The sequence below is a fragment of the Saimiri boliviensis genome, chromosome 3 (genome assembly GCF_048565385.1).
Source record: "Saimiri boliviensis isolate mSaiBol1 chromosome 3, mSaiBol1.pri, whole genome shotgun sequence".
NCBI classification, from domain to species: Eukaryota; Metazoa; Chordata; class Mammalia; order Primates; family Cebidae; genus Saimiri; species Saimiri boliviensis.
This window is the reverse complement of record NC_133451.1, coordinates 33,666,033-33,738,121: the sequence shown is the minus strand read 5'-3', so window position 1 is coordinate 33,738,121 and position 72,089 is coordinate 33,666,033.

The following is a 72,089-nucleotide window of genomic DNA, read 5'->3' as shown; positions in this document are numbered from 1 at the left end:
AGAGAATAAAATATATTTGTGCATGTTTTGATGACCCACATTTTCCTTTCAGTTCTTCATTATGTCTTCACCTCCTAGTATTTGATGTTAGGATATTCCATTCTTGTTTCAAGTCTCTTATGATTATTTTTTGATAACTCTTAGTCTTCATATTTTCAAATGTCCAAATTAAATTTAGGTACATTATTTATGGAGACTTCCTTCCAATTGCATGGAAATGACCTCTGTGTTCATTATTCAGCCTCTCTATCAATCTCTCTAACTTTATAAAGTCCCCCATCTATATTACTTTTTCCAACTACCCTTTAGATACATCCTGCCCAATGATAGTGTTGAGAAACATTGTACCACTAATATGTTCAAGTTCCTGCATGGTTCAAATTTTTTTATCAAGAGGCACTGGCGTGCTGATTGAATAGAAATTATAACTTGAAGCTAGACATAGTGCATCGTCATTCTTATCACTCTTGAGAGATTTATGGATTTATGGACTACTACTACATTACTACATTTCTTTTAAGGTTTGTTTTTTTTTTTTTTTTTTTTTTTTTTTTTTTTTTTTTTTTTTTTTTTTTTTTAAGACAGAGTCTTACTGGAGCGCAGTGTGTGGTGGTGCAATCACAGCTCACTGCAACTGCTGCCTCCTGGATTCAAGTGATTCTCCTGCCTCAGCCTCCCAAGCAGCTGGGTCTACAAAGGGTACCACCACGCTGGAAGTTTTTTTTTTTTTTTTGTACTTTTAGTAGAGACAGGATTTCACCATGTTGGCCAGATGGTCTCAATCTCCTGACTCAACAATCTGCCTGCCTTGGATTCCCAAAGTGCTGGGTTTATAGGTGTGAGCCAACTTGCCCGGCCTAGACTACTACATTTCTAAGACTTAGTTGGAAAACCAAGGAATGTAAAGTAATTATTTCATTAATAACTTTTACAATAACTACATGTTGAAATGTTAACATTTTATATACATTTAAACAAAATCTAGTGTAATAATTAGCTTACTTATTTTCTTTACTTTTTTTATTTTAATGTGGCTATTAGGAAATTTAAAATAATAAAGGCTTCTGTTACATTTCTATTGGACAATGCTACCCTAGGCCCTGGCTGTTGAGATTCATTCAGGGTGGCTGGCAAAATATTATGGAAAGTTATAGATTAGTCTCAAACCTGTTAGAATGCCAAGAAAGGTTTTATTAGGGCAGGCTGAAGTTGGCCAGGTCATCACTAGGGAAGAGTCAGGGACAACAAAAAGGCTTTCCCAGTTTAAATCTGTTTACCCCACTTTCCTTGTCCTCTATTCCAACTGTTCACTCACATAAACTTTGTGCCGGATGGTCCTCTCAGGGAAAGATCAAAGGAGAGCTACTGGTTAATAGTGTTTATTCTGGGCCCAGAACTTAAAGCTTTTATCATTTAAAAGAGTGTAAAACCACTCTTTTAACCCCGTTAACTATCCACAATTTTGTTAACTTAGAACCTCTGTTATGAAATCTTTTACTGAATAAATGGGTGGATGTACAATAAATGGGCTCCTGGTTGATTGACTGCAGTCACCCTATGAAAGCAGCCAACAACCATCTTTAGCCCACTTGAATCACTGAACCAGGTGTGAGAGTGCATTTATTCATCCATCCTTGAGTCAGTGTCTGCAGTCCAGACCTCCACAGGTGGTGATTGACGTCTCAATTGGCCTTAGGAGACACAAGAGTTTAAACTTATTTTGGCTTTTATACTATTTTATTTCTTGGGTTTGGAGAGGGAAAATGTATTGAGTAATTCCATGGTAACTCATGTCTAACCCTTTTAATACTTCTTGGTAGGATTAGCACAGAAATGATTTAAGGACATTACTACTTAATTATTTCAGACTCTCTATCCTCAAGGCAGTACATGTTCTAATCCCATCTTGTTTCCTTATTTTCATTTGGGTTTACAAAAACTAAAATAAAATATTACAAAAGATATTAGGATATTTGAGGGCAAATATTAATTGAAAGGATAGGAGTTAGTGGCAAAATACAATTAAGAATCAAGTCATTTTTAATACATTATACTGAAAGCTATAAAGTTCAATGAATTTGTAGATGGTAACCAGAAAAAAGAACTGATATGTATCACTATGAGAATTATATGTAATATTTCCTTCATTTTTAAAATCAGCAAGATAATTTTATAAAGTAAAAGCAATAGGTAAACTTTTGAATGTGAAAAGAATAGATACAAATGCAGTGAAAGCTGACAAAACTATTATTTTTCTCCAGAATATTTTTTGTTTTAAATAATCATTTTTCTACTGATAAACTCATAGTGAATTTTGAAGAAACAAAGAGTAATTTTTTATACTTTCTCAAAGTCAGTCTGTCAAGAAATGGAAGCAATGAACACTATTTAAATAGCAATAAATTAATTAATCTTTATGACACTTCAGGAAATACAATAAATATGGAAGTATACATTTATCATTGCCTATACTTTAATTTTAAAATGATGATGGATGATTTTATTACAATCACTTTTTATTTATACTGATTGGGTTCCCACAGTATGCCAATATTGATGGTACAAATTATCCTTCCTCAGTGAGCATGCCTGTGGTTAACAAATTAAAATTTATTATATGTTAAAAAAAATCACAAATGGTAAGACTGCAGTATGAAAAGTATTACTGAAATGAAGTTAAAAATTCAGAACATATTGATCAAAGTCTTGTTGTGTGAAATGCTTTATAGGGCTCAATAACAGAATTTTAATCCATATGCTGCACAGTGTCTGTTCCAAACCTAGCTCTTAAGTAATTGATGAGCATATGCTTTTTACCAAATTAGATTTAAGGCAAGTAAGCAAAAAACAATTCACTAAATGCTAATTTTTTGTATTATGATTTTAAATAAAACAGATGATTATCTTTAATGTAGCATTTACTCAAGATTTGTTTAAGGGACTATAATTTCATTTTTAATATGTCATAATAATTATGTTGAAGAGTCCATTTTGGAACATACTTTAACTAAATCTTATATTTGTTCACATTTCTAACATGTTAAGAACAAAAAAGAAGGCTCCTTTTAAATTTCAAGATATCTTAAATATTTTATTCAAGAAAAATAACATAATTTAGTGGACTATATTTGAGATAATTGTTTTTGAATTATTATAAACAACATGCTAAAAAATAAAGTTTCTCAAATCCTCATAGGCACATGCAGAATATGTCCTAAGGTTTCCCTGGAGATAGTAAATCCAAATACTTTTACAGAAAAATGTATTCACCAATTTTTGAAGTGGATGCGATCTTCCTCTAAGAACAATAAAAATAATAGTAGCTATGATGTAGAAGGTTTCTTATAGGTAGAAAAAAATACAGCAAGAACTTCACATGTGTCACATTTTATCTTCTCACAATAAAACTGAGATAGACATTATAAGTCAATTTTACAAATAGGAAGCAGACATACAGGCAGTAGAAATAACTTATCAGGGATCAGTGAGTATATTAATCCCAAATTTCTTTCAGACCATTAAAACTTCGTTTTTAATCACTCCAATTATAATAGTCCTATCCGGTTGTCATTTACCAGCATATCAGAAGAGCTGGTTTTATTTTAGAACTACAGGGAATATGTTATTTGCTAGGTAACATTAGAAAGATTATATATTTGGGAAAATTATTTTGTCTTTCTACTCAAAGTAATTATCTACCCTGGAGTAAAAGCATGACAATATGCGTACAATTTTGAATTAAAGCAATATATACTAAATATATTTAATTTTCCCCTCTCTTTCTCCCTTACCCTTTATTTGATTGCTTCTTTCTTTAAATTCATTTGGTGAAACAAAATTGAGTAAAGATAAAATGCTAACATATATATATATATATATATATATATATATATATATATATATATGTGTGTGTGTGTGTGTGTGTGTGTGTGTGTGTGTGTTACACACATTATTACACACATATTCAACAAATGTTTGGCAAGTAGAAAAAATATTATGGAGTAAATGCTAATATTATAAAAGTTGAGCAAGAAAATATCTGAGTCAGTGTCAAATACATATTTGGGCAGAATGAGTTATGCCTAAAATTTTTCTTTAAGATGTGAATATAATTTGGAAGGAGTAAAGACAAAGCCTTCACATAAAATGAAAAAAACCTGAGTTTACAATGAGTTAAAAAAGCTGAGTTTAAAATGTACATATAGAGACCTTCTTTATAAATAGGGTAAATCATTGAGCTCAGAAAGAACAATAGAAGATTGTTGTTGTGTCAGACAGTGTGGAGTGTGGAAGTAGAATCATATCCAGTGGGTAAGAATAATCTAACATGTGATTTATAAACATAGGAACCATTTTGAGAAAAATGTTTTGGCAACAGCTTGTAGAGCAGATTAGAGTGGAAAAGTTTTAATTTTTCTTAAAGTTTCAAACTCCTCTTAACTATTAAAATATTGTATGTTATCTTCTTGCCTTGGTCTATTTAAAAAAAAAAAAAAAAGTCTTAAATCTCGCATTTTCTGAGTAACCAGGAAGAATAAACTGAAGCTCACAGCACTGCAAATGTGTATTAACGTCACGTTAGAACACTTGTTTTGTATAATAACGATTGAAACAGCATAAAGAGAATAATAGGAAGAGTTGGTTTCAGCATGTTAGGTAAACACATTGGTATTTGGCCCCAGCTAAGACAGACTTTGAAATATTTAATAAATGTTTGCTTCAATTAAAAAACAGAAATTTTGGTATAGCTTTGGCCTAATGGATCTTAACTGAACTCTATAACATGAATAAATTTCAAAATCGTAAGCAAAAAAATTAATAATGAGTTTGTAAGTATATGCCTTGAGTTTATTATTGGAATCTAACTAAGAAATTATGTTTTCTCATAAGAACATACATGGTAATTTATTTTTATTTTTATGTATTTATTTATTTGGAATAACTATTTTATTTTAATTAACAAATAACAATTATGTGTTTTATATATTTATGGGGTATAATATGATATTTTGATATTTCTTTATGGAGGAATTATTACATCAAAATAATTAAGAAATTTATTGCTTCATATACCTATCATTATTTTGTGGTGATGACCTCTAAAACCTACTCTTTTAGTAATTTTGAAATATATAATACATTATTTGTTATAGTCTCTGTGCAGTAAAATATGTGTTTCTCTTGTCTAAGTAAACTTTTGTCCTCTGATCTACATGTTCCCTTTCCCCATCCATCCCCTGATGACCAGCATTCTACTCTCAGCTTACATGAGTTTGACTTTTTAAAGTTCCACGTGCAAGTGAGATCATGTAGTATTTGTCTTTTTCTGTCTAGCTTATTTCACTTAGCATTACGTCCTCTAGGTGCATCTGAATTGTTGCAAATAACAACATTGTCTCCTTTTTCATCCTGAATAGTATTCTATTGCTAATATATACTATGTTTCTTAAATCCATGTATCCAATGATGGACACCTGAGATGCCTCCAAAATTTACCTACTGCTGCAGTGAACAAGGGAGTGCAGATATCTTTGGCAAGCTGATTTCAATTGTGTTGGATATATATCCGTTAGTGGGACTGTTGGATCATTTAATAATACTGTATTTGTTTTCTGAGAAAAGTTCATACTTTTTTTATAATGGCTGTATCAAATTATATTGAAACACCAACTCCTTTTTCTCCATATCCTTGCTAGCAATTGTTATATCTCATCTTTCTGGAAATAGCTATTCTAAAGTGTATGAGGTGATATGTCACTGTGGCTTTAATGTACATTTCTCTTATGATTAGTGATTGATATGGTTTAGCTCTGTTCCCACCCATATCTCATCTTGAATTGTAGTTTCCATAATTCCCACCTGTTATGGAAGGGACCTGGTGAGAGGTAATTGAATCATGGGGGTGGATTTTTCCCATGCTGTTCTTGAGACAGTGAATAAGTCTCACGAGATCTGATGGTTTTATAAAAGGCAGTTCCCCTGCACAGGTTCTCCTGCCCACCATCATGTAAGACGTGCCTTTGCTCCTCCTTCATCTTTTGCCATGATCATGAGGACTCCGCAGCTATGTGGAACTGTGAGTTCATTAAACCTTATTTTCTTTATAAATTACCCATTCTTGGGTATGTCTTTGTTAGTAGTGTGAGAAGAGATAAATACAGTGATTATGAGTATTTATTCATATAGTGTATCTATTGTCCATTTGTTTTCCTTTTGAGAATGTCTACTAAGGTCCTTTGCCTATTTCTCAATTGGTTTCACATTTTCTTGGTATTGAGTTGAGTTTCTTATATGTATTTTTGATATTAGTGGCTTTATCAGATGTATAAATTACAAATATTTTCTCCCAATCAGTGGGTTGTCTTTTCATTCTTATTTCTTTTTTTTTTTTTTTTTTTTTTTTTTTGTGCAGAAGATTATCAGTTTGATGTAATCTCATGTGTAATTAAATTAGATTTTTTTTTTTTTTTTTTTTTTTTTGAGACGGAGTTTTGCTCTTGTTACCCAGGCTGGAGTGCAATGGCGCGATCTCAGCTCACCGCAAGCTCCGCCTCCTGGGTTCAGGCAATTCTCCTGCCTCAGCCTCCTGAGTAGCTGGGATTACAGGCATGTGCCACCATGCTCAGCTAATTTTTGTATTTTTAGTAGAGACAGGGTTTCACTATGTTGACCAGGATGGTCTCAATCTCTTGACCTCGTGATCCACCCACCTCGGCCTCCCAAAGTGCTGGGATTACAGGCTTGAGCCACTGCGCCTGGCCTAAATTAGACTTTTATTCCACATCATATAAAAAAAAAAACCCTAAAAGTATATATTTTTTACTAAGAATGCATTTTAAGACATGAAATTGAGAAAAATTCTGGTCATTTAAAATATTTTAATAATAATTAATATTATCATTTCATAGAAATATAATATTTATAGCATGATTCTATAAAAATAGTACTTTAAATAAATATATATTACTTTATATGTTGTACTTTATATTATTTTTATGTGCTTAATAAAAATATGACTGGAATTATTTTCCTTATTTTTTAGCCTTTGATGGAAAATATTTCTCATAATTAACTCAGAAAAATTAAGGTTAAAGATACCCTTTCAAATTTTAATCTACTTCCAAATATTTCCAATCTGTCATAAGTAGAAATAATCAAGGTTAAAGACAAGTATCATCTCTCCTAACTCAAAAGTATAATTCAGGTTATGAAGGAGACTCACTATGAATGAAATAAAAATGTTTCTTGTCAAAAACAAAACAAAACCACATTATATTTGTTTATTTATTTAAAGTTTACTTCTACTGATTTTTGGTACTTTCTTGAATTCCAGAACTAAAGTTTATGGTTTAAATGATCTATAGTGTTTGGTTTATAAAGTATTTGCAGACTTCATTCTCTTCTCAAAAGCATAGTTTGATATAATTGTATCTTGTTTCTGTTGATTATCATTACTTACTGTGAAATGATTTCAATCATTTGTAGCTGAAGGATTCCCCATTTAGTCAATGACTTTAGTTTTAATGTATACAGTTTTTAAGACAGGAAAATAAGAGTGAAATACATAAGTTAAATATTACAAGCTAAGTATTAAATTTTTACATGGCAGTAATAGCTTAAACATATGACCATCTCAATAGATGAAGAAAAAGCACTTGACAAAATCTAGGACATATTTAATTTTAATATCCTGCAATGTAGCAATATAAATTGATTTCCTTAACTTGATAAAGGGCAACAACTTTATACCTAGAACTAACTTCATGTTCAATGGTGAAAGACTGAATGGCTTTTGGTATCTACATCTACAACGTTGTATTATGTATATGTATGTATATATGTGTATGTAGTATATACAGCATCTACATTATTTTTCTCACACAATAATGTGAAATCCACTGTGTATTTTGTAGTTATAACACATCTTATATTGGACATACTATAATGTATGTGACCAAAAGTTGTAGTCGTAGTGGCTATGGTATGGCTATTATAGACAATATAAGCCTACCGGTTGGTAGTATAATTTCATACAGTATAGATTATGTTTAGTGATGTAGAATATATATATATGAAAAAAATATATATTTCATATATATATTTATATATTTATATAAATATATAAATTTATATTTATATTATATTATATATATAAATATAGATATTATATATATATTTATTTTCATATATATTTAATATATATATGAAAATAAATCAAATGTTCATTTTGTGTTCATTGCATATACTTATTTCATTAAGAATATCTGTCTAATAAAAGCATGATGTAATTTGATCTATGTGATTTTAAAATATATGATTTTCATTTTACAGATAGCACACATCTCCCTGTACCAGGCTTGCAGTGGGAAAGATGAGGCACTGGAAATTCACCAGGGAAGGAACAGCAACTGTCTCTACACCTTTCTTTCTCTCTGGGTTTACAAATTCCCTGACCCCACTTGCTTTGCATCACATCGTATAGATTGCATTTATTTGTTTCACTTGTAAATTCTCACCATATCTGACCTCAAATATATCTTTAGATGCAGTCTAAAATATTTTTCAAATACAGCCACTGTTAAATGTTAAATATACCATTCTGTTGCATGGCATTTTTTGAAAATCAGATTCATTTTTCACTTCCATAAACATAGTAAATACTTCTAGTATTCATTTCATACATTAGCTATTGGCTAAATTAAAATAAATAATGTTTATTTATTCTCACAAAGGAATTCATAATGAATATTTATGAAGTCAGGTATGATTTGGCAAAATAATTTGTTATCTATTTAACATGGTAGTAAAATTAAATTACCAAGAGCAATAAATTAATTTTTGATTTCCTCATACAGACCAATTATGTGATATGCGTTTCATACCTATCACACTAAACTTATGCCACATAGACTATGTAGCAGACATGTCATAAACAATCAAAATGAAAGTGTAACACAATACTCAAGTTTCCATCATGTTAATAAATGTTCATTTTTATGGAGAACAACTAAAAATTTCAAATTTAAGCAAAGGAAAAATAGACATCTTCATTTAACAATTGTTTTGTTTGAATAGTTTTGAAAATATGTAAAAATAGCTTTAGTGAAGACCTTTAATTAATACAGCCCTTTGGTGTAATTTTGTTTTGGATTTCACATTATCAAATGGAGGGTTGAAAATATTCTGAAGCATATATAATATTATTATGTATTTTAGAATATAAAATACTACGATTTATATTAAATCTACTCTGTCCTGAGGCAAAATGTAAATGTGTCATTTTCAAATTACTATAATTGTTTTATTTTCATCTTCCATTTATATATGCAAAAAAGAAGCATATTTTTTCCATATTAGATATTTCATTTTTCTACCTTAATGTTCTAGACTATTTCTTTGTCCTTGGCATAAACAAAATTCCTTTTGACGTGCTTTGTGAAATTTTTACTCCAAACGTACTCTAACTCGATTTGGCTTTTATAATGATTTTCTTCTATTTAGCTTCTGTTATAATTAAGATTCACAGATCTCCATAGGTAAAACTATTCTTCTCATTCCAATCACTTTTGAGTTTTTTTTCCCCTAATTAATAAAAGTAACTTAAAAAAGGGTTCATTACCCACATTAATAAATGTTTCCATTAATTCTATAGAACACTTTGCCATATTTCATGACAATTTTATTTAGACATTTTCTATTCCTTGCATTCATTATTCAATTTGTTTTTCACTTTTCTCTTTTGTTCAAGTGAATTTTTGTCCTACCAAGTGCAAGTGCCACTTATTTGTGTATCCTCTACCAGAATCTAAGCAGTTTTCATCTAAAAGTGTCTTTAAAATCAGTATTTTTTTTTTTTTTTTTTTTTTTTTTTTTTTTTTTACTGGAAAGCTTGATCTCTCTCTAAATACATCACACAGACACACACGATTTATAATTTATGAAAATCTTCAATAATTGGGTATTCATTGCTTTTTACTCTACTCACTGATTAAATACTGGTTATATAGAATGTTTAGATCTAATTAAAAACTAAATTTCATGAACTTAGCATGTATTTAGTTTTGTGGATTTATTAATGTGTTCTACTCACTAAAATAGTTCTATGTCAAGCTGAAACGAGTACACAAAAAATTATGTCTAAAAATGCTTTGCTACCAGAGTTTTGTTTTAGATCTATTTTTTGTTTATTTGATCTTTGTATTTTGTTTTGTTTTGTTTTGTTTTGTATTGTTTTCTTTTAAGTTTTCTATTTGAATCTTCTACCACAAATTTTGGAGCACACAGCCACTTCAAATTATCAGGTTGGTGCAAAAGCAATTGTGATTTCTGCCATTACTTTTAGTGCAAATTACTTTTGCATCAACCTCATACAATGAGATCCTCTCAGGAACAACCTGCTGCTTATTTGTATTTTCAATCTTTTACTTGATTTAGAAACTCTGTGATTTGGCAATATACTCTGATTAAATTTAGGCAAGAATAACACTATTTGGTTGTCTGTTTCTTATACAGCCAAATCTTTTAAATTCATGGGGTGACTACGGGATGGAAGGACCAAAGATATTGCAACATCATGTTTTCTCCCAATATAGAAGGTCTCCTCTGTTTGCTACCAATTTCTTTTTCTCCTCTTAATCTAGCTAGTTAATCATGTGTTTGGTGGACATTTCTCAATATTCAGACAAAAGAAGTTTGTCTCTTCTTTTGTTCTATAGGTATTTATACTAATGTACTATTTATTTTGGAAACAAAATCAATGCAAATTTGCAACTTAAAATATTTATTGACTACCTTACAAAGTGAAATTCGAAACTGTGGGCTTGATTTATATGCCCAAAGGCTAAAATCAGAGTCAGCTGGCCTGGGCTCTTTTTTGGAGACTATCAGGAAGAATTCACTTACAAGAGTATTTAAATTGTTGGAAAAATTAAGCTTTGTATATCCGTAAGTCTCACATTCCTGTATACTTACTGTTGGCTGATAATTTGCCGGTTCCTTAAGGTCACTGGCATTCCTTCTCAAGTGGCTCCTCCATCTTCAAACCACCAAGGGAGCATTCAGTCTTTCTCATATTTTTAATCCTTCTGTTTACCCCTCTGCTTCTTCTCTTCTGCCTCTAGCTGGGGCAAGTTCTCTACATTCAAGGGTACAGGTGATTAGATGAGGCCCACCTGGGTAAACCACCATACTCTCCCTATTTTAAGGTATGTATCCTTAATTACATCTGAAAAGTCACTTGTGCAATGTAAGAAAACATATTCATTGGATCCATAAATGTAATAGGAGATGAAAAATTAAAATCATAAATCATTAGGCTTTGGGGTAAGACAATTATAGATTACAAGCGTAGCTCATTTCTGTATACTGTATAATATTATCTGTATTTTCTGGGCATGGTGTTATACACCTGTAGTCCCAGCTTCTTGGGAAGCAGGAGTATCCCTGGATTCCAGGACTTAGAGGCTACAGTGAGCTATGATTGAACCACTGCATTCCAGTCTGGGTGACAGTACCAGACTCAGTCTCTAAATTAAAAAGTGAAATATTAATTATATTATAAAATATCTAACAAACTTTTTCTTTTTAGAATCTTCTTTATGTAATATTGCCATTTTGCAATTATTTCAATTCCAGTGTTTTTTCTTTTTTTTTTCTTTAATCTACCTATAGATAAAGCACTGTGCAGAAATATCTGTAAATTTTCTAGATAATTTTCTAGTTTGGCTGTGTCCCCACCCAACTCTCATCTTGTAGTTCCCATAATCTTCACATGTCATGGGAGGAACATAGTCAGAGATCATTGAATTATGAGAGTGTTTACCCTCATGCTATTCTCCTGAATGTGAGTGTGTCCTCATGATATCTAATGGTTTTATAATGGGCGTTTCCCACATTGCTCCACACTTCTTTCTCCTGCTGCCTTGTGTAGAAGGATGTGTTTGCTTCCCCTTATGCTGTGATGTTAGTTTCCTGAGGCCTCCCCAGCCATGTTGAACTGATAATCAATTAAAAATCTTTCCTTTATAAATTACCCGGTCCAGGTATTTCTTCATAGCAGTGAGAGAACAGACTAATACATGTAGCTATCAAAGCTGATTAGTGTATTTTTGCTTCCTTTTAATGACATGGCTTGTAGTCCTTTTATTTTTTTTTTAATTTTAATATTGGCATCAATTTGTGAGTAGTATTTAACTATAGAGATACAGTTTTGTTTTTAAAAAAAAAATTATGAGACTCAGCAAGAATACAAGGTGTTTTGAACAATAGAAGCTAGTAATTCAAAATGATATCTACTAGTGAACAAAGAAGAACTTTCTTTCATAAACCTGACAATCATATGAATAAAAGAACAATTTACTTATTAGCTGCTTTTCAAAGTCTCTTAAAGAAAGATAAGAAACAAAAAAACTTTTACATAGAAGTTTAAGCTAGGATCTTGGGGAAGATGGCCACCTAAGAACAGCTCAGGACTTCAGCTCCCAGTGAAAGTGCAGAGGGTGAGTGGACGCCACATTTTCAGATGAATTTTTATTGCCCACAGACCAGGAGATACCCAGGCAGAGGGGTCGCCAGCGCCACTGTTCTGGCCGGTGCAGCTGTTTTGGCCCCCGTGGGGCTGATTTGGCCCGCGTGGCTGCTCTGACCACTCCCTGTTGCAGCGGTTCTCCGTACAAAAGCCACTGGTCTGGGAGCCCTCTTAGCTGGTGATTGGAGCCCTGAGATGGCAGAGTTGCCCATACATCTGAAATAGCGAGCCAGGCCAGGAGATACCTAGGCAAAAAATCCGCTAGGAGCCGGTGCCGCTGTTTGAGCTGACTCAATGAGTCCCAGCATGGGAAATCCCAGCGCCTTTTCAACAAGCGACTGGAATGCTGGGTCATTCAACTTAAAAAATAAAAAAAAAAAAGACTCTGAGTCAGGGAGCCAGGTGATCAGGCTCAGTTGGTCCCACCCCCCACCTCCAACAACAAGGAAAACAAAAACAGTAATTGGAAACCCTCTGGGTTGAGCATTTCAAAGCAAACACAGCTGAACCTGGGACGGTCCGGCTCGGTGGGGGAGGGGCGTCTGCCATTACTGAGACTCTCCACCACTACCGAGGCAGGCCGCCATTGCTGAGGCAACCTACCGTTGCCGAGGCAACCTGCCACAACAGAGAGAGTCAGCCATAATAGAGGCAGGGCCACCATTGCTGAGACAGTTCTAACTACGCCCATATAAACAGGACTGCAGGGAAGAGCACAGGGCAGCTGGGCAGAGCCCACAGCAGCTCAGCAAAGCCTCTGCAGGCAGACAGTGGCCAGGTGGGTTGCTAGCTGCACTGGGCAGGCCTGAAAGGAAAAACAAGGGCAGCAGCACAACAGAAACTCATAAAGCCCTAACTCCCCAGGACAGTGCACCTGGGAACAAAAAGTGGTTTATGAGTTCAGCTGCAGCAGACCTAAACGTACCTGCCCAGCAGCTTTGAACAAACAACGGAGCTCACAGCTCAGGACTTAAGCCCCAATAAAAGATAGACTGTCTCCTCAAGTAGCTCCCTGACCCCCATAGATCCAGAGACTCACCTCATAAAGGAGAGAACGGACTGACAGTTGGCGAGCATTCTTCTGGGACAAAGATAGTGAAAGAGAAAATTGGTAGCAACCCTTACTGTTCTGCAGCTGCTGCAGGTGATCTCCAGGCAAGCAGGGCCTGGAGAGGACCTCAGCAGTCCTACAGCAGAGGGGCTAGACTGTCAGAAGGAAAGCTTAAAAAAAAAAAAAAAAAAAAAAGTAACTTCAGCATTCACGAACTAGAAGCTGACTCAGAGACCCAATCTGAAAGAAAGTAACTACAAAGACAACAGGTGGATAAACCCACAAAAATGGGAAGAAACCAGTGCAAAAAGGATGAAAACTCCTGAAACCAGAACACCTCTCCTCCTAGAAGGGATCACAACTCCTCACCAGCAAGAGAATCAGACAGGATGGAGAAGGAGTGTGATGAAATGAGAGAATCAGACTTCACAAGGTGAGTAGTAAGAAACTACAGTGAGCTAAAAGAACATGTTCTAACCCAATGCAAGGAAACTAGGAACCTTGAAAAAAGGTTGGACGAAATGCTAACAAGAATGGACAACATAGAAAAGAATATAAGTGAATTGATGGAGCTGAAAAACACAACACGAGAACTTCGCGAAGCATGCACAAGCTTCCACAGCCAAATTGACCAAGCAGAAGAAAGGATATCAGCGGCTGAAGATCAACTCAATGAAATAAAAAGAGAAGGCAAGAACAGAAAAAAGCGCAAAAAGGAATGAACAAAATCTTCAAGAAATGTGGGACTATGTGAAAAGACCTAATCTATGTTTGATAGGTGTACCTGAATGTGATGAAGAGAATGAATCCAAGCTGGAATATACTCTTCAGGATATTATCCAGGAAAACTTCCCCAACCCAGCAAGGCAGGCCAATATTCACATCCAGGAAATACAGAGAACACCACAAAGATATTCCTCAAGAAGAGCAACCCTAGGACACATAATCGTCAGATTCACCAGGGTTGAAATGAAAGAGAAAATGCTAAGGGCAGCCAGAGAGAAAGGTCAGGTTACCCACAAAGGAAAGCCCATTAGACTCACAGCAGATCTCTCAGCAGAAACCCTACAAGCCAGAAGAGATTGGGGGCCAATATTCAACATCGTTAAAGAAAAAAACTTTCAACCCATAATCTCCTATCCAGCCAAACTCAGCTTCATAAGTGAAGGAAAAATAAAAGCCTTTGTGAACAAGCAAGTACTCAGAGATTTCATCACCACCAAACCTGCTCTACAAGAACTCCTGAAAGACGCTCTACAGATATAAAGGAACAACCAGCACCAGCCACTCCAAAAACACACCAAATGGTAAAAGAGCATGAACACAATCAAGATCTGCATCAACACAATCAAGGTCTGCATCAACTAACCAACAAAACAGCCAGCTAGCATCAAAATGACAGCATCAAATTCACACATAACAATACTATCCCTAAATGTCAATGGACTAAATGCCCCAATCAAAAGACACAGACTGGCAAATTGGATAAAAAGCCAAAACCCATCAGTGTGCTGTATCCAGGAAACCCATCTCTACATGCAAGAATACACAAAAGCTCAAAATAAAGGGATAGAGGAAGGTCTACCAAGCAAATGGAGAGCAAAAAAATAGGAGTTGCAATTCTCATCTCTGATAAAATAGACTTTAAGCAAAAAAATATCAAAAGAGACAAAGAAGGACATTACATAATGGTAAAAGGATCACTGCAACAAGAAGAGCTAACGATCCTAAATATATACGCACCCAATACAGGAGCACCCAGATACATAAGGCAAGTTCTTTATGACTTACAAAGAGACTCAGACTCCCACACAATAATAGTGGGAGACTTTAACACCCCATTGTCAATATTAGACAGATCAACCAGACAGAAAATCAACAAAGATATCCAGGACCTGAACTCAGACCTGGAACAAGCAAACCTAATAGACATTTACAGAACTCTCCACCCCAAATCCACAGAATATACATTCTTCTCAGCACCACATCACACCTACTCTAAAATTGACCACATAATTGGCAATAAATCACTCCTCAGCAAATGCAAAAAAACGGAAATCATAACAAACAGTATCTCAGACCACAGTGCAATTGAGTTAGAATTCAGAATGCAGAAACTAACTCAGAACCACACAGCTTCATGGAAACTAAACAACTTGCTCTTGAATGTTGACTGGATAAACAATGAAATGAAGGCAGAAATAACGATGTTCTTCAAAACCATTGAGAATGAAGACACAATATACCAGAATCTCAGGGACACATTTATAGCAGTCTCTAGAGGAAAATATATAGCAATGAGTGCCCACATGAGAAGAAAGGAGACATCTAATATTGACATCCTATCATCAAAATTGAAAGAGCTAGAGGAGCAAGATAAAAAAAAAAAAAAAAAAAAAAAAAAAAAAAAAAAAAAAAAAAAAAAAAACCTCAAAACCTAGCAGAAGACAGGAAATAACTAAGATCAGAGCAGAACTGAAGGAAATAGAGACACAAAAAAACTCTTCAAAAAATCAATAAATCCAGAAGCTAATTTTTCAAAAAGATCAACAAAATAGACCACTAGCCAGATTAATTAAAAGGAAAAGAGAGAATAACCAAATTGATGCAATAAAAAACGATAAAGAGGATATCACCACAGATTCCACAGAAATCCAAACCATCATCAGAGATTATTACAAACAACTCTATGCACATAAACTAGTAAACCTGGAAGAAATGGATAAATTCCTGGACACCTGCATCCTCCCAAGCCTAAACCCAGAAGAAGCCGAAACCATGAATAGACCAATAACGAGGTCTGAAGTCGAGGCAGCAATTAGGAGACTACCACCCAAAAAAAGCCCAGGTCCAGATGGGTTCACAGCCAAATTCTACCAGACACACAAAGAAGAGCTGGTACCATTCCTTCTGAAACTATTCCAGACAATCCAAAAAGAGGGAATCCTTCCCAAATCATTTTATGAGACAAACATCATCCTGATACCAAAACCTGGCAGAGACTCAACAAGAAAAGAAAACTTTAGGCCAATATCCATGATGAACATAGATGCAAAAATCTTCAATAAAATACTGGCAAGCTGATTGCAACAGCATATCAAAAAGCTTATCCACCATGATCAAGTAGTATTCATCCCAGGGATACAAGGCTGGTTCAACATACACAAGTCCATAAATGTAAAAAAAACCACTTGATTATCTCAGTTGATGCAGAGAAGGCCATTGACAAATTTCAACAGCTCTTTATGCTAAAAACCCTCAATAAACTAGGCATTGACGGAACGTATCTCAAAACAATAAAAGCTATTTACGACAAACCATCAGCCAATATCATACTGAATGGGCAAAAACTGGAAGCATTCCCTTTGAAATCTGGCACTAGACAAGGATGTCCTGTCTCACCACTCCTATTCAATATAGTACTGGAAGTTCTAGCCAGAGAAATCACGCAAGAAAAAGAAATAAAGGGTATTCAAATTGGAAAGGAGGAAATCAAATTGTCTCTATTTGCAGATGACATGATTGTATATCTAGAAGACCCCATCATCTCAGCCCAAAATCTCCTGAAACTGATAAACAACTTCAGCAAAGTCTCAGGATACAAAATCAAAGTGCAAAAATCACAAACATTCCTATACACCAGTAACAGACTTAAAGAGCCAAATCAAGAATGAACCGCCATTCACAATTGTTATAAAGACAATAAAATACCTAGGAATACAACTAACAAGGAACGTAAAGGACCTCTTCAAGGAGAACTACAAGCCACTGCTTGATGAAATAAGAGAGGACATAAACAGATGGAGAAACATTCCATGTTCATGGTTAAGAAGAATCAACATCGTGAAAATGGCCATACTGCCCAAAGTAATTTACAAATTCAATGCTATTCCCATCAAGCTACCAATGACCTTCTTCACAGAACTGGAAAAAAACACCTTAAACTTCATATGGAACCAAAAGAGAGCTCACATAGCCAAGTCAATTCTAAGCACAAAGAACAAAGCAGGAGGCATTACACTACCAGACTTCAAACGATACTACAAGCCTACAGTAATCAAAACAGCATGGTACTGGTACCAAAACAGAGATATAGACCAATGGAACAGAACAGAGGCCTCAGAGGAAATGCAAGATATCTACAACCATCCGATTTTCGACAAACCTGACAGAAACAAGCAATGGGGAAAGGACTCCCTGTTTAATAAATGGTGTTGGGGAAACTGGCTAGCCATGTGTAGAAAGCAGAAACAGGACCCCTTCCTGACACCTTACACCAAAATTAACTCCAGATGGATTAGACTTAAACATCAGATGTAACACCATAAAAATCCTAGAAGAAAATCTAGGCAAAACCATTCAGGACATAGGCGTAGGCAAGGACTTCATGACCAAAATGCCAAAAACAATGGCAACAAAAGCCAAAATAGACAAATGGGACCTAATCAAACTCCACAGCTTCTGCACAGCAAAAGAAACAGTCAGTAGAGTGAATCAGTAACCAACAGAATGGGAAAAAAATTTTGCAGTCTACCCATCTGACAAGGGGCTGATATTACAAAATAAGACATACAGGAGGCCAACAAATATATGAAAAAATGCTCATCATCACTGGTCATCAGAGAAATGCAAATCAAAACCACATTGAGATACCATTTCACACCAGTTAGAATGGCGATCATTAAAAAATCTGGTAACAATAGATGCTGGAGAGGGTTTGGAGAAATAGGAACACTTTTACACTGTCGGTGGGAGTGTAAATTAATTCAACCATTGTTGAAGACAGTGTGGCGATTCCTCAATGACCTAAAAATAGAAATCCCATTTGACCCAGCAATCCCATTAGTGGGTATATATCTAAAGGATTATAAATCATTCTTCTATAAGGACACATGCACACGAATGTTCACTGCAGCACTGTTTACAATAGCAAAGACCTGGAACCAACCCAAATGCCCATTGATGATAGACTGGATAGGGAAAATATGGTACATATACACCATGGAATATTACACAGCCATCAAAAATGATGAGTTTGTGTCCTTTGTAGGGACATGGATGAACCTGGAAACCATCATTCTCAGCAAACTGACACAAGAGCAGAAAATCAAACACTGAATGTTCTCACTCATAAGCGGGTGTTGAGAAATAAGAACACATGGACACAGGGAGGGGAGGACTACACACTGGGGTCCATTGGGGGAAAATGGGGGAGGGACGGGGGGCGGGGAGTTGGGGAGAGATAGCATGGGGATAAAGTACAGATACAGGTGAGGGGAAAAGAAGGCAGCAAATCACACTGCCATGTGTGTACCTATGCAACAATCTTGCATGTTCTTCACATGTACCCCGAAACCTAAAATGCAATTAAAAAAAAAAGAAGTTTAAGCTAAAATATTTCATTTTAAAATCTAAATTTAGTGTTTCTAAAGTAACATAATATTTATCGAAATAAAATGAAATGAAAACAATTTGTCCAACTTAAATATTTATGAAACAGGAATCTGTATAAATCTTTGAAAGAAAAATTTTAAAGGAAACATTAAGTTAAAAATATTATAATGTATTATAGTACTAATGAGAGATATGTGGGTAATGGTTATAATATTAAAAGGGTATTTAGAAATCATGAAAAAACATTCAGTTTTACCCAATTGACATAAAAATACAGGTCAAATAACAGATATTAGAAATAGATAAAAACAATGATAGACAATCTTCAAAAATATTACTAATCACAAATATGAAACTTAAGGAAACACTAGTATAACACTTTATACCCATCATATTGCCAGACATGGCACAGATGATATTTATTCCTTCCAAGGATGTGAATAAAAATTTCTTCTTACATATTTTGTTAAGAATGTGAATCATTCTATAATTTTAGAAAGCAATCAGATAACATCTGTCATAAGATATTGACCAATTGATATAAAAATCATAAGTTCTATAATGACATAGTATATATATTTGTACATAACAGGATACTTGTATTTTTATAATAGAAAAAATACCAAAATATAAATAAGGTGAAAACTTAGTATTAGAAACCATGGTTAAAACACATAAAAATATGCAAAATTTAGGATGTTATGCATTCAGTAATAATGTTTGATTCATGTATTATGTAGACTCATACGGTAATATTTGTATTAAGGTTTAAAATAGTAGGAAAAACAAGCTACAAGCAAGCAGATAATGCTATCTTTTTCCTGTATTTGGATACAGATTCAATAATTTAGGTGAACTTATATAATATTTTTATCACAATATTCATAGTTGAAGAGGATCACTGTTTATAGATTTCATTTCTACAAATTTGAGAACTGGCTTGCATGTGAGGTTGGGAAAAAGGCCAGAAATACAACATTTATACACAATTCTTATAGAAATTGTTATACAAACAAGATCAATATGTTACACAAACATTGATACAAAGGGGAAAGGTCAGAATAACAATATTTTGTAAAACTTCTTTTATGATACAATAGTGAATAGTACTAATAATGTCTTAAATTCTTTACTCTTTATCTTGAGTTCTTCTAAGCAAAATGAGTTTCTCTTTTTCTCTTGTCCTTTACAAATCTTTCAAGTTTTCTAACAGGCACAAATTTCAACGTGAGCAGTAATATAATCAGATTTTCTAGCTTCTGACAATTTAACAAAGAAACAACTGAGGGTCCATATCATATTTTTCTAGAAATACTATTTGAAATGTAAAACATGTAAAAGTGAATAAAACTGCTTTATACAATGGTGTATTAAATAAGGATAATGGTATGAAAATTCGAAGCAGAATTCTACTTTTCCCTGTTGATATGAATGACAGAAAAGTTAAGAAGAAATGGGACCAACCCAAAGACTAAAATAAAAAAGCGAAAAGCAAGGTCAATTCTCTCTAGTGCAACAATAAATGATGTTTGAAATAAGATTTTTTTAAATTTATCCCGTTTTCTCAAAAAAAATGATAGAGAGGAGGCTTTGATGATGATATGATTTGGTTGTGTTCCCACACAAGTCTTATTTTGAATTGTAATTCCCATAATTGCTACATTTTGTGTGAGAAACCCGATAGGAATTAACTAAATTGTGGGCACAATTTTCCCTATGTTCTTCTCATGGTAGTAAATAAGTCTTTCTAGAACTGAATTTATATGGGGCTTCCCCTTTCACTTCACTCTCATTTTCTCTTGTCTGCTACCATGTAAGATGTGCCTTTCCCCTTCTGGCATGAACATGAGGCCCTGCAGCCATGTGGAACTGTGAGTCCATTAATCTTTTTCTTTATAAATTACTCAGCCTCAGCTATGTCTTTATCAGCCATGTTAAAACAGACTAATACAGGAAATTGTTACCAGGATTAGGATTCTGCTATAAAGATTCCTGAAAATGTGGAAGCAACTTTGGAACTGGGTAACAGGCAGAGATTGGAAGAGTTTGGAGAACTCAGAAGAAGAGAGAAAAATGTGGGAAAGTTTGGAACTTCCTAGAGACTTGTTGAATGGCTTTGACCAAAATGTTGATAAAATTATGAACAATGGAATCCAGACTGAGGTGTTTTCCAATAAAGATAAGGAACTTGTTGTGAACTAGAGTAAAGGTGACTCTTGCTATGTTTTAACAAAGAGACTGAAGGCATTTTTCCCTGCCCTGAAGATTTGTGAAACTTTGAACTTGAGGGAGATGTTTTAGGGTACCTGGCAGATGAAATTTCTAAGCAGCAAAGCATTCAAGAGGTGATTGAGTGCTGTAAAAGCATACAGTTTTAAAGGGGAAATAGAGCATAAAAGTTCAAAAAATTTACAGCCTGACAATTGACAGGAAAGAAAACACATTTTTCTGAGGAGAAATTCAAGTTGGCAGAAGAAATTGGCGTAAGTAAGAAGAGCCAAATGTTAATCACCAAAATAATGGGTACATGTCTCCAGGGCATGTCAGAGATCATTGCAGCAGCCCCTCCTATCACAAGCCTGGAGGCCTAGGAGAAAAAAAAAAATGGTTGTGTGGGCAGGGTCTAGAGTCTCCCTGCTGTGTGTAGTCTAGGGACTTAAAGCCCTGCATCCCTGCCACTTTAGTCATGGGCTAAAAAGGGCCAAGGCACAGCTCAGGCCATTGCTTCAGATGGTGCCAGCCCAAACCCTTGGCAGCTTCCATGTGGTTGTAAGCCTGGGGGTACACAGAAGTCAAGAATTGAGGTTTGGGGACCTCCATCTAGATTTCAGAGGATATATGGAAATGTCCAAGTAGAGTTATGATGCAGGACTGGGGCCTCACCAAGAACCTTTGTTCAGGCAGTGCAGAAGGGAAATGTGAGATTGAAGTCTCAGCACAGAGCCCCCACTTGGGCACTACCTAGTGGAGCTGTGAGAAGAAGGCCACCATCCTCCAGACCCCAGAATGGTAGATCCACCAACAGCTTGCACCATGCACCAGGAAAAGCCACAGTCACTCAATGTCAGCCTATGAAATAGGCCAAAAGGGGGTCTGTACCCTGCAAAGCAACAGAGTCAGAGCAGCTCAAGGTGATGGGATCCCACTTCTTGCATCAGCATGAACTGAATGTCAGAATGAAGTCAAAGGAGACTATTTTGGCTCTTTAAGATTTGACTGCCCCGCTGGATTTTGAACTTGCATGGGGACTGGGGTCTTTCCTTTGGTCCAATTTCTCAGATTTTGAATGGCTGTATTTACCCAATTCCTCTACCCTCACTGGATCTAGGAAGTCACTAACTTAGCTTTTGATTTTATAAGCTCATAAGCAGAAGAAAATTACTTTATCTCAGATGAGACTTTAGACTGTAGACTTTCGAGTCAATGCTGAAATGAGTTAAAACTGTGGTGTTTTCGAGAAGACATGATTCATTTTGAAATATGAGGACATGATATTTGTCAGGGGTTAGGGCAGAATGATATGGTTTGGCTCTGTCCCCACCCAAATCTCATCTTGAGTGGAAGCTTCCAGAATTCCTATGTGTTGTGGAAGGGCCTGTTGGGAGATAAGTGAATCAGGGGACAGTTTTCCTCCATACTGTTCTCATGGTAGTGAATAAGCCTCATGAGAACTGGTTTTATAATGGGTTTCCTCTTTCACTTGGCTCTCATTTTCTCTTCTCTGCCTCCATGTATGACATGCCTTTCACCTTCTGCCATGATTGTGGGGCCTCCCTATCCATGAAGAACTGTAAGCCCTTTAAATCTATTTTTTTAAATATAAATTACCCAGTCTTGGGTATTTCTTTATCAGCAGCATGAAAACAGGCAAATACAGACAGCATGCTTCATCCACTAAGAAATAATGATATAGAATGTAGAGATTCACACTGTGAAATACAACTAAGAAGCAAGACAGGAGTTCACATAAAACCAAAAAATAGCTTCAAGACCTGGGAAAAATACAGTGGGCAGTAGCATATGTGGTGGATCTGGCAAAACAAACAAAAAAACAAACGAATGGTGAGTGAATCCTCAGTGCATCATAGTGGGAGAGAGTGTTTTTGAGACACACATTTCTCCTGGAGAACCAGGTAATATAGGCCATAGGAGAACTCCTTCACCCTACCAAGCCCTGAATCTTTGTTTGTTTGTTTGTTTGTTTGTTGTTTGTTTGTTTCTTTGTTTGTTTTTGAGACAGAGTCTTGCTCTGAAGCCAGGTGTCAGGCTGGAGTGCAGTGGCGAGATCTTGGGTTACTGTAACCTCCACCACCTGGGTTCAAGCAATTCTCCTTCCTCAGCCTTCCAGGTACCTGGGACTACAGGCACATGCCAACACCTTTGGCTAATTTTTGTATTTTTTAGTAGAGATGGGGTTTCACCATGTTGGCCAGGATGGTCTCCATCTCATGACCTCATGATCCACTGGCCTTGACCTGACAAAATCCTGGGATTACAGGTGTGAGCCACCGTGCCCATCTTGGGGAGCAGTAAAGAAACTGAAAAGGAGTGACACTGTGGCATGCCCTACAGATGCTTGCAAACCTGAGCACTGATAAATAGAGGCCATTTTTAATCCTAACTCACAGGGGGCGGCATGAGAACAGGCCAGCCAGCAATGGCATCAGTCAGGTGTTGGAAGAGTTTCAGGATGGGAATTTGTGATCTACTCTAAAACAAGGGAGAAGGACCCTTCAGTAAGAGAGAAGTGTGGTGTGATCTCAAGCCATGGGCACAGGATTTGGATAGCCCCACTTCATGGGATTAGACCAGGAAAGGTTTAGCCAAAGAACAACAGTTTTGACTTAGGCAGCAAGTGTTATAGCGCGGGTGCTTTTGCTGTGTAAAAAAAAAAAAAAAAAAAAAAAATTGCTTATGACTTAGCCAACTGTTCCAACGTGCAACCAGCATTGGCCATGGGAGATGGCCCCATCAGGTTGGAAGCATGAATGTGAAACAGATTTCACTACCACCTCCTAAGCTGTGGAGCCTGGACTGTCTTGATGGGTCTTTGGTATGGTAGCAGTTGCTCTGCTTCTGCTCTAGGGGCCTGAGAATTGCCATCTGACTCCTCTTGAGACCAGTGCTTTCACAGTCATTAGATAATCTGAATGCAGACTTTCCAATCACAATTCCACCCAGTTTCACCCCTTTCTTCCTCCCAACTTCGAGGAGGAACACTGGACTGGGACCACCGAGAGTTCCATGTTTCAACCCATTACCTGGGACAGCTGAGTACCTCTGGTTAATATAGTTCAAGCACCACTTACTGGCACCCAATTGATACACTGCTACTATAACTGCCATTTGAGAAAGTCATCACACTAAAGCTCTATATCACCAGGGAGATCATAGAGAGTATACACCACTGAAAACAGAACTCAAGAATGAGACATGATCAAGAAAATAGATATCTTTTTTTAAAAAGCTAAGAAGACTTCTGAAAAATTTAAAAAAAAAAAAACTAAGGAATGACAAAATATAGTGAAAAACTTTGGTAATCGACTAGACCAAGTAGAAGAAGGAATCTCAGAATTTGAAGAGTCAGATGAAATACAGCTAGAAAAAACTTAATCCAGTCACATAAAAATAATGAATTAAAAAAAAAGTATAAAGAAAGCCATCAGGAAGTATGGAACTATGCAAAATGAATGAACTTATGAATTACAGGTATTTGAGAGGAAGTGGAAAAAAACCAAAAGTCTAGACACCTATTTGAGGATATAATTGAGAAATATTTCTTTAGTCTAGCAGGAGATTTAGACATCCAGATACAAGAGGCTGGTGGAATCCAATAAATACATTACGAGGGCCACACCACATCACACACTCATAAGACTCTCTGAAGTCAACATGAAGGAAACATTTTAAAATTAACAGTAGAGAAACTTGTAATCACCTATAAAGGAGATCCCATTAGAATAACAGTGGAGCATCTCAGCAGAAACCTTTCAAGCAAGAATAGATTGGAATTCTATTTTAAAAGTACTTAATGACAAAAAACTTCCAACCAGGAATTCTATTTTCTATCACAACAAGCTTTATAAATAAGAAGAAATAAAGTACTTCCCAGAAAAGCAAATGCTGAGGTAATTTATCGCCTCTAGCCTGGCCCTACTAGAAATGCTCAAGGAGATTTAAATATGGAAATAAAACATCAATATTCACCATCACAGAAACACATGAAAGCATAAAATTCAAAGGTTTTATAAAACAAATATGCAAAACAGGAAATGAAATAAATAACATGAGTACAGCAGTATATCACCAAACCAAAAATGCAAATAGAAGAAAAAACAAAAGAAACAGAATCTACACTACTAGATGAAAATTAACATTATCATAGGAATAAAACCTCACATATCAATATTGCCTTTGAATGTAAATTAACTAAATACTTCACTTAAAAGAATTATAACAGCAAAATTGATTAAAAAAAAACATGAACCAATGACATGCTGCTTTCAAAAAGTGCCCCTTACTGTTAAAGACACATAGACTGAAGGTAAAGGGGTGTAAAATGTAGTTACAAAATAAAAGTAAAAGTGAGCAGAAGTAGCTATATTTATACCAATAAAATAGATTTTAAATCAACTACAATAAAAAAAGACCAAAAATGTCATTATGTAATCGTAAAATGATCAATTCAGCAAGAAGACATAACAATTCTAAACATATCTGCCCCAATACTAGAGCAACTAGGTTATGAATCAGATTTTACTATACCTAAAGAAAAACATAGACAGAAATACATAACATTGGGTGGGGGGACTTCAACACCTCACTTGCAAGACAAGACAGATCATCAACACAAAAAATCAGTGAAGAAACACTAAACTTAAATTGGACTTTAGATCAAATGGACCTAGCAGACATTTAGAGTACATTCTACTCCAACAGTCACAGAATATACATTCTTAGAATCAGCATATAAAACATTCTTCAAAATAGAAAATATGTTAAGCCACAAAACAAGCTGCAATGATTTTTTTTTTAATTGGATTCCTACCAAGTATCTTCTAGGAGCACATCAGCATAAGTACAATTCAATGGCAAGAGAAACTTTTGAAACTTTATAAATACAAGAAAATTAAATAATGTACCCTTGAATGATTTTTGAGGCAAAAAATAAATTGTTAGAAATGTTTTAAAAATTGAAACAAACAAAAATGGAGACACAACATATCACAACCTATGGGATACAGCAAAAGCAGTGCTAATATGGAAGCGTTAAATGTCTTTATCAAAGAATAGAAACCACAAATTGACAACCTGGCATCACACCTCAAAGAGCTAGGAAAATAAGAAGTAACCAAGCTTATAGCCAGGAGAATAAAAGACAGATAATAACAAAATCAGAGCAGAACTTAATAAGATTGAAATAAAAACAAAAAGATACAAAGAATCAACAAAAGAAATAATTGGTTCTTTGAAATGATACATTAAATTGATATACTCCTAGCTAGAATAATCAAGCACATAAACAAGATTCAAATAAGCACAATCAAAAATAACAAATATGAGATACAGCTGCTACTACGGAAAGGCAAAAGATCATCAGAGACTACTATGAAATTTCTGTGTGCACAATCTAGAAAGCCTAAAGATTTTGAGGCCAGGAGTTCAAGACAAGCCTGGAGAACATAGCAAGATCCCATTTCTACCAAAAAAAAAAAAAGAAAAAAAAATTACATGAATGTGGTGGTGTGTGCCAGGAGTCAGAGCTACTTGGAAGGCTAAGGTTGGTTCACTTGAGCCCAGATGTTCAAGGCTTCAGTGAGCTATGACTATACCAATACACTCAAGCCTGGGTGACATTGTGAGACCCTGTCCAAAGGAAGGAGCAAACAAACAAACATACAAAAAGATGCAAAGATCACTGGGACTGAATAGAGAAACCGGAAATAAAGCCACATACCTATAGTCAACTAAACTTTAAAGTCTACAGAAACATACACTGGGGAAAGGACACCCTTTCAATAAATGGTAGAGGGAAACTAGAATAGCAATATGCAGAACAGTGAAATTGAGTTCCATGTCTTACCATATACATAAATGAACTCAAGGTGGATTAAAGACTTAAATGTGAGACCTGAAAATATGAAAAATAATAGAAGAAAATTTAGGAAAAATACTTTCTGGACATTGACCTAAGTAACAAGCACATGACTAAGATTTCAAAAGCAAATGCAACAAAAGCAAAAAATAGACAAGTGAGACTGAATTCAATTGAACAGCTAAATGCACAGCAAATAATCAATAAAATGGACAAACAACCTGGAGAACTGGAAAAAACTATTGGCAAACCAAGCATCAGATAAGGGATCCAGAATATACAAGGAACTTAAAAACTCAACAATAGCAACAAAATATAAATAACCCTATTAAAAAGTGGGCAATGGACTTGACCAGACATTTTTCAAAAGAATATACACAAATAGCCAAGAAACATATGAAAAATGCTCAACACCACTATTTATCAGAGGCTGGCAAATATCCACAATAATATATCATCTTACACCAGTCAGAATGCCTGTTAATAAACAGTCAAAAATAGATGTTGGTGAAGATGCAGAGAAATGGAAATCTGTATATACTGTTGATGTAAAGTTAAATTACTACAACCCCTAGGAAGCAATTTGGTGATTTATCAAAGAGTAGCAACGGAACTAACATTCTATCCATTAATCCCACTACTGTGTATCTATCCAAAGGAAAGTAAATCATTATAATAAAAAGATACTAGCATTTGTATGTTTATTACAGTAGTATTCACATTAGCAAAGACATGAAATCAACCTAAGTGTCCATCAAAGATGACTGGATAATGAAAATGTGGTATTATAGATAATGGAATACAATTCAGCCACATAAATGAATGAAATCATGTCTTTTGCAGCTACTTGGACAGAATTAGAGGATGCTGTCTTCAGTGAAGTAACCCAGAAACAGAAAATCAAATGCCACATGTTCTCACTTATAAGTGGGAGCAAAAAAATACATACACATGAACAGAGAGTGTGGAATAACAGACACTGGAGATTCAGAAGGGTTGGAAATTGGGAGGGGATTAGGAATAAAACATTACTTGAAGGGTACAAAGTACATTTTAAGTTGATGGTTACACTAACACTCTAGACTTCCTCACTAAGTAATATATCCCTGTAACAAAACTGTACTAGTACCACTTAAGTGTATACAAATAAAAAATGATGGTTTTGGCCAAACTTTTTTTAACATGTATAGCACACTATTGCCAAAGTTGGGGACAAAACTTGGTATAACATTTCTGGAGGAAATAGTAGCAATATATGTAAAACTTAAAATCATTAAATGTCATTTTCATTACTAGGAATTCAGCGTTAGACAATAGTCAAAGAAGTGAGCTAAGATTTTTACTTACAAAAATGCTCGTAACGTTATAATCGATTTATGATTTCAAAAATCTTAAAAATGTGATAACACGGCCGGGCGCGGTGGCTCAAGCCTGTAATCCCAGCACTTTGGGAGGCCGAGGCGGGTGGATCATGAGGTCAAGAGATCGAGACTATCCTGGTCAACATGGTGAAACCACGTCTCTACTAAAAACACAAAAGTTAGCTGGGCATGGTGGCGCGTGCCTGTAATCCCAGCTATTCAGGAGGCTGAGGCAGGAGAATTGCCTGAACCCAGGAGGCGCAGGTTGCGGTGAGCCGAGATCGTGCCATTGCACTCCAGCCTGGGCAACAAGAGCAAAACACCGTCTCAAAAAAAAAAAAAAAAAAAAAAAAAAAAAAAAAAAAAAAAAAAGTGATAACACAATATTATGATTCTTCTGTAAAAGAGGCCTAAAAGTAATTTTTGAAAACATCTAAACAGCATGGATAAATATCATAAGATAAAGCAAAATACAGATAACTATTTTATTTCAACCCACGTGTATATGGGTAGAATAAAACTAAAAAATACGTTGTGATCCACGTTTGTCTTCAAGTACAAGAAGAATCTTTCTCTTGAATCTAATATTATTTTTGTAACTTTTTCAATGAATATATATTATTAATGAAATTGTGCAAGTACTATTTGTAGAAAATACAAATTCATATTTGATATCAAAAATCAAAATTTTTTTGCATCAAAGTCTGTTTTGTGTGCTTTTTTTTTCTTGTCCTGTGATGTCCTCTTTCTGATGTTTAAAGTGCCTGTGGCTAGCAGTTCCTTACCTTTGATAAGCTTTTCTTTTGGACCAGTCAATGTATAGTGAATGATTTCTTTCAGTTTATCTCACATTAAAGTATAAGACTTCCTTGTGTGATTTAAAAAACCACAAACTTTATAAACATAAGAATTACTTCCACATTAAAAAATGAAACACAGCAGGATAGTACTGTAGGCCCAGGGAATGTCTTAGTAATTGAAATGAAATGGAATACTCCCCCCAAAGTGATTTTTTAAATGTCATAATCTTTTCAATATGATGAACTGAACAGGCTCAGGGAGATCAAGGTAAAAGCCAGTTTGGAGGCTAAAAGGTGCAATCATCACAATTTGAACTTTTAATCTAAAAGACCTTCAATTTCCTCTCCTATTGGTTTCTACAGGATAGCTGAACTGTAGGGTTCACTTAATTCCAGCTCAACTATTTGAAGGTATCTTGAAAGCACTATAAAGTAAAAGGGATCATGAGAGAAGCAAAGAGATTTAGGCATTCAAAATCTTCCAATGCCAGCATCACAGATTGTAGCTTTTAAGCATCTTCATTCTTCAAATATAAGCAAAGGTCTTTTTAGACTATTGCCAATAAAGATATAAATGTCAAAATCTGCTAGATACTTGGTGGACTGTTATAATTGATGGGAGGTGGATAGGGTTGACTTGACAGTTGTGTGAAATTATAGTGAATCTTTGTGATCTTTGCAAGGACAGTGTGCAACTGCTATAACTGTGATCTGAAACCTTTCACTAGAACTGTAAACTTAGCAAGTCAAATAAAATAATGGAAAAAAAAAAAACTACAAGCTTTCCTGGGGACACAGATTAAGAATCAATGCACAAATCTCAGAAAATTACAATAGGCTGTAGTGACTGATAGGGATCCTCTGCTTCAAAGAATGGGTAGGAGCTCCCTTGGAAGCATACAACCTGCTGACACAGATAGAAAGGGATTTCACCACATTGTCAAGGAAATAGAGTGTCAACTACGTTGTTAAAACTTGGGAAAATTAGCAAAGCACATCTGTTTAAGATAAAGTTCTGTGCTTCAAAATTAGGAGATTGTGCCAATGAAAGGTGAAATATGGAAAATTCCATTTGGACAAAAGGAAAAATAGATTACAGAGAACAATTGCTTTAAATAAAAACGTCAATATTTATGGTATTACCTTAACAATTTACATACAAATTCATTATTTTTTTTTCAGTTTTAGAGAGGTCGATACACTGTGTAATTTAAATTTCTATATATCTTAGAGAATACAGAGTAGTAGACTGTACACCATACACATGTAATTCTTTTTAAGAATATACACCCTATTAATTCCAGAAATAAGCCCCCAAATTAAAACAATATGAAAAGTTACTTAAAAGTTACTCTTTTAAGTTCCACAAAGGTACAATTTATTTCTCATGACAAACCTATTAGATAACTATTACTTATTTTTCTGTTTTATAAATTAGCAACATAAGCCAAGAGACTTCAACTGACCTGCTGTCATGAATTTAGTTAGGTGGGATAGTGAAACCCAGGTAGTGTAATTTTCACTGCCTACATGCTTAACCAATATGCTAGGCTTCCTCCCCTGAGAATATTAAAGCCCATCTTCACTCTGCTGAAATCAGTATTTTCCATTATCATATATTGGTCATGAGAACAAAAGCTGCCTTCTTAAAAACTGTAGAACTTTTGCTTTTATACTGTCTAGTACATGCAGATGTCATTTTTTACAATATCCAATGACTATATTGCTTACACAATGTTTCTATCTACACAGTAGCACATATAAGGAGACACATACGCACATACATACATGCTCAATGCCTTTACCAATATTTTTACATGTAGTTCTTTTTTATTTTAAAATATATTATATTGCACTTTAGGTTCTGGGGTACATGTGCAGAACATGCAGGATTGTTGCATAGGTACACACATGGCAATGTGGTTTGCTGCCTCCATGCCCCCATCACCTGTATCTGGCATTTCTCCCCTTGTTATCCCTCCCAGCCTCCCTATTCCCTGCTGTCCCTCCACTAGTCCCCCCTAACACAGCCCAGAGTGTGATGCTTCCCTCCCTGTGTCCATGTGTCCACATTGTTCAACACCCACCTATGAGTCAGAACATGTGGTGTTTGATTTTCTATTCTTGTGTCAGTTTTCTCACAATGATGGTTTCCAGACTTATCCATGTCCCTACAAAGGAAATGAACTCATTGTTTTTTATGGCTGCATAGTATTCCATGCTGTATATGTGCCACATTTTCCTTGACCAGTCCATCATCAACGGGCATTTGGGTTGTTTCCAGGTCTTTGCTTTTGTAAACAGTGCTGCCATGAACATACATGTGCATCTTTATTATAGAAATATCTATAATCCTGTGGTTACATACCCATTAATGGGATTGCTGGGTCAAATGGAATTTCTATTTCTAGGTCCTTGAGGAATCACCACACTGTCTTCCACAATGGTTGAACTAATTTACACTCCCACCAACCCTGTAAAAGTGTTCCTATTTCTCTACATCCTTTCCAACATCTGCTGTCTCCAGATTTTTTAATGATTGCCATTCTAACCAGTGTGAGATGGTATCTCAATGTGGTTTTGATTTGCATTTCTCTAATGACCAGTGATGATGAGCATTTTTCCATATGTTTGTTGGCCTCATGTATGTCTTCTTTTGAAAATATTCTGTTCATGTATTTCACCCACTTTTGAATGGAGTTGTTTGCTTTTTTTTCTTGTAAATCTGTTTTAGTTCTTTGTAGATTCTGTAAATTAGCCCTTTGTCAGATGGGTAGATTGCAAATATTTTTCCCATTCTGTTGGTTGCCAGTTCACTCTAATGATAGTTTCTTTTGCTTTGCAGAAGCCATGGAATTTAGTTAGGTCCCATTCATCTATTTCTGCTTTTGATGCCAATTCTTTTGGTGTTTTAGTCATGAAGTCCTCACCTATGCCTATGTCCAGAATGGTTTTGCCTAGGTTTTCTTCTAGGGTTTTTATGTTGTTAGGTCTTATATTTAGGTCTTTAATCCATTTGGAGTTAATTTTAGTGTAAGGCGTCAGGAAGGGGTTCAGTTTCTGCTTTCTACACATGACTAGCTAGTTTTCCCAACACCATTTATTAAACAGGAAATCCGTTCCCCATTGCTTGTTTTTATCAGGTTTGTCAAGTACAGATGGTTGTACATGTGTGGCATTGCACCCAAGACCTTTGTTCTGTTTCATTGGTCTATATCTCTGTTTTCATATAAGTTCCATGATATTTTGATTACTATAGCCTTGTAGTATAGTTTGAAGTCAAGTAGTGTGATGCTTCCAGCTTTGTTCTTTTTGCTTAGGATTGTCTAGGCTACGTGGGTTCTCTTTTGGTTCCATATGAAGTTACAGTGGTTGTCTCCAGTTCTGTGATGATGGTCATAGATAGCTTGATGGGGATAGCATTGAATCTATAAATCACTTTGGGCAGTATGGCCATTTTCACAATATTGATTCTTCCTAACCATGAGCATGGAATGTTTTTCCATCTGTTTGTGTCCTCTCTTATTTCCTTGAGCAGTGGTTTGCAGTTCTTCTTGAAGAGGTTTTTTACATCCTTTGTTAGTTGCATTCCTAGGTATTTCATTCTCTTTGTAGCAATTGTAAATGGTGTTCACTCTTGATTTCATTCTACTTTAGTCTGTTATGGCTGTACAATCATTCTTTTGATTTCTGCACATTGGTTTTGTATCCTGAGATTTTCCTGAAGATTCTTATCAGTTTCAGAAGATTTGGTTCTGAGATGATGAGGTCTTCTAAATACACAATCATGTCATCTGCAAATAGAGACAATTTGACTTCCTTCTTTCCTAATTGAATAACTTTTATTTCTTTTGCTTGCCTGATTGCTCTGGCTAGAACTTCCAATATTATATTGAATAGGAGTGGTGAGATAGGGCATCCTTGTCTAGTGCCAGATTTCAAAGAGAATACATTCAGGTTTTGCCCTTTCAGTATGATAGTGGCTGTGAGTTTGTCATAAACAGCTTTTATTATTTTGAGATACATTCCATCAATACCTAGTTTCTGAGAGTTTTTTTTAGCATAAAGCACTGCTGACTTTTGTTGAAGACCTTCTCTGCATCTATTGAGATAGTCATGTGGTTTTTGTCTTTGGTTCTGTAGAAACTAACTCAGGCTGAAATAAAGATGTTCTTTGAAACCAATGAGAATGAAGATGCAATGTACCAGAATCTCTGGGACACATTTAAAGCAATGTCTAGAGGGAAACTGATAGCAATAAATCCCCATATGAGAAGCAAGGAAATATCTAAAATTGACACCCTATCATCAAAATTGAAAGAGCTAGAGGAGCAAGATCAAAAAAACCTTAAAAGCCAGCAGAAGACAAGAAATAATTAAGACCAGAGTAGAAATGAACAAAATAGAGAAAGAAAAACCCTTCAAAAAATCAATAAATCCAGGAGCTTTTTTTTTTAAGATCAACAAAATAGACAGACTGTTTACCAGATTAATAAAAAAGAAAAGAGAGAAGAATAAAAGAGATGCAATAAAAAATGATGAAGGGGATATCACCACAAATTCCACGGAAATATGAACTACTATCAGAGATTACTACAAATAACTCTATGCACACAAACCAGTAAATCTGGAGGAAATGGAAAATTCCTGGACACTTGCACCCTCCCACGCCTAAACCAAGAAGAAGTTGAAACCCTGAACAGTCCTTGTTATTAAACAAGGACTAAAGTTGAGGCAGCAATTAATACCCTACCAACCAAGAAAAGCCCAGATCCAGCTCGGTTCACACCTGAATAATACCAGACATACAAAGAGGAGCTAGTATTCTTCTGAAACTATTCCAAACAATCCAAAAAGAGGGAATCCTTCTCAAATCATTTTATGATACCAATTTCATCCTGATGCCAAAACCCAGCAGAGAATCAACAAGAAAACTTCAGGCCAATATCCATGATGAATACAGATACAAATGTCTTCAACAGAATACTAGCAAATCAACTACAACAGCACATAAAAAAGCTATCCATCACGATCAAGTAGGTTTTATTCCAAGGATGCAAGGCTGGTTCAACATATGCAAGTCTATAAACGTAATCCACCACATAAACAGAACCAAAGACAAAAATCACGTGATTATCTCAATAGATGCAGAGAAGACCTTCAACAAAATTCAATGGTCCATTGTGCTAAAAACTCTCAATAACTAGGTATCGATGGAATGTATCTCAAAATAATAAAAGCAATTTATGACAAACCTACAGCAAATATGATACTGAATGGGCAAAAACTAGAAGCATTCCCTTTGAAATCCAGCACTAGACAAGGATGCCCTCTCTCAGCATTCCTATTCAATATAGTACTGGAAGTTCCAATATAGTATTGGAAGCCACAGCAATTAGGCAAGAAAAAAAATAAAATAAAGGGTATTCAATTAGAAAAAGAGGAAGTCAAATTGCCTTTATTTTCAGATGACATAATTGTATATTTAGAAGACCCTATCATCACAGTCCAAAATTTCATTCAACTGATAAGCAATTTCAGCAAAGTCTCAGGATACAAAATCAATGTGCAGAAATCACAAGCATTTCTATACACCAATAACAGATTAACAGAGAGCCAAATCACGTGTTAACTGCCATTCACAATTGCTACAAAGAGAATAGAATTCCTAAGAATAGAGCTAACGAAGAATGTAACAGACTTCTTCAAGGAGAATTACAAACCACTGCTCAAGGAAGTAAGAGAGGACACAAACAAATAGAGAAACATTTCATGCTCATGGTTAGGAAGAATTAATATCACAAAAATGTCCATACTGCCCAAAGTAATTTATAGATTCAACGCTATACTCATCAAGCTTCCAACAACCTTCGCAGAACTGGACAAAAACACCTTAAACTTTGTATGGAACCAAAAGAGAGCCTGCATAACCCAGACAATCCAAAGCAAAAAGAATAAAGCCAGAGGCATCATGCTACTTGATTTCAAACTATACTACAAGGCTACAGTAATCAAGACAGCATGGTACTGGTACAAAAACAGAGATATAGACCAATAGAACAGAACAGAGGCCTTGGCGGTAATGCCATACATGTACAACCATCTGTACTTGACAAACCTGACCAAAACAAACAATGAGGAAATGATTCCCTTTTTAATACATGGTGTTGGGAAAACCGACAAGCAGTGTTGTGGAAAGTAGAAGCTGGACCCTTTCCTGACACCTTACACTAAAATTAACTCCAGGTGGATTAAAGACTTAAACATAAGACCTAACACCACAAAAACCCTAGAAGAAAACCTAGGCAAAACCATTCTGAACATAGGCATAGGCAAAGACTTCATGATTAAAACACCAGAAGAATTGGCAACAAAATTGAAAATAGGCAAGTGGGACCTAATTAAATGCCAGAGCTTCTGTAAATCAAAAGAAACAATCATTAGAGTGAACTGGCAACCAACAGAATGGGAAAAAATATTTGCAATCTACCCATCTGACAAAGGGCTAATTTACAGAATCTACAAAGAACTAAAACAGATTTACAAGAAAAAAAAAACAAGCAAACCCATCCAAAAGTGGTAGAAGGATACGAACAGACACTTTTCAAAAGAAGACGTATATGAGGCAAACATATGAAAAAATACTAATCATCACTAATTGTTAGAGAAATGCAAATCAAAACTACATTGAGATACCACCTGACACCAGTTAGACTGGCAATCATTAAATAATCTGGAGACAAAATATGTTGGAAAGGATATGAACAGAAACAAACACTTTTACACTCTGGGTGGGAGTGTAAACTAGTTCAACCATAGTAGAAGACAGTGGGGCATTTCCTCAAGGATCTAGAAATAGCAATTCCATTTGACCTAGTAATACCATTACTGGGTATATATCCAAAGGATTATAAATTATTCTATTACATATGCCATGGAATACTATGCAGCCACAAAAAATGATGAGTTCGTGTCCTTTGTAGGAACATGGATGAATCTGGAAACCTAATTCTCAGCAAACTGACCCAAGAACAGAAAATCAAACAGTGCATGTTCTCACTCATAGGCGGTTGTTGAACAATAAGAACACATGAACACAGGGAGGGGAGCATCACACACTGGGGTCTGTTGGGGGGGCCAAGGGAGGGATAGGGGAGAGGAGGGAGGTTAGGTAGGGAGAGATAACATGGGGAGAAATGCCAGATGTAAGTGATGGGGGGATGGAGGCAATAAACCACATTGCCATGTGTGTACATATGAAACAATCCTGCATGATCTTCATATGTACCCCAGAACCTAAAGTACACACACAAAAAATACATACATAAAATAAAAATTCAAAATAACAATAAAAAAAGAAAAAAAAAACTAACAAACTCATTCAAAAGAGGACGAAGAACAGACACTTTTCAAAAGAAGACATGTATCAGGCAAACATATGAAAAAATGCTCGTTATCACTGGTCATTAGAGAAATGCAAATCAAAACCACACTGAGATACTATCTCATGCTGGTTAGAATGGCAATCATTAAAAAATGTGGAGCCAGCAGATGTTGGAGAGGATGTGGAGAAATAGGAACACTTTTACACTGTTGGTGGGAGCTTTAGTTCAACCATTGTGGAAAACAGTGTGGCGATTCCTCAAGGACCTAGAAATAGAAATTCCACTTGACCTAGCAATCTCAATACTTGGTATATATCCAAAGGATTATAAAGAATTCTATTATAAAGACAAATGCACAGTTATGGTCATGGTGGCACTGTTTACAATTGCAAAGACCTGGAAACAACCCAAAGGCCCATACACGATAGACTGGACAAGGAAAATATGGCACATATACACAATGGAATACTATGCAGCTGTGAAAAATGATGAGTTCATGTCCTTTGTAGGGACATGGATGAATCTGGAAACCATCATTCTCAGCAAATCGAAACAAGAATAGAAAATCAAACACTGCAGGTTCTCACTCATAGGCAGGTGTTGAACAATGAGAACAGATGGACACAGGGAGGGGAGCATCACACACTGGGATCTGTTGTGGGAGAAGAAAGGAGGGACAGTGAGGGATAGGAAGGTTGCAGAGGGATAACATGGAAAGAAATGCCAGATATAGGTGTCAGGGGATGGAGGCAGCAAATCACATTGCCATGTATGTACCTATACTACAATCCTGCATGATCTGTACATGTACCCCAGAACTTAAAGTGCAATAAAACACATACTTAAAAAAAAATGTAGTGAGCACTGAAGAATTGTGAAATACCCTGGGATTCCTTTGTATAGAAACCATGACATTTCTTCAACTGACTGTAACCATATAGTTTTTAGCACATTACAAGAAAAAAAAAAAATCAAAACCTTTTTCTTTGTTAAAAAAATGTTTATCAACGTGGGTTTACTTACAAAAACACTTCCATATGTTGAAGAATAAGAAAAACAGCCACAGTATGTATCACTTTTGTGTACCTCTTCTTCTCCCTTTAGTATTTTTTTCTTTCTTATAATTTGTCTCCAAATCTAATGATTTCTTACAGAGCATATTAAGAAATTTAAACATTTATAATAGTAATTATTCTAATTAGCAAACAAGAAGTTCATGGATTTCTTTCATTGTTTCTCAAATTTAAAAACATCAATTATTTATAATTAAACAGCAAAAATAATGAAAATAATTAATGGCAAAAATTCAAACAACTCTGAACTTTTAAATTCCATTTGAATATTTTCATAATAAAAAAGTTCACTAGCATAACTTGGTGACAGGAATATAATAATTATTACAGTTATCATAAAACTGAATAATACAGGCCTAGTAGAATGGCTAAAATAACAAAATGATGTTACTAGTTGTTAATGAGAATTTAAAATAACTGAAACTTTTATATTTTCCTGGTAGGAATGAAAATGATGCAGTCAATTATAAAATTATGTATTTGTTACTTACCACTCAACAATCCAAATCCAAGGTATTTATTCGGGAGAAATTGCATGTTCTCACAAAGATCCCTACGTGAACATTCATAACAGCTTTATTCACAATCATCAAAAACAGGATACAATTCAAATGTCCATCGAATGATGAATGGATAAACATATTATGATACATTCACACTATACACTAAAATAATAAAAAAAAAAGTTTATATGCAACAATATGCAGGAATCTCAAAAGCATAATGCTAAGCTAAAGCCAGCCTAAAAAAAGACTACAGCCTGAAAGATTCTATTATATAATAATGAAAAAGACAAAATTAAAGGTACAAGAACCACATTAGTGGTTCCGGGGACTAGGGATGAAAGGTAGAGAAAAATGACCTTACAACATAGACATGTAAGGGAAGGTACTTTAGGGGTAAGCGTGTTGTAGTTTTATGTATATATATATATATATATATATATATATATATATATATATATAAAATATATATATATACACACAGATATAGATATAGATATAGATATAGATATAGATATAGATATAGATATAGATATTTAAATTAATCAAACTGTACAGCTAAGCAGGGTATATTTTACTCAGTGTAAATCTGACTTCTAAAAAATAAAAAACTGAATGATAAATAATTTTTTCATATTTTTTCTTTAAAAAAATTTAGGCTGAGCCCAGTGGCTCACTCCTAAAATCCCAGCACTTTGGGAGACTGAGGCAGGCAGATTACCTGAGGTCAGGAGTTCAAGACCAGTCTGACTAACATGGTAAAACACCATTTCTACTAAAAATACAACAAATTAGCCAAGCGTGGAGGTGGGCACCTGTAGTCCCAGCTAATCAGGAGGCTGAGGCAGGAAAACCTGAGAGGTGGAGGTTGCAGTGAGGTGAGATCACGTTATTGCACTCCAGCTTGCACAGCAAGAGTAGAACTCCATCTAAAAAAAAATTAAGGGTACACAGTATTTGTACATATTTGTGGGGCTTTTGAGGTGATTTAATGTAAGCAAGCATGCAATGTAAAATAAACACATCATGGAGAATGGGGTGTCCATCCCCTTAAGCATTTATCTTTTGAGTTATAAATAATCCCATTACATTAAAAAATGTATTTTAGAATACACAATTAAGTTACCATTGACTATAGTACTGTACTATTTCATTTTGCAAATGATTTAGGCTGTAAGATATTGTGTCTACATATTCCCATTTCAAGGATTCTGACTAGAAAGTAGTTTTGTTATTTTCCTGTAAAAACGCCTTCTATCTGGCTGTGATTCTAACACCATTTCTAGGATTTAGGCATGTCACTGAAAATGAGACAATGTACATTGTATCTGTTTGGTTCAATGATGTATTATGGAGTCTTATATTTCTTCATGTAACTTCTTGCAAAGCTGGCTTTGTCTCTTCATCAGTTGTAATAGTAATTCATAAATATAAAGTATGTAATTTGCTAGCTGAGTGCATAGGAAGTATTATCAGCATTTAATAAATGTGATGTATTGTTCTTATTACTGTTGTATTTTAATAATTAATTTGCAATCAATTATTGCACAATTTAACATGTATAAAGAATCATCTTTGTAGAGGAAGCATCATGTTTTATTCATGACTGCTGTGCTATCAAAGCCTAGCATGGTGCTGTGCAAAAAAATTAAATAAATAAATATAAATTTCTAAAATGAGAAACTCTTCCAAATTTAATGAAGTCTAAACAAATTAGCAGAAAATAGTAATAGTGTTAAATTTAAATGGATAATACATAAGAGACTAAGCCATGAAATCCTACATTGTATGAGTGCCACATAGGAAAACAAACAAACAAAAACAAAAACAAAAACAAAAACAAACAAACAAAAACAAAAAAACAAAAAACCCCTACACATTAATGTAGAAGAAAACTGGTAAATTTAAGCATATATTATAAAAGACATTTTAAAAATTACCATCTAGCTAGAGAAAGAAAAAAGAATACCATCTGTCAATCTATATTAACATTGGCCATCGGACATTTTCTACTTCTCTTAAGTGAAAAGATGCTTGTTCGTTTGAAGGATTTAAATAATACTTGAACCAATATATTCAAGTTGTCCTTTTATTAGAATTGTCTCTAGAAAAACAGGATTTATTTTTACAAATGGACTTTCCATCCCTTAGCAGTTTACTCTGAGATGTGGCCCCTGTGTAATGTACAGGAAAGGCTGTGCCTTGTATAAACTTGAAGAAGATGTAAGAACAGGTTTATAGACTTGGGTTTCTCTATATTCCCATGACCTTAGCCCAACTTGTCACTGCTTGCTTAATTGGCATCCATGGCTAATGCCCCAGGGTGCCTCTTAACTTTGTTCGACATATTAATCATCCCCAGCGACTCCGCTTCCCCGGACTCTGTGACTAAGGGCTAAGTCCCCGGGCTAAGTCCCAGTTGTGTCCACATCTTGCCTCCCTCAGTGGTACATATACCTCACTCTGCTGCGGTGAACCCAATGACATACTCACTTGCTCTCAATTCCATGTCCACGCCACTCAGGAGTGGGATAAATATTGGGGTCAATTTCATCTGACCCATTGTACCTTCATCTGCAACTACACGAATGTAGGGACTGGGGAAGCCAGAGGGCAAATGTCTTTCCAGAATTCTAAATAGTAGATGGAAATACAAGAAGTTTTCTCTATATTTGTTTTATTCCTCACTTGTCTTAGGCCACTGCGTAGCCCTGAGCTAAAACTCAAAGAGGAAAAAAGTAGTTCAGATTGCTCCAATTGGCAGTCCTCCCACTCTCTTCTCTCATTTCCACAATTCCCAGGCTCTGGAGATTTTCTTTCATATTAAATTTTATAATATAACTTTTTAAAATTTCTGTGCATTCATATAAAGAGAAGAACTCATGATTTCATTGTCACAGGAAGAAATTTATTTTCTAGAGAAAGGAGGAGGATTCTAGGAGATTGTCTCCAGGTTCAGCTGCTGGTATATTAACAGAAAGTTGAGAGTGAGGGAAGAAAGTCATAGAACAATTTTAAATATCCTCCTTCTCATGTGTGTACCTATGTAACAATCTTGCATGATCTTCATATGTACCCCCAGACCTAAAATGCAATAAAAATATAAATAAATAAATAAATAAATAATCCTCCTTCAAGGCAGCAATCAGTGTGAGGTTAGTAGTTCCTTGAAAAATTCTATTTAGCATATTAGAAACTGAATGTTTTCTCTCTATTTTTCTTCATAGTCCTATAGTGAACCATATTCTTAACTCTAGTCAGAGACATTTCCTAGAATGTCCAGGGTAAAGGTCATATACTCACAACAGGTGGGAATGGGAGTAGGGAAGCATGTTAAAAAAGTAAGTTTACAATTCTACCCTATTGTATCTGCATATTTTTCTTTACAGTATCTACATATGCTATGTTGTATTATTTATTCATTCACGTGTTTACAGTCTGTCTCCTCCACTGGAATGTAGATCCCGTGATATAAATGATGTAAACCAGTTTCTCATTCCATCTTCAGTGTCTTCAACTGTATTTCATAAGGAGCAGAGAGGTTTAGAATCAATAAATAGAGAATAGGAAATGGTTTCCACAGCCTTAAAAACATTCATAGAAAATTGCTAGGAGACTGACAGAATTCTGGAATCTAAAAATCAATTATAATCACGTTTGTTTTTTCGTCCATGACTTTGTGAAACTCATGACTTAATTTACCACACTCCTTCTTTCTACTTAGGCATTTCCCTTGCTGAACTCTCCTCTACAGTATGCTTTCTGAACACTTATGTTTTCAATAGGCACATAATTTCTGCTCATTCTATTTCATGTGCCTTTCAGCTTAATTTTTTTTTTTTCATTTTTTAATCTGTGTTTCTTTTACATAAGCAGTGATGCAGTCCCAGGGAATAGCAGTTTCTTCTCCAGGACAATTGGCTATTGAAATAAAATGAGCAAAGTGTTTTATAGTACTTTTTTAATGCTAAAAACATGCACGTGTTTTATCATGCTTTTATAATGCTGAAAACATGCAAGTTGGTTTGATTTATTCATTATTATCAAAAATAAAGATCTTAATTTTCAAACCAGACCACTTAATCTGTCATTGGCCTTCTGTTGATGGCTGTTTTTTGATCATGTATTGAAACCAGGGTCTACTTTACGGTGACCAAAATGTTAGGACAGTGCAATGCAGAGCATGATGACATATATAGAAAAGGAATTTCTGGTACTGTTAGTCAGAATGGGAGCTTCCTGACTTATATAAATTGTTGACTTTCATTTAAGTGATTTTAATAGTTGTCTTAAAATTGTAAAAAAATTTTTATTTGTCAACTGAGGAATATAAAGCATTATTTTAGCAGAGTTTCTTGTATTAAAATATACTGAAATTTCTAGGAAATGTTAATGTCATTTTTCTTGTTGAAAAAAACTATTCATTATTTTCTCATCATTTGATGATACATATAATATCCTATTTAACATTCATTTTTATCTTATTAATTGTTAGGGTATTTCCATTTATATTTTTCTCTTGCTCAAGAATATTACTACAACATAGGATTGTAAAGATATTTGCATAATTTATTTGATTTTTTTTTCAGATTCTATTGAAACTGTCTTGTAAGTCTGAAATGGATTCTTATTTCTACCATTATTTCTATCCTAATGGCAATAAACAACAAAACCAGCTATTAAACAGTATTGATTATTAAGAAAATGCTTTACTGCAGAATGGGAATATATTTATCATTTATTAAGTGCTCCTATATAGGATATATTTTTTATACTTGCTTTATTTGTATTCATTTATTTTTCTGTTACTATAAAATTATTGTAATTTATTGACTGAAATAGTTTTATAGAAAGTTCCAACCAGTAAGGCACGACTCCTTTATGAAACATTACATAATTTTAATTAATTTAATTTCCATATAAATATTTGCAGTGAAATTAGAAGTTCTGATTGAAAATATAGTATATTTATGTATTATATTTTGCAAAGATATTTTTATTTTTAGATTTTATTTCCCCACTGAAACATGGTCTGTATTTCTATTAGTTCATGTCTTACCTCATTGTTTAATAAGATTTAGTTTTAATATGATTTAAAAATAATATCCTTTTCATTAAAGAGTGTGTTTCTTGACGACTAAATGAAATAAAGTAAATTGCTATTAAGGTTCATGGAACGCAATAAAAACAAGTAGATTTGTTCAACACCCGCCTATGAGTGAGCATATGCGGTGTTTGATTTTCTGCTCTTGTGTCAGTTTGCTGAGAATGATGGTTTCCAGGTTCATCTATGTCCCTACAAAGGACGTGAACTCATCATTTTTGATGGCTGCGTAATAAAATGCAATAAAAAATAAAAAAAAAGAGCACACACACACACACACACAAAGTAGATTTAATACAAGTTTAATATACATGGTATGAAAATTAACAAATTGATAATAATTAGTAATATGGTCTTAGAACATAAAAAATATATGTCATATAAGATTATAAAGTTACATATCACAGTTCAGCTCAAAATAGGGACTGAAGGAAGCTGCATCCAAGTGTCTTAATTTTATAAAGTAGAAATCAAATTTGGTGAGTTTATGTGACCTAATTGCATCCCAGCACAGGACAGCAATTAGAACTGGCAGAAACCCAGTTTTCTTGATCAGAATTCTATCTCTTGTATTTATTACCCAGCATAAAAACATTTGAATAATTTTTAATCCTGCAAGTCTCCTTGTGAAATGAAGTACTATAGTAATGCTCATTACAAATCTGCATGAAGATCAGGTGCAAGGGCACAAATAAAGGTAAACCTACAATTTTAATTAAATAATAAATGAAATACAATTCAACTAACAAGAAATCTAAGTATGTGTTTATATCTGAGAAAAAGTTCATCTCTCTAAGAATTATCTACTGAAAATCAATTGCCAATACATAAGGAGATAAGGAAAAAATAATGATAAGAATATAAGAAAAGCACATGCTATAAAAGTTGAATTCTAAACTTTACAAGAGTAGAAGAGTATGAGATACTGAGTTATATTACTAAAGATAAAAGCACAGAGCTTTATCTAAAGAGGTTATTCAAAATTCTTTAGCCAATGCATGTATTAGTGTGAAACACACAGCAATGTTGAATAAAAAAGTGGATCAACTTTATGTATAAAAACAATTTATACATGATTTTAGATTAATATGGAATATATACATGCAATATATTTTGAATATTTTCAGATTAACATACCCATATAAGGTATTACATACACATATCTAAGTTGATTCTTCATTTAACTTTCTCAACAATATATGATGAAATCTTTATTATTTTTTTAGTGTACAGGTTTTACTTTTTGTTTAGTTTTTTCCACCCTCAAACTTTCCCATCTCACATAATAACAGGAGAGAGGCAAAATATCTAATGAAAATTATAAAGTAACTTGAGGAGTCACTGAGTATTGTATTGATAGCCTCACAGATAACAAAAGAATAATTCCCACCACTCAAAAGTTTGATTCAGGCCTGTTGAGTGGACCATTGCAAAAGACTCTATCAAATATTGCATAGTTTTTGTATTAAAAACACAAGAGAAACATATTGTCTGTGAATAAAAGTGAACAGTCATATACATAGAACAAATAAACCATCATTAGTCAAGAGATTTAGAAAAATTCAAGAAAATTTTAAGAAAGCTACTGTACAAATACTGAATATTGAACATCTATAATCATTTAAATCTATACAGTTATTTCTTCAAAACATATAAATGATGTTGGGAGAAAGTAAATATATTAGATTTGAATCATAAAATATAATTTAATAAATATTTTTGAAAAGAACAAAAACTCTCCACAAAAATTGGAAGATAATGAAAAAATTATAAAATAACAATCAAATGATATTTTTAATACTAATAAAACTAATAAATGAAAGTACTTGAAAATAACTGTAATGACAACTTGTAATGTTTCTGAATGTTTTCAAGAAGGAAGTAATACCCTTGAACATTAAATTAAAAAATCTAGGAAAAAATATCTAATCTCAATATCCCTTCTTATAGTATTGAAAGTAGGGATTGTAAAGTTATAATTTTTTTAAAGTGCTTGTATTTCTGAGATGATGAATATCAACCTTGACTTTATTTAATAATACAAAAAAAAAATTAGTCAGGTATGCACACTACAGGTGGTGTGCACCTGTAGTCACAGCTACTCCAGAGGCTGAGGTGAAAGGATTGCTTGAGCCTGGGAGGTGTAGGTTGTAGTGAGTTCTGATCGTGCCGCTGCATTCCAGCCTGGGTGACAGAGCAAGAAAAACAAATTTTAAAGCTTAGGGATTCTAATGAGAACAACTTTCAAATACTATTCTTTCTATATTAATTATTATTATTATTTGAGATGGAGTTTTACACTGTTGTCAGGCTGGAGTGCAACAGCACAATATCTGCTCACTGCAACATCCGCCTCTCCGGTTCAACCTTTGCTTCTGTCTCAGCCTCCTGAGTAGCTGGGATTACAGGTGCCCACCACCCCACCTGGCTAATTTTTGTACTTTTGGTAGAGATGGGGTTCCAGTATGTTGGCCAGCATGGTCTCCATCTTCTGACCTCGTGATCCTGCCCGCCTATGCCTCCTAAAGTGCTGGCATTACAGGCGTGAGCCATCATGCCTGGCCAAAATTGAACATTTTAGCAAGTCTAAGAGAAAAGAGAAGATGCAACTTCCCAACAACACAAACGAAAGAAGGGTTATCATTACTGATGCCATTAATAATAAAAGTATAATAAATGAATATAAAGAATAGCTATATGCTAATAAACTTGACAATTTAAGTGAAATGGATCAATTTCTTAAAGATATAAACTGCAAAAATGCACACAAGGAAAATTAAAATGTACACATTTGTATCTATTAAAAATATTGAATTAATATTTAATAATTTTCCAAAACCCTAAGTACCAGTTACAGGTGATTTCACTGATGAAGTCTACCCAAAATGATAGGAGAAAAGGAGACCAGTTTCCCATGAACTTCTGCACAAACTAGAAGTAGAGGAAGTGATTCCAGTAGTGAATTGAATGGTGGCCCACCAAAGTAAGACTTTGCCCCCAATATTTGTGAAAATAATGTTGTCTGGAAAAGGGGTCTTTTAGTTACCATGAAAAGGATAGCTATATTAAGATCTAGAGATGAGATTATTCTGGATTAGGGTGGACTCTAAGTCAAATCACACATGTCCTTGAAGAGGACAGAAATAAAGAAGACATATGAACATGAATGCAAAGATCGAAGTTATGTAGTTCCAAGCTATCAACAAACTTACTCTTAGCTTTATATGGCAAGTCACAGGGTCTAGAATAAACAAACTGGTATTTAAAGTAAAGAACGAAGTTATAATACCCGAATTCAAGAACTAAAATAAGTCCACAGTGATCCAAAGTAGCTTTGGCAAAATAGACAGAAAGATGAATAGAACAAAATAGAGAACCCAGAAACAGATCCACACAACTATAGTCAACTGATCTTTGACAAAGAACTGCCTTAAATACATGATAAATTAGTCAAGTGGACCTCATAATAGTCATTAAGCCATGTAGAACCATCTGTGAGCAGCTATCTGTGATTTGTATGAGCTGTTTTCTGAATATGAGACCACTTCTTCATCCACAAAACATCGCATTTAGACTATAAAATAATGATAATCAAAAATAAATGTCTACGGGTTAAAAAATAAACAGTATTGAATAGTATATAGTACAATGCTAGCATCCTTCTCATATTTTCTAGTCTTTTTACAAACTTCCTCACCTAAATCAATAAGCACAGAGTGTAGCAAATGATTATCTTCTCATCTCTCCCTAAGATGGCATATGCCTAGTGCCACTGTAGATGAAAAGGCAGGAGATTAATTACTGCACACATGAATATATTAGAACACTAGTATTTTGTTTCTATAGAACCCCACTTAAACAAAAAACAAAACAAATTGTGAATACTTAACACATTCCTCTAGCCCTCTTCTTGAATTGTAATTTGGTGGTATATCTATTCATAAGACTCTGATGCATATACAAGCATAGACCCATGTGAGAATGTATGCATGTATCTAAGTACATATGTTCATACATATGTATGAATGTATGTGTAACTGTACATACTTTTTAATGAGAAGTAACTGTTTTACTCATTTAGAGGCAAATAAATGAAAGGTTTTAGTTTTAGTAGCACACCAGAGATCACTTAGTTTATAAGAGTCAGAGCCATATTGTAAAGCTAAGTTATTTGAAATTACAGCTCAGATTCTTTACATTTCACTTCTGGTTTAAAATACAAGTTACTTAATCTTTTCCAAACATATAAATAATTAAATATTTATAATTATATTTATTTCATGTTTATAACTAAATGATGCATATAACTAAACAAATTTCTATTCAAATTTATTACAAAATTAAATATGATAAATATTACAATCAATATTCTAATAAGCATTTAATGTACAATGATGTAGAAAGATATATACTGATATAGAAAAAATAAGAACTTTGGTTTAAAAATTTATATACTCAAACATGGTGTTATGTAAATTGGAAATGTTAGCCCTTATATCTGTATTTCAAAACAATCTCTTAAATGATTATTCATTGTTATTACTCAGACTGCCTCTGAGTAATAGAGTGTTATTATAACAATGATATAATCAATATGGATTTTATTCTTCCAGGGCTGCTATGACATTTCTACTGTGTGAAGTCCCTTGTGACTCACGTCCCTTTTCTTGAGCTTGAAGGTGAAATTACACTGAAAGTTACCCTCTTAACAGTCAGTTTTTCTTAACATCAGCTTGGAGCAGGAGATTACTGTGCAATAAATTTATTAGAAATTACTCTTGGGATCTATGCTTTAGTGGAAAGAGGACGAAGCAGCATTGCACAGAGGCTGTGGTGTTGTGGTAACAAGGTCACCATACTGTGATGCTCTCTGGAGTTATGATGTCTGCAGAGTTGCCTGGAAGTGGCCCCAAGGACTGAACCTTTCCACCACACTAATCTCTCATTCGATGCAAGCTGCTATGAAAATGTGATGATCTAATTTCAAATTTCAGGCAAAAATAAGGAGAAGGATATGAATGAGATAAATGTGTGTACTAGATCTTTTTTAAGGCTTAAGCTGCAATACAATGCTACTTATCATGTTTTATTAGCCTGAAATTATTAACATTTTGAACCTTTTTTTAGATTTATTTTTTTCCCACAGATTTTTGGGAAACAGGTGGTATTTGGTTACATGAGTAAGTTCTTCAGTGGTAATTTGTGAGATTTTGGTGCACCCATCACCTGAGCAGTATATTTTGTAGTCTTTTATCCCCCATGCTCCTCCCACCCTTACCTCCAATTCTCGGAAGTCCCCAAGTCCATTGTATCATTCTTATGCCTTTGCATCCTCATCACTTAGCTCCTAGTTCTGGTGTTAAAAGTACATACACTATATATGTATTAAGAATGACAAGAGATGTAGAAACTTATGGTAAGCTAATTATACACATCTCTTTTCATTCAGTTTCCTCTAATTGCTAAATAGGGAAAAGAGGCCAACTGTGGATTGCTTTTATTAATGGCAAGAAAGAGTGCAGGAATGGGAGTGTGGGGAGCAAGAATACAGGTCATACCAAAGGCCACCTCACCTTGCATTTCAGGCACCCATTAACCAAAGGGACTAATAAGATTGGTCATCATATAATCTCACCAGTGCTCTCTGGGGAAGACAGATTGAGGACTGGTAGGGTAAAGGGCAGAGAGAAGTAAATCATGGAAAATATTTCCTATATTCTCTGGATACCTAAACCTATATGGAAGGCTGAATTAAACCTTACTCTTTCTTACTGTTTTAAAATAAGCACATCGTTTATGGATAGATAGATAGATAGATAGATAGATAGATAGATAGATAGATAGATATTAGCACATATATAGGCTGCACAAAATGAACTAGAGAAAATCAGGAGATCTGTTAGGTCCTTACTATAGAATATAGAATGAAATAGAAAATAAATGTAGCTGTGTAGTTGTTAGCATAATATTAAGGCAATCACAAATATCTTGGTATAAGGTCATTGAGGTAAATAAGAAAATGCTATCACTGTATAGTCATCTTTCAGCAATTAAAATATATTTTTTCATTAAAAACATAAGATAAACCTAAGGATATGACATATTTAGACAAGAATTGAGACAATAAAGCCACAACTGGCCGTTTACCCCAGACTGAGGAGAAAGAATAAAATTAGTATATTATCTTAGCTTAGTATTTTAATGGGAAGCGCACTCCATGTTACCTCCTCACTCATTCATAACACTTTTAAATGTGGGAAGAGTAACTGTTCACTATGAGATATTGGCTAGATTTCAAATACCAACATATTTGCTTGGGGGCTACTACATCAATTTTATTGAAAGCAATCATTTTCCCCCACCTCAGGAAATAAATAAATAAAATAAAAGGAAACAAAATAAATGTGGCCTAAAAAAGTGATCTTAATTTAAGTATCTTTTGAAAAGCTTTACGAATTCATTTAATCCACATTCTAAGCCATCTCTAAATCTTACTTGATGTCAATGTATGCAAGGTACAATTAGTCAAGGGATACCAAAGATCTAAAGAAATTCTTTCCTTTAGTATATCATGGTGTCTTACATCCCTTGGATTAATATAATGAAAGCTCTTTCTTTTAGACTTTTAATTTATTCCTTGGTGAGATATAAGTCTAGGAAGTCCAAGACATTGACTAATTAGTAGTAATTGGGTAATGATTTTTCCACACTACCATACATTTTGAAGGCAATTCATATATTTGAAATTAATCTCTTAGCAACTTTGAATGTTTGCTGAAACAAAAACTCTAAATAAAAATGATCTTTTTTTATTGAGGAAAGGTAATATTCAGAACATACTAATTAATATTTTTCCACGGATGATGTATTTTGTGTGACACATGCCATCTTAATTTATTGTGCTCAGAACTACTTTAGGCAATGATAACTACATTTTAAAATAATGTAAATAGTGTAACTTAATGGTTTGCAACTCAGTGATAAATGCTTGCAAGAATAGATACCCCAATATTTATGATGTGCTTATTTCACATTGCATGCCTGTACCAACACATTTCAAGTACCCGACAAAGAAGCATGTTCAGCTGTTTGAATAAAGTAATTGGTATCATTAGCACCAAAAACAATTTTTTGAACATTTATGGGATTAAAGTGCCATTATAATTGCACTACTAAGAACTTCAGATTCAATTTCAATCCACTTGGATCAACAATTTTTTCTTTAGTGTACTATTAGAAGAATCATTTCACAATGTTATTTTTCTCTGATATTAAGCTTAATGTTATAAAAAATAATAGAGATAAAACTATTACATTATTCATTATTATATTTACTTAGTAAGAAAGCTACTCCCTAAAAATTTTATTTTAAACTTGAAAATTTTACTTTCTAGAATAGTCAGTCTGTTAAAAACATGCTTATAAATTGTTGGTATTTACAGTTATACTATATCTTAAGAATATTATTTAACTTTTAATTAAGTTTATGCCATAAAGAATGGATCGGAGAAAGGAAACGCATTACTTTATGCTGTTTATGATGTTTATTTGCTTGCTAGTTTGCGGAGACTCATTTTTCTCTCTGTATAGCTCCATTACCATAAACCTTGCTATGACATAATATCTTCTCAAAATTATAAATGTACCCTGAATCTCTTTACAGTGTTGTTGGGATATAAAATGTGACCAGTTCTTGATAGCTTAGTATATAATTATCTAAATGGCTCTTTATAATTTTTCACTGTTTCTTTTATTGTTTTTCACTTTCGATCAGCTATGTTGATGATATAATCTGTATGTCTAGTTTATACACCTCTTCCAAGGCCTATTTCTGTATTTTCAATTTCTCCCTTCCCAGAGACATTCATTCCCATATTATTTGTCATCATAGAAAGTGCTCCAAGTTACAGCCATTTAAACATTTTTAATTGATATTCACCCATCCACTAAATTATATCTGTTTGTTTTATTAAAAAACAAAAAGGAGTGCTTAGCATATTATAAATCCTAGATAGACACTTTTAAAATGAATGAATAAATAAATGAATAATGGAAATATCTAAAACAAAGAAAAATTTTATTTTATTTTTACTTAACGTTTTTATAATTATTATCTTATTCTGTTTCTGAGACAGAGTCTTACTCTGCTGCCCAGTCTGGAGTGCAGTGGTGCAAGCATGGCTCACTATAGTCTCGACCTATCAGGCTCATAAAATCCTCTCGCCTCAGCACCCAGAGTAGCTGGGAAAACAGGTGCACACCATCCCATCCAGCTAAGTTTTGTATTTTTCATACAAATGGGGTTTCACAGTGTTACCCAGCGTGATCTTGAATTCTTAGGCTTAAGAAAACCACCCACCTTGGACTCCCAAAGTGCTGAGATTATAAGCATGAAGCACAGCACCCAGCAGAAGAATTTTAATTTATATTTCTTCCTTCCAAATTCATAGTTTTCTTTACTAATATTATTTTTTATTTGCTTTTTTGGTGATGGTATTGTTTTCTTCATAGTCAAATAAGCCATCCCCTTTGTTCTTAAAACCTTGATGAGCATTAAATGATCAACTTCAGCCTTTCTCCATACTTCACCACACTTTCTCTGTTGGCTCAATTCTCCAACGAGTCATGGAACATTCTTTTAACTGTGATTCTAACAACTCTTTTTTTTAACTACATTCTCTTTTCTAATGCTCTCTAAGTTATCTTCTACCAAAAGGTATCTGATTAAAGATATTTACTGTTTCTTCATAAACCAATTAAATACTGTGACCTTAGCTCACATCTTCCCATCATTTTATTGTGCATGCTATTCTCTCTAAAATCTGAAATGATTTTGTTTTTAACTTGATCATGTAATCCATGAAATTCCATTTAAGATTCAGCATAAATATCATTGTTTTGATCCCTTTCTGATACTCTAAAGAAGGAAATTGTTCATGTCTACTTTTATATTTCGTCATCCTCCTGGTGAATTTTCAATTATGGCACATTATTTTTATCAAGGATGAGTGACTGATGATTGATTAATGATTGGTAATTTTCTTGCTCTCCAACTCAGTTGAGAGTATGATATGGTTGGCTGTGTCCCCAGACAAATCTCATCTTGAATTTCCACATCTTATGGGAGGGAACAAGTGGAAGGTAATTGAATTATGGAAAGAGGTTTTTCCCATGCTATTCTCATGATAGTGAGTAAGTCTAGTGAGATCTAATGGTTTTAAAATTGGGGTTTCTCTGGACAAGCTCTCTTATCTTGTCTGCTGCTATGTGAGACATGCCTTTCACCTTCTGCCATGATTGTGAGGCCTCCCCACCCAGGCCCATAGGCGTAAGGGACTTGTCTTGTCTTGGATGAGACTTTGGTGTGTGGACTTTTAAGTTAATAGTGAGATGAATTAAGACTTTGGGAGAATGTTGGCCAGGCATGATTGGTTTTGAAATGCAAGGACATGAGATTTAGGAAGGACCAGGGATAGAATGGTATGGTTTTGCTTTGTCCCCACTCAAATCTCATCTTGAATTCTCATATGTGTGGGAGGGACCTGATGGGAGGTAATTGAATCATGGGGGAAGGTCTTTCCCATGCTGTTATTGTGATAGCAGATAAGTCTTATGAGACATGATGGTTTTAAAATGGGAATTTTTTTCTGCACAAGCTCTCTTCTCTTTTCTGCTGCTGTGTGAGACATGCCTTTCACCTTCTGCCATTATTATGAGGCCTACATGGGACTATAAGTTGATTAAATATCTTTATTTTGTAAATTGCCCAGACTCAGTTATTTCTTTATCAGCAATGTGAAAATGCAATAATACAGATTGCCTTTTAGAAGAATGTTACATTACTCTCTAATCAATAGAAAAAAGTATCTGAAGATCTAAGTTAAGCTTCTGTTTGTAATATTAAGTTTCATAATATTGCAAACCGTTTTTTAAGCCATGATTAATATACAAAAACAAAAGTATGACTGATAAAGCTAATACATGCCCTACGTAATTCATAGGGGTTATAAATTATAAAGTTCTGTATGAAAGATACTATTACAAGAGGTACTCATAATGTTAAAATAAAAACAGAAAGTCTAATCCCTACTAAAACAAATAATCTTAGGACTGAAGACATAATTTCAGGTGATTCAGCAGTTATTATCAAGATCTATAGAAAAATTAGATCAGAGAAACTCAAGGTACTAAAGTTATTTCCAGTGTTATTTCATTGGATTATAGGTTTAAGGCTTGGATTTTGGACCTATGAGTATAAAAGGGTGAAAGTGTTTATCTTAAACTGAGACTTCACACCCAAGTCTCTGATATAATTTTTGAATGGATTATCGGTCAGGGAATCAGAATACCAGAGTAAATCTGGATAAATGAAGGTATTCCTCAGTTAGAACCTATCCACTTTTGCAGGTTAGTGTGTTGTTACAACTGAACCTGAGCCAAAAGAATTCTAAGATTAGATGTAGAGACAACATCAAGGCCAGATGTTTACACATGGGAGCAAACTTACATACAGCCTCAAAGCTAATGGTTGTCTATGTAGAAAAAGTTAGTACAAATGATAAAAATCTGAGAATTTATATAGAAAACATCAATTAGGGGAATCATTAGAAGATTGAGGTAAAGAAGAAAATATAGAGAATGCTATGCAGAAAAGAGATTTCCAGGGAAGAAAACAGATATTAGGCTGTAAGACATGAACTTACTACTAATATAATTAGCTCAATAAGCTCCTGAGAGAGGCTGTTGGAATTAGTCAATATTTGGAGAGTGGATGACAAAGCAGTGGAAAATATAAGACCGTAGACAGTTTTGAGAACAGCGTTAGATAAACCAAAATCTTATCATAGGCAAATACAAAGGAAGGGAGCCATGACTATTGTGATTGTTATTGCTTTATTAATAATTATTTTCCTACTTCCCATGTCTCTAAAATTGCTGCTCTCTACTCAACTGATTGACTTTGTTCAGGTCACCATGATTTTCTTTAGTTAAAATATAATTTGACACTGACATAATGTGCCTCAACTTCTACTGAGACTTCTCTGGGTTTCATTCCGTTGTGTTTACCAACTGATAATTTCCCTAGCTCTAAAATCTTCTTTGTCTGAAGTTAATCGAACTACTTTATTTTACCCCTGATTAGTATTAGCCAGGTTTATCTTTCTCCATCTCATTCTCTCTTTATTTCTTTAATGAATTGGGGTCTTGCTATGTTGCCCAGGCTAGTCTTGAACTCCTGAGCTCAAGTAGTCCTCCCACCTCAGCCTCCCAATGTGCTGGGATACAGGTGTAAGCCACTGTGACCAGCCATTCATTGCTTTCCCTTTAATCTATTTGTGTCTTTATATTTAGAGTTAGTTTCTTGTGAAGGGCATATAATTTAGCAAATCTTTTTTTTTTTAAAATATTTTGTTGAAGATGTACATATTGAAAAATACACATTAATGAATTTGTATAAACTTAATATACCCATATAATTTATACCCAAATTAAGAAGTAAAATACTACTAACACTTCAGAGGGGCCCTTGTACTTCCAGTCACTTCACCCTATTATGCAGAATTCATATGCATTCTTCTAAAAGCACAATTTCTGTCGTCAATTTAGATTTTATTTAAAAATTATTTGAATTGTAAATAATATTTTGGCTCTATTCTCTGTTAGCAATAACTAACAGGTTTTTAAAATATCATAAAATAAAACAAAACAAAACAACTAAACAGAAAAAAACAAAAAGCAGAAAAACCCTGAGTGTCCAGGCTACACCTTTCCAAATTTACCTTCCTCTCACTTCAACCCCAGTTGTGGAAGAAGCCAGTTTTGTATATTTTATAGGTTAATTTCAAAACTCATATAGGCTTATATAACATGTAGTGCTTTGACTTTTTTTGAACTGTTTGTAATATCTGACTGATTCCCTCATTTATTAATTAGTTGCATAGATTTTGATGTGTTAAATTTATATTTTATTTTGACTTTTTATAAGTATTATCTTATAACATCCTCAGGCTGAATGTATGTATCGTCCCAAAATAGCCCTAACCTCCAATGTGAGGGCATTTGGAGATGGACTCTTTGGAAGATAATTAGGGTTAGATGAGGTCTGAAGGTGGGATCCTCAAAATGGGATCAATGTCTTTATTGCAAGTGATTGATACTTAAGATCAATCTGTTTCTCCTTTTTTCTGAACATAGATATTGAGGAAAGGCAAGTAAACTCACAGCAGAAAGGTGGTCTTCTGGAAGCCAGGAAGAGAATATTCACTAGGAGCTGAAACAGTCATCACCTGGAACTTAGACTTCCCAGCCTTCAGAACTCTGTAAAAATAAATTTCTCTTGCTTAAGAGTATATAGCATTTATATATTCTTTTATTACAGTATTTTGTTATAATAAAAGTGCAAGCTGACTAATACCTATGGATCTACTAATCAAATAAGCTATCATTTTTCCCACATGTTTTTTAAGAAATTTAAAAATGTAATTTTCTGTTTAACTGAATTGAGTCATTATTCTGACAAAACTGTTCTTCAAAAATGTTTTTGAAATTTATCAGTTGGAAATAATTTCTAACATCTTTAAATAGGTTAAAGATCTTATGTTTGATATTGAGTTTAGGTGAATAATGGTCATCGTTGATACCAAGATAAATATTAAGTGAAAGACAACACTGTAATATTGATGAATAAGTTTAATTTTTATTTAGTTGCATATGATTCTTACTTCCATACACTATAGAGAGGCTACACTTTTGGATCTTCTTAATAAACAGGTTTTTTTAATCACTTTAAAAAGGTGTAAAAGGGTTTTGCAGGGCTGTCTCACATAGGTTTATAAACTTTTGCAATTTACTAAAACATTTCTACAAGAGAGACAATTCTCAGTTATCTAGTCTCACCAGCATTTCTGTGAAATAAAGTTCATTATGTTAATTAAACTTTATTAACTCGATATATTGAAAATGAGCAGTAGTGTCAGAGAAATACAAATATACATGAATTTTGTTTTTTTTAAATAAATTTTGCAAGGAAAAATATTATTCTTGTCCTAAGTGATTGGTTCCCAATAATTGTGGTATTCAGGCTCCTCTATCTACACTCTTGCTTTTTATTATGGATTCTGAAGAGTTTTTGTTTATGTTTATTTAACCTACCAACATTTACCAATTCGAAAAGAAAGAGATTTAAAAATACTCCTTGATTTAGGCCAGACGTGGTGGCTCATGCATGTAATCCCAGCACTTTGAGAGGCCAAGATGGGCAGATCAGAATGTCAAAAAAATCAAGACTATCCTGGCTAACATGGTGAAAACCCATCTCTACTAAAAATACAAATAATTATCCGGGCATAGTGGCAAGTGCCTGTAGTCCCACCTACTCAGGAGGCGGAGGCAGAAGAATTGCTTGAATCAGGGAGGTGGAGGCTGCAGTGAGCCAAGATCGCTCCATTGCACTCCAGCCTGGGTGACAGAGCAAGATTCCATCCCAGTAACAAAAAAAAAAAAAAAAAAAAAAAAAAAAAAAAAAATTAATTAAAAAAAATTTAAAACTCCTTGATTAATCTGGAGATAGTAAAGACTGATTACTTACATATTAACATAAGCACTTTTTGGTATTCATGGTATTCAGATGACATGGTTTTGACCTTACATACCCCTGAGAGAAAACTACTATCCTTAAATAAAGTATCAATTTGATACAGAATATAAAAGACCATAATGAAAGGCACCGTGAAGTTAATTGTATTATTTATAATACAACCTTTGAAAAGAAGCTATAGCGTGTTTTAAAATCATTCAAATATTCACTCTACTTTACTTCCTTAGTCTTCTGATAAATGGCCTCATCTACAACTGAAAATTATTCTTTACTTTCCATTTAACCTTTTTAGATAGTGGAGATTCTATATTTTACCAGAGTAGACTTATGTTCTTTATGTTGATTTTATTATGTCCTTGATAATTTAAGGAGAAGGCATACAAATAATAAAATTTTCCTATTTATGAAAAAGCTGAGGCTTTTATATGATGTTATTTTACATATTTATTTTTATGTGTTTTATTGTAGTTTTGATTAAATGGGTAACTGAGCACCGTGTTCCAGGTACCTATGTCCTTAAGTGTTCAAACTTTTCTCACAAACTTTTTGGGGCTTTTCATAGCCTTTTTTGATCAGTTTAAAAGTGTATGAAAAGAAAGGAAACAAATAAAAAAATTCAGGATATATTTTCTTTATGCCTAAAATTATCTTCAAATTTGTGTAAGTGCCTTGGGAAATTACAAACATTAGTTTTTTCACTGTGTAAAAAGAAATACTTACCTGTGTTTAATGTGTTTCTCTTACAGAAGTTACATGTATACAGTTATTTAGTCAAATAGTCTTCCTAGGTGTAAATTTTGTTGATAAAATGTTACCAGTAAACATATTTTAGAAATTGTATGTTTTATAGTTTGTCCCTGGAGATTTGTTAATGCCTTCAACTTTCCTCATCATTTATTTTTAAACTCAGAAAAAAAGTCATCAAGACTCTTATGGAAAAGTTTTCTCAAATGTTGCTATATTGATCAGGGTAACTGCAGTGTTTTATGTGATGATATTTGGAAAATTCAGTATCGTATTATCAATCAAAATTTTATTTATTATTTAAAAATTTCACTTTGCCACAAAATCGCATTCAATCTAACATCTTTAGGCTAGTATTTTTTTAAGTGGGAATGTGATAAGACTTACCCATACAGATGTCTATGCATATTATTTATTTATTGTGCATAATAAATTATGACAGATTTGTGGATTCAACAATTCATTTATTATCTCAGTTTTTATAGGTCATAACGTTGGATATCAATTTTTTGGTCATACAAATTGTTCAATTGTTCAATGCTGCATAGCCCTGGATATAAAATAAACTTTAAAACTTCTATATGGTAATTTATAATCTTACCAAAGTAATAAAGATTAATCAACCTCATTTTGCCTGTAAATAAAAAAAAGTGAATAATTAAAATGGGAAAATAAAGAATATGATTAAATGTTCTTTCTAGTGCAACCTTCCAGGTTATCTTGGATTTTTATAGTCTTTTAAAAGGTAAATAACTGCCAGAAATGAAATTGACCCTACTTCATAAATATGCAAATAATTTGTTTGCTAAAGAAAAACTTGATTTCTTCCAGAACTTCTTCCTTCCAAATGAAGTTTTGTATCTGTTTAGACATTTCCAAATGTTTAGTACTCTAAATACTTCTTTGAACAAACTCCTACTTCATTCACTAGGTACTGAGTTAAATAAATCTTTGGCATATATTCATTTTATATTTGCATGAGTCATAATTTTACCTTTTAAAAAATATTATCATTTAATGTCTCTTTTTGGTCAACATTGTCTTGATAAGATTAATTCATGTTACTTTACGTAGCTGTAATTCAAGAAAGAATCATTGCCTTGTCAATATCTTTTCCCATTTTAACACAACGTAATACAGTTTTGAGCCATGTACTCAATTGATAATTTTTATTATTTGTCAATTTTTAAAGTCTAATATAGAATATATAAGTAAATTGTTATATACTTATTAATATAAAATGTGAAAATACGTTGAAATTTACAAATTTTTTCAAAGTTACATTGTTGGCTACAATTTTTGAAATGTTTGAATTTATTTACATGTATTCTAAAGATTTTTAAAATTATGTTTCAATTCACATTATTTTATTTAACATTTTTATTATCATATAAATGGTAATTATTTATTTCTAATAATTTATTTCTCTACTGACATTTAATTTTTTACACAATATTTCTACTTAAGAGGCCAATGTGCTATAGCAAAACAAAACAAAATTATCAATTAAAAAATATTTTAGATATGGTAGTACAAATGCAAGTTTTTTTACATAATAATAGTGCAAGATGCTGACATTTGGGGTACGGATTCTATATTAGCCAAGGTTCTTAAAAGGACAGAATTAATAAGCTGTATGTATATATGAAAGGGAGTTTATTAAGGAGAATTGACTCACACATCACAAAGTGAAGTCCCACTATAGGTTTTCTGCAAACTGAGGTGTTAGGAAGCCAGTAGTGGCTCATTCAGAGTCCAAGAGCCTCAAAAGTAGGGAAACTGACTGAAGGGAAACCATTCAGTTTGTGGCCAAAGGCCCAAGAGCCCCTGGAAAACCACTGGCATAAGTCCAAGTGTCTTAAAGCCAAATAACTTGGAGTTTGATGTTCAATGGCAGGAAGCATTCCGCATGGGAGAAGTGTGAAAACCAAGACACTCAGTAAGCCACCCTATGCCACTTTCTTTTTCTAGCCACGCTGGCAGTGGATTGGATGTTGCCCATCCATACTGATGACAGGTCTTTGTCTTCCAGCCCATTGACTGAAATGTTAATCTCCTTGGGCCACACTCCCACAGAAACAAAACTTAGCATCTTTCAATCCAATCAAGTTGACACAATATTAACCATCACAGATCCCATCACCCAGGTGAGATAAGTGTCTGATAGGTAGTTTTTCAACCCACAATCCTCTTTCTACATCCCCTGTCTAGTAGTCTGCATGTCTATTGTTCCTATGTTTGTGTCCATGTGTGTTCAATGTTTAACTCCCACTTATAAGTGAGAGTGGCATTTGGTATTCTGTTCCTGAATAAATTTGCTTAGGATTATGGCCCCCAACTGCATTCATGTTGCTGCAAAGGTCATGATTTCATTCATTTTTATGGCTGCACAATATTCCATGGTGCATATGTACCACATTTTCTTTATCCAGTTCAAGATTGATGAGAATTTAGGTTGATTCCATGTCTTTGCTATTGTGAATAATGCACTGATGAACACATGAGGGCATGTGTCCTTTTGGTAGAATAATTTATTTTCCTTTAAGTACATACCCAGCAATGGGATTGCCGGGTTGAATGGTAGCTCTGTTTTAAGTTCTATGACCAAAGTTCTATGACAAGCTCTGTTACAAGTTCCAATCTGCTTTCCATAGTGGCTGAACTAATTTACATTCCCACCAAAAGTGTATAAACATTCCCTTTTCCTCAAAAAAGAGTATTTCTTGTTTTGTCTTTTAGGATTTTTATAGTTTGAGGTAATAAATTTAAATCTTCAATCCATTTTGAGTTAATTTTGGCTATGGCAAAAGGTAGGGGTCCAGCTTCAATCTTTGGCAATGGCTAGCCAGTTATTCCCTGTAGCTTGTTTTTTCTGGTCTTGTCAAAGATCAGACGGCTGTACGTGTATGCCTTTATTTCTGAATTTTCTATTCTGATAAATTGTTCTATTTGTCTGTTCTTGTACCGTTATCATGCTCTTTTGGTTATTGCCTAAAATAACTTTATAGCATAGTTTGAAGTCAGGTAGTGTGATGCCTCCAGCTTTGTTCCTTTTGCCTAGGAGTGCTTTGACTATTTGGGTTCTGTTTTGTTTTCAAATGAATTTTAGAATAGTTTTTTGTATAAATTTGTGAAGAATGATATTGGTAGTTTGATTGGTGTAGTTTTGAAAGTGTAAATTGCTTTGTAAGTATGGCCATTTAAAAAAATATCTGCCTTAATTTTCATGTTCACTCTGGAGTTATTCACCTAATGCTTACTCAGGAGTAAAAGGTTTAATTCCAATGTGTCCAGATAATTTTGAGAGATCTTCTTGATATTGACTTCTATGTTTATTATGTTGTCATCTAAAATTGTGCTTTGTACGATTTTAATTTTTTAGAATTTATTCAGTCTTGCTTTATGACTGACAATGTGGTTGACCCTCAAAGGTTCCATGTGCAGATAAGAAGAATAAATATTCTGTGATTATTGGGTGGATTGTTTGTAGCTGTCTATTAGGTTCAATTGGTCAAGTGTCGAGTTGAAATTCAGAGTTTCTTTGTGAGTTTTCTGTCTCAATGATCTGCCTAACACTGTCAGTGAGGTGTTGAAGTCTCCCAATATTATTCTGTGGTTAAGTTTTTTTTTTTTTTTTTTTTTTTTTTTTTTTTTTTTTTTTTGGCCAAGAAGAGCTTGTTTTATAAATCTGAGTTCTGCAATGTTGGACATGTACGTGTTTAGGATAGCTAAAGGTTCTTTTTGGATCATATCCTTTATCATTATGTAATGGCCTTCATTGTGCTTCTTAATCTTTAATGGTGTAAAGTCTGTTTTACCTGATAGAAGAATAGTGACTCCCAATCTTTCCTTACATGGTACAAATTTTTTCATCCAAGTGTAATTACACATGAGATGGGAGTCTTGAAAAGAACAGATGGTTGGATCTTGTCTTTTTATCCCGCTTGCCACTCTGTCTTTTAAGTGAGGTGTTCAGCTCATTAACATTCATAGCTAAAATTAATTTGTATAATCTTTGCCATCATTGTGTTATTAGCTGATTGTTATGCAGACTTGATTGGACAGTTGCTTTATAGTGCCTCTGGGCTATGTGCTTAAGTGTGTTTTCATAGTAGCAGGTGTCATTCTTTTGACTCCACGTTTAGCACTCCCTTAAACACCTTTCATAAGCCTGGTCTAGTAGAAATGTGTTTATTCAGTATTTGCTTGTCCATAAGAATTATATTTTTTTATTCACTTATGCAGCTGAGTTTATTGGGACATGAATTTCTTGGTTGGGATTTCTTTTCTTTAAGGGTGCTGAAAATTGGCCCCCATTCTCCTCTGACTTGCAAGATTTCTGTTGAGAGGTCTGCTGCTAGCCTGAGGGTTCCTTCTGCAAGAGACCTGCCCCTTTTCTCTAGTTATTTTTATAATATTTTTCTTTTGTGATGGCCTTTATGAATCTGATGCTTATGTGCCTTAGGGATGGTTATCTGGAATTGTATCTAGCTAGAGTTCTCTGTCTTTCTTGGATTTGCATGTCAACCTCTCTAGCAGGACTAGGGAAATTTTTTATGGACTGTATTCTCAAATATACTTTCCAGATTGCTTATTTTCTCTCTTTCTCTGTCAAGAATGCCAATGAGTTGGCAATTTGGTCTCTTTACATAATGCCATATTTCCTGAAGGTTTTAATCATTTTCGTTAGTTCTTTTTTCTTTATTTTTGTCTGACTGAGTTGATATAAAGAACTGGTTTTTGAGCTCTGAGCTTCTTTCCTCAGCTTGATCTATTCTTCTGTTCACACTTCTAATTGTATTATGACAAGAATTTAGTTTGCAGTTTTCTTAAAATGGTTATTTCATCCTTCAGCTCTTGTATTGTTTTACTGGATTGCTGGGCTTCCTTGCAGAATCTCAGTGAGCTTCCTTGCCTTCCAGATTCTGAATTCTATATCTGCACTTTTAGACATTTCAGACTGATTAAGAACCATTGCTGAGAAGCTAGTGGGACTGTTAAGAAGACACTCTGACTTTCTTAAGCTGATTCTTTCTCATCTGGAAATGTTGGTGTCCCTTTAGCTATAGTATAAATTAAGTATCTTCAGTTGGCTTTGTTACTGAAAGTATTCAGAGGGCAAGATGCGTAGAGGATCTTTATTTGTTGTTGATTTCTTGCCCTTTGTTCCACACTGGGGAGTATTAGCAATTCTGGTCGGGAGGTGGGGGTGTTTTAGTTTGGGCTGTGATCCAGCAGATGACACCCGAGCACAATCAGCAGTAGACAGGGCCTTACTCAGCTGGATGGCTCTTTTTTGTATACTCCTGTTGGCAGCTGTGCTCTACAGTGAAAGCCAGAGAGAGTCTTGGAGGGGGCATCTCCAAACTCTGGCACTGTGCCCTCAATTTATTGTTGCTATTAGATGTTGTGGGTTATAGAGCTCCCTCAGGCAAAGATCTGGCAAGAACCAGCCCTGTGAAGGAAGGCAGGCCACCCCAGCCCACACACCTGTGCAACTCACCCCTCCCAGTTTTCTGACAGTGAGGGCTCCTCTCTTACTTAAGTCCAAGACACAGATCCTGGTTCAGCACTCCTGAGCCATGGGCAGTAGCCCTGGTATGCCAGGACCTGCTTGTAGCTCCCCACTCAGTGTTGGATTCCAGTTGTGCTGGGACGTCCAAAAGTTACCAGGCTTCTGAAATTTACTCTGGTGGAGCATTTCACCTAGGCTGGGCAGAAAAAGTTACACTATGTACAAATTTCTGCAGGGCAGCCAGATAGGAACCCTGGGAGGACTGGTAGGGAGGTGGTCCTTCAAGACAGATGTTTCCCCCATCCCAGGAGTAAGCTAGACCTACCTTCTACTGGTCTTGTGATTAACTGAGGCTAGTAGCCTCTGAGAGGGAGATGGGGAACTCTGGGGGATGGGCATTTATGTCTGAGTGCCACCAGAGCTGTCTCTTACACAAATATGCCTGCCTTTGTGCCTGCTTCAGCTCTTCCTCTCTGTGATCTCAGAGGAGATTTATGCTGCCAGCTCAAATGTCCATGGAGGTTGTGGGGAACCCTGTAACCAGGATTCCAGAGGGCTATGGCAAGAGTGAGCAGTCTCTTCACTCATCCCTTTCCCAGAAGCCATTTGGGGCCAAGAACCAGCCCTAGCATTCAGGAAATCCACATGGGGTTACCAGAATCCTTCTTGTTCTGCCTAGACATCAGTGTCATTTTTCCATTTGCATTTGGTGTTTTCTCTCTGAAAATCTCTTCAAATTGTGTTGATTTAGTTGAAATCTCAGTCTCTCCCCATAGGAGAGGCACTTTCTAGCTACATCTAGTCAGCCACCTTGAAGTGCTCCCCTCAGTGCTTTTTATTCAATTTGCTGTATCTCTAAATAGATGGGTTCTTCATGCAAGAGACAATGATTCAGTGCATCTCATCCTTTTCCAATTGGTCTATAGATAAAATCTTCCTTTTGTTGCTTTGGATCTAAAAGCATATGTTTCTTGTTTCCTCTTTTGTTCATCCATGGTTTTTGCTGGGTATAGTTGGAAAGTCAGAGAAAATTAGGAACAATCAGGATAAGCTACTGATAGCTGATTTTATCCAGTTCTCAAAATAAAAGGTAAAGTATTTCACTTTTCCACTTGGGACATCACTTGAAAATTGCTTGTCTGTGAAATTGGCTGAGGGTAGAGAAAGTAAACTCTAAAACTGAAATTTGATTGACATTTCTCTTTGTATTGAGGAGAAAATAGCAGATTTTAAGTTGCTCAGTGCCACACTCTACTTTCTGTTTCTCACTTCACAAACTGCGGCAGGAACAATTTATGAAAGTGTAAAATGTTGTCCCTAGAAATATTAAGCCCAGTTTTCAAAGATGAGCAATACTATAGAAGCAGTGACACAGTTATATGATGAAAACCTCTCCTGGGATCTCACTATGACATAGAGATACTATAACTGTAGTATATGGGTCCTAAATACTATAGTATATAGAGACTTCTGAATAAAAACAGTAACAGAGCTTTCTCATTTGGAGATCTCCAAAAAAAATCTATTCCAATTGATTCCTTGTAGCATTTCTGGGCAATTCCTCAGCTTCTAAGGAATGACAACATACCATTATCAGAAGACATCCTTGGAACCACTGGCTTTTCAGACTCATATGACTCATGCACAGAGTCTTCAAAGTGCATGAGAATTTACCTTTCCTTTGCTTATCCTGCAGCCAATGATTCTCAGAATTTTGAAAACTTAGCTGGCTTATCTCTTAAATTGATCAACTCTGAGATAACTTTACTCTACAAAACTCAATGTAAGACTCAATTTGACTATGTCTTTCCTATGTACATTTACTTTGTATATATACATATGTGTATGTACTTTATATATGTACATTTACCATACATATGTATATAGGGAAATGCATATATAAGACAATTGTGTACATACATAGATAAATGTATACATAAATATATGTGCATATGTGTATATATACACATGATATATTTATAGTAGATACTTTAAGTGAATACTGACTGATAATACTAATAGTAATAAGAAATAAAGTATAGTATTTAAGTCAAAAAATCAAAGTTTGTTAACATATAGTTTCATAAAATCAGCACTTAGCAGGAAGGAAGTATAGGTATTTAAAAAAAAAAAAGATAAACAAAAGTTAATTCTGGGTAGTATTTTAACAAATAATTAAAGAAGAGCCAGCAATAGGGATTGAGTGTTCAGAGAGGTAGAAATAAAATGAAAATACTATGTTCTGGAAGACAAAGTGCTTCAAGTATAAGAACATAGTCAACTTTACCAAAGACTTATTAGAGGTTAAATGAAATGAGATCAGAAAAAATTGGTCTTTGAATATAGCAATTTTGAGATCAATGGTGACCTTGATAACAGCAATTGTAATGAAATTCAGCTGACAAAAGACTGAAAAGGGTGAGTTGAGAAAAGAATGCAATGAGATGAATTATAGAGATCAATTTGTAAAAGCTCCTTTAATAAGTTTTATAGTAAACAGAAGAAAAAATTGACATGAAAATTGGTTTAAAAAGGATTGTTTGTGCTAGGAGAATAACACCTGGTCTTTATGCTGCTGGTTGTGATCCTGTAGAGAAGAAACTAATCTTGTAAGAACAAGGCAGTAGGATTGCTAAAGAAATATTCCTATGTTCTCACTTAGGGTTCATTTTGGCATAGAAAAGGCAGAGTATTTATATTTATGTATAGATAAGCGGCTAGTACAGGAAAGTAGTAGGAGTCAGAGCTTTTAGATTTTCTCTTGTGGTTATTTATTTTTTCTCAGATAATATTTTGAAAACAAAGATAAGGTAAGAAGTGTAGGTTACAGAAAAGAAGCAGCACTGGTAGGATAATGTAGGAGAATGAGGACTAGGGAAGTATTCTACAATTGCCTGTCAATACCGGTCAAGTGGGAACCACCTGAGGGAAGTGATCTTACATTTAATTTGAGAATTTTAACAACAGTCTTGTGTTTAGCTTTCCCCATGTTTTTCTGTGGATGCAGGTGTCATGCGGGTAGAGATTTTATTTGTCCAGGGTTGTGATTTAGGCACACGAGTACAGCAAAGCATAAAATGGAGAGCAGGGGAGTGGAATGCTTGCATGTAGTATAGTGATTGAATGAACATGGGATTAAAACTGTAAGCAAAGAAACAAGGCCAGAAGGAGGGAGAGGGACATTAGTGGAATCAATACTTTGCAGCATCCAATAAGCTTTAAAGTATATTCAATGAATACAATTAGAAGAATGGTATATAGTGGCTGAATAATGCGGTATTTGAATTTGCTGATGACATCTAGAATATGATCTTGCATGTAAATGTCTGAGATGAGGTTGGAGACTTAACAAGTGGAAGACGTAACATCAAAAACCTGAGAGGCCATGATAATGGGAAAATAATTCAGGTGGGTGTCAAAATCACCAAGATTTACAGCAAGGGTCATGTTGAATTCAGTATCATTGCAGTGGGCACTAAAGTTTCCAGAACCTGAGGGACAGTGGCCCAAGGATTAGCAGATAATGAGAACAAGCAGGAACAGTTGGTGGTAGAGTCTGATTTCACAGTTTATTGACTTTTTCCAGTGGAGAGAAAAAGAGCAATTTGGAACAGACAGTAAGAACAAGGAGGAAAATCATTCTACCTCCAGTTCCATAAAACAAAAGGCATGAGGAAAGCAATACACTGACACCTTTTTATTGAAATAGTCTCCTCAAAACAGAATCTGGGTTTTGAATGAAAAAAAGAAATGTATTGTTCAAAGAAGAGCTGCACAATATAGCAAATTTGGCTGATGACTGATTCTAATTTATAGATGGTTCAATGTAAGCATTTTATTAGTTGACATGAGAGAGTGTTTGAAATCAGTAAATTCTATGTACAGAGTCCTGTGGGAAATGGAGTCCTAGGTGAAAGGGAGAATTGAGATCATCTTGGTGAATGACAGGGACAGATTTAAATGGCATAATGAGATTATACTTCATTATTTCAAGATGAAGAGGTATATTGAGCCATATAATGTTGGAGGGGAGGGAAGAGTAGGTGTTCTGGCCTGAAGCACTCAGTGTTCACAGAATCCCACAGGGCTCTTGTTGATGGGTATCAAGATTAACAAAATGAAGATCTTATTCCAACACGTTCACTTACCTTTGGTGATAAATATATATGGTATCCAAGATCTACTCTGTCTGAGAATGGGAACTTCTCATTTGATTGCTACCAATGGAAGCTTACAGAGAACTGATCCAAGTTGGAATGAATGGCCATTCTCTTGGCTTCTGCCAACTTATAGTATTTTTTTGAGCTCTCCTCTAAGATACTTGGTGATATTTCCAACAACATTGATAGGATTTGGCTGTGTCCCCACCCAAATCTCATCTTAAATTCCAGTTTCCATAATTCCCATGTTTCACTGAAGGGATATGGTAGGAGGTAATTGAATCATGGGGCAGATCTTTCCCTTGCTGTTCTCATAATAGTGAAAATATCTCATGAGATCTAATGGTTTTATAAAGGGGAGTTCCCTGTATATGTTCTCCTTGTCTGCCATCATACAAAATATGTACTTCTCCTTTGCCTTGTGATATAATTGTGAGGACTCCCTAGCCACGTGGAACAGTGAGTCCATTAAACTTATTTCCCTTATCAATTAATCAACCTTGGGTATGTCTTTATTAGCAGCGTGAAAAGAGACTGATACAGTAAATTGGTACTGGGTAGCAGAGTGCTGCTATAAAGATACCCAAAAATGTGGAAACGAGTTTGGAACTTAGTAACAGGCAGATGTTGAAACAGTTTGGGGGGGCTCAGAAGATAGAAAAATATAGGAAAGTTTAGAACTTCCTAGAGACACGGAGGGTTCAGAAGACAAAAAGATGTGGGAAAGTTTGGAATTTCCTAGAGGCTTGTTGAAGGGCTTGGACCAAATGTTGATAATGATGTGGACAATGAAGCCCAGGCTGAGGTGGTCTCAGATGGAGATGAAAAACTTATTGAGAACTGGAGTAAAGGTCACACTTGCAAGGACAGGAGACTGGTAGCATTTTGCTCCTGCTCTAGGGATTTGTGAAATTTTGAACTTGAGAAAGATGATTTAGGGTACCTGACAGAAGAAATTTTTAAATGGCAAAATATTCTAAAGGAAGCAGAGCATTAAAGTTTGGAAAATTTGCAACCTGAAAGTACAGTAGAAAAGAAAAAAACATTTACTGGGGATAAATGGAAGCTAGCTGCAGAAATTTCTATTGGTAACAAGAAGCTGGATGATAATCAATTAATCAATGAAGAAATGTCTCCAAACCATTCAGAGATCTTCATGGTAGCCCCACCCATCACATACCTGGAGACCTAGAGAGGAAAAATGGTTCTGTGTGCCAGGTCCAAGGCACCCCTGCTATATTCATCCTTGAGACATGGTTTCCTGTGTTTCAGCTGCTTCAACTCTGATCTTGGCTATTAGGGGCCAATGTACAGCTCAGGCCATTGTTACAGAGGGGTAAGCCCCAAGTCTAGGCAGCTTCTATATGGTATTGTATCTACAGATGCACGGAAGTCAAGAATTGAGGTTTGGAAACTTCAGCCTAGATGTATGGAAATGCCTAGTTATTCAGGCAGAAGTTCGCTGCAGGAGGAGGGCCCTCATGGTGAACATCTCTTAGGGTAGAATGGAAGGGAAATGGAGGGTTGGAGCCATCAAACAGAGTCCCCACTGAGGCACTGCCTAGTAAAACTGTCAGATGAGTGCCACCATCCTCCAGACCCCAGAATGACAGATTCACTGACTTGCACTGTGTTCTTGGAAAAGCTACAGACATTCAACAGCAACCTGTGAAAATTCCCTGCAAAGTCACAGAGGTGGAGCTGCCCCAAACCTACCTCTTGTATCAGTGTGACTTGGATGTGAGATTTGGAGTCAAAGGGGATTATTCTGGAGCTTTAAGATTTGACTGTCCCACTGGATTTTGGACTTGTATGGAACTTGTAGCCTCTTTTGACTAATTTATCCCATTTAGAATAGCTGTATTTACCCATTTCCTGTACCCTCATTGTATCCAGGGAGTAACTTACTTGCTTTTATTTTACAGGGTCATAGGTGAAAGGGACTTGCCTTGTCTCAGATAAGACTTTGGACTATGAATTTGAGTTAATGCTGAAGTGAGTTAAGACCTTGAGGGGACTGTTGGGAAGTCATGCTTGGTTTTGAACTATGAGGACTAAGATTTGGGAGGGGCCAGCAGCAGAATAATATGGTTTGGCTGTGTCCCCACCCAAATCTTACTTTGAATTGTAGCTTCCATAATTTCCATGTATTGTGGGAGAGAACTGGTGAGAGGTAACTGAATCATGGGCACAGATCTTTACCCTGCTGTTCTTATGATAGTGAAAAGGTCTCATGAGATCTGATGATTTTATAAAGCATAGTTTCCCTGTACACACTGACTGTCTATCAGCATGTATGGCATGCATATGCTTCTCCCTTGCCTTCTGCCATGATTGTGAGGCATCCCCAGCCATACAGAACTGTGAGTCTATTAATTCTCTTTCCTTTATAGATACATAGTCTCAGGTTTGTTGTTATTAGCCATGTGAGAACAGACAAACATACATATTTCTAAATATACATCTATGTAATAGCATGCACATATATACAGACACGCAAACATATATACACACAGGTGAATACACACACAGAGAGAGAGAGAGAGAGAGAGATAAATAAGATATTATATTCTATAACAAGTGAAATATAAATATTCATAATGCATTTATTTAACTATACATATTTATTTAGTTCCCATGGAATACACATTGGATGGGTACTGTAAAAAGAAGACAGTTTTGTTTTATGCCAAACAAGACCATTGGCATATTTTCCATTAAGAAAAGTTAGAAAAAAAAGACATAAATTAGAGGTCCATAAATTGGGTTAAAAAGTTAGGAAAACTCTATATTGTATAATTTATTTTATTATCCTAACATGCTTTTGAGTGGAATATATGAGACAGAATCATTTGCGATAAATTCCTATTACTACATCTAAATACCAAAAGGTACTTAGATAATAAAATTAAGTGCTTCTACTGGAAAGAATTTCAGCAAATACAAATAATTTGCAATTATGTCTTCACCAATTCATTCAAGAGATGTTATTTAAATATTATGCTATTTACAAGAAAATGAATAAAAATTATTTCTGCCCTTGCAGTACTCACAAATTAGTGAAGAAGCCAATGATGGAAACAAAGAACCTAAATACTACATAATAGGGAGGATAGCTATAACCTATAAGAGATCCCCAGGAGAGAAATGCTGGAATGATGATAAAGGGAATTAAAGAGGATTGTCTCAAGGAGATAATTCCTGACTTGTCTTTTAAATGATGTTTAAAATTAGAAAGGCCTCCCTAGAAGAAACATAGACAAAATAAATCCCACCTATTTCCTCTTTCTTTCTCTTTTATAATATGCCATTTTTGTTTGTTGCCTATCTTTCCCAAATTTAGTAATGACAGAATAGTGTGCATTGCCGAACTTATACCTTAAGATGGTAATAGCATCATAAATGATCATATTACTCCATTTTAACCAATGATACATGAGAAAAATGTACAGGTGGCTATCTGAAGAAAATTTAATGACTCCTAAAGGAAAGTAACAACAAAATATGGTAATTATATATATTTATATTAATACATAATTACAAATTTATGTATAATTATATATACTATAATATATAATTATTAGATACCTTAATATAAGATGTAATATAATATATATTATTGTATTATAATTATAGACATAAAATAATGTATAATATGCAAATATATAATTTTAAGTGTATATTACATTACTGTACTTTTGCTGTTATTTTCTTTTTGGAGTAAATAAAATTATATATATACACATACATATAAATATAGTCAGTAAACATATATGTGTGTATATATGTATTTATATATTGCTGTGTAGTGGTGTAAACCTTGAATCGCTACCAGGCTGTATGTAAAGCTGCTACCTCATATGGCCGAGATGAAAGAGAGAAAGTGCTTAGATATTCATGGCAAGTGCTTGGACATTGTTGTGTAGATTGAGTCAATCAATGCTGAAGTATGTCTTACATTTGGACTATTCTTCACTTTTTTTTCCATCAATACAAATGTGTTTTAATCTGATAGCACACATTATGGATTTTTATTTTTATTTTATGTTTATTTTTGGCTAAAACAACAGAAATTTACTGTTTCATACTTCTGTGGGCTACAAATCCAAAATCAAGGTATTTGTAGGGTGTTTTTCCATTTTTTTTTTTTTTTAATTGTACTTTAAGCTCTGGGATACATGTGCAGATCTTGCAGGATTGTTATATAGGTACACACATGCCATGGTGGTTTACTGCCTCCATGCCCCTGTCACCTATATCAGGCATTTCTCCCAGTGTTATCCCTTCCCAACCTCCCTACCCCTCACTGTCCCTCCCCTAGCCTCCCACCCCACAACAGACCCCCAGTGTGTGATGTTCCTCTCCTTGTGTACATGGGTTCTCATTGTGCAACACCTGCCTATGAGTGAGGACATGTGGTGTTTAGTTTTCTTCTCTTGTATCAGTTTGCTGAAAATGATGGTTTCCAGAATGATCCATATTCCCACAAAGGACATGAACTCCTCCTTTTTCATGGCTGCATATTATTCCATGGTGTATATATGCCACATTTTCTTTATCCAGTCTATCTCTGTTGGGCATGTGGGTTCTTTCCTCATGGTTGCTATTACAATCAGTGTCACAATGAACATATGTGTGCCTGTATCTTTAGAATAGAATACTTTGTAATCCTTTGGGTATATACCCAGTAATGGGATTGCTGGGTCAAATGGTATTTCCATTTCTAGATCCTTGTGGAATTACCACTCTCTTCTACAATGCTTAAACTAATTTACACTCCC